Source organism: Papaver somniferum, chromosome 1 (genome assembly GCF_003573695.1).
Source record: "Papaver somniferum cultivar HN1 chromosome 1, ASM357369v1, whole genome shotgun sequence".
NCBI lineage: Eukaryota > Viridiplantae > Streptophyta > Magnoliopsida > Ranunculales > Papaveraceae > Papaver > Papaver somniferum.
Window position 1 is genome coordinate 203,707,455 of NC_039358.1, and position 72,089 is coordinate 203,779,543.

General features: G+C 36.7%; 4 protein-coding genes and 1 pseudogene across 5 annotated transcripts; 2 read left to right on the top strand and 3 right to left on the bottom strand.

The window, feature by feature from the left end:
- The first annotated feature begins 2,124 nt into the window (after positions 1-2,124).
- Positions 2,125-7,228, top strand: LOC113312714 (pentatricopeptide repeat-containing protein At1g30610, chloroplastic-like). Its single transcript, XM_026561452.1, has 9 exons — positions 2,125-3,882; positions 4,255-4,446; positions 4,580-4,661; positions 4,913-5,104; positions 5,415-5,528; positions 5,689-5,779; positions 5,870-6,027; positions 6,112-6,543; positions 6,806-7,228. The coding sequence occupies exons 1-9, from the start codon at positions 2,273-2,275 to the stop codon at positions 7,181-7,183; spliced, it is 3,249 nt and encodes a 1,082-aa protein (XP_026417237.1). The 5' UTR covers positions 2,125-2,272; the 3' UTR covers positions 7,184-7,228.
- Positions 7,229-18,843: 11,615 nt separating this feature from the next.
- Positions 18,844-22,765, bottom strand: LOC113312717 (probable UDP-arabinose 4-epimerase 2). 2 transcript variants are annotated; one of them, XM_026561461.1, is made up of 11 exons: positions 22,370-22,765; positions 21,977-22,076; positions 21,347-21,471; positions 21,085-21,198; positions 20,865-20,972; positions 20,673-20,764; positions 20,399-20,540; positions 20,155-20,249; positions 19,901-20,030; positions 19,582-19,726; positions 18,844-19,458 (listed from the first exon to the last, which is right to left on the bottom strand). In XM_026561461.1, the coding sequence occupies exons 2-11, from the start codon at positions 22,014-22,016 to the stop codon at positions 19,211-19,213; spliced, it is 1,239 nt and encodes a 412-aa protein (XP_026417246.1). In that variant the 5' UTR covers positions 22,017-22,076; positions 22,370-22,765; the 3' UTR covers positions 18,844-19,210. The 2 variants fall into 2 exon arrangements, with proteins under 2 accessions (XP_026417246.1, XP_026417241.1); XM_026561456.1 differs by having other exon boundaries at positions 21,977-22,092.
- A 13,116-nt stretch (positions 22,766-35,881) lies between these two features.
- LOC113335591 lies at positions 35,882-37,751 on the bottom strand (annotated as a pseudogene).
- Positions 37,752-38,936: 1,185 nt separating this feature from the next.
- On the top strand, positions 38,937-40,669 carry LOC113335600 (UDP-glycosyltransferase 72B3-like). The gene has a single exon (XM_026581625.1). It carries the CDS (start codon positions 38,963-38,965, stop codon positions 40,490-40,492), a length of 1,530 nt encoding a protein of 509 aa, XP_026437410.1. The 5' UTR covers positions 38,937-38,962; the 3' UTR covers positions 40,493-40,669.
- A 3,537-nt stretch (positions 40,670-44,206) lies between these two features.
- LOC113358532 (cytochrome P450 82C4-like) lies at positions 44,207-44,812 on the bottom strand. Its single transcript, XM_026602127.1, has one exon. It carries the CDS (start codon positions 44,810-44,812, stop codon positions 44,207-44,209), a length of 606 nt encoding a protein of 201 aa, XP_026457912.1.
- Positions 44,813-72,089: the final 27,277 nt, after the last annotated feature.

A 72,089-nucleotide genomic window follows, 5' to 3' on the forward strand; every position in this document is an offset into this window, starting at 1 on the left:
ACAGACTCAACAAAACTTACACACTTTTAAGAGCACAAGCAGAAAATATAATGCATCGGTAAATTGTAGCTTTTGACTTTGAACCAAACCTAGTGAAAATTTACCGGATTTACTGGCCAATCAGTGGATGCGATGTCATTGAACTGTTATCCGTTGGTGTAAATCAATACAATAAGTCTCACACATTATATCTCCTTATAATCGTCAAATTCTCGGTGGTGTTCGTTTCGTCCATGAACGTTCTTGGAATTCTATGAGTGCTCTAGATTAACCTAGCCTTATAGTTATCATTGAAGCGGCCCCACTTCTCAGTTATATAGGTGATCTCCTATTTGAAAGTATCCTTCCATACTTTTCTTAGTTAGACTAAACTATAGGAGTCATTAAGAGAAAATCTCAACCTCTCACGTGACTGGAAACACCGACTCTTTTCATAGGAATGGGAAAGAGAAAAATCTATTTTAGTGTTATCTGGCGAGTTCGTCACAACTTAGTTTGCCCTTTTGAACCTAGACAATGAGATGTCCAATCGCTTAGGTTGTGTTACCGCTGCAACTTACCCTTTAATAAGGATATAATCCCCATTCCCCTCGATGATGCAATTACAAGCTTTCTCTAGAATTTGTATCATTTGCTTGCTTGATACGATACATATACACTATTTCTTTTAGATGCGTACATTTGAGAGCAATTGCACTGCGTTGACCTTATATTATAAGGAACTAACCATAACATTATTTTGGCACCCCACATTTTGATGAATTCATGAATATAGCACCATGCATCTTGTTATATACATGACAACCACCCGTACAAATTAGTGGTACACGAGAAAATTCATCATGGTACCTGTTCTGGTATCAAACTGAATTTTTGAAATGTCAAGTTCTATAAATGGATTAGTTTCCATTAGATGGCAATCAGGTCATCCTTTGTACCGGCAGTAATCAAATCCATCAAGTCACGGGAAATACTTGCATTTTTGGTTGATTCATGCATAACTGACATCATTCAGTTTGGCGTACCAAATCTCCCGACTAAACAATCTTTAATGCATTTCAACGTCTCCGCTAAGACGTAACGAATTAATTTTAAATCCTTGATTAGCCGATCCATCTTGACAGTTTATATCTTAAATAAACTGATAATCAAAAACCTCGGGCCAAACCCACATAGTCGAGAAACTTGAATCCTGTTCCCAATCCCCCACATTTCATGGCCATTGCTCTTTTCATGAAATCACAGTTTACAGAAATATCTACTGCTAGTGCTAACTATATATCTGATTCATATTTCGAGAAAAGGTCTCACTGATCCGTTCAGATTTAAACCCTTTTCAAAAGTCTAGGAGGATCGTCACGATAATTCATTCACACCCTCAAATCCTTGACTGTGCTAAATGAATGTTTCACAAGGAGTGCATTGAGATTCAAGAACATGACGTTCATTTCTTATCTCACCTTTCAGACTTGCATTGTACTTCTTAGCCAAACAGTTACCATCCGTTTGTTTTTGAATTCAGATTTCATAAATCTCTTACTTTTGCCAATTAGCAAAACTGTACAGAGATGTCTTCTTCCCAAATAAGTACGTGTACTCGATCAGACTGTGAATACGTGATATTCCCTCCGAAATTCTTTAAAAAAAAAATCTCCATACAAAAATTCTCTTCATTTACAGTCGGATACATCATGAACCACCGTCAAAAACTCGTAAAAAAACCATACTAAACAAATCTAAGAGATTTGTATGGCTTTATACGGAACCAATGGTGACACTACAAGGTGTCCTTTCGTCCTCACCGTAACACATATTCATGACTAGGTGTCTGATGATGAAAATCTATAATCCAAACGCATCTCTTGAAGTTTAAATCTTGAAAACAATTTTCACTCGCATAACATATTTTAACTCAAAATTCCAACCCAAATTTGAACTAGCAACCCAAAGCAGGCTGTCGCCGTACGGCAAACATATTTGAGAATATCCAGATATGATACTGGCTTCTGCTTGACTTCGGTTCGGGGAAAACTTATCCGACCCGTTTAATATCCGAATTTGGGTCGGGTGGTGGATACATATAAACCAAATGTTATCTCCTCCTACAACCTAGAGCACAGATAAACCCCTACTTCTCCTCCATCTCCAAGGTTTTACTCTCAATCTCTCTGTAGGAATTATCAAATACTGTAAGTTAATCTGAACTCACAATTCTTAAACCCTTTGAGTTACAAGCATTTCATCAAAAAAAATTATGAATTTTTGTTAATTAATGGAGTTAATGTTGATGAACTCAGTCACAATGTGTAGTATCTCTAATAATTTTGTTGAAAGGATTGATTTTTATGGTCAGAATACTTATTCCAACCATGGGTTCTTTTCAATTCCTAAGAAAAAACCCATGTTTGAGATTTGTTTAACCGAAAAGATGAATGTTTTTTCTGTGAGAAGAAGAAAACAACCTAATTTCAGAACCCTAAATGCTTTGCCAAAAGGGGGTGAGAAGATACTTCAGAAAGAATTCAAATTTCAACCTACATTTGATGAGTATTTGAAAGCTATGGAGTCTGTTAAGACTTGTAGAGAGAATAGTCCTTTTAAAGATTCTAATAAGAGTATGAAAGTTTCAAAATTGGGGAAGCTTTCTTCAAAATCGGATTCCGAAGATGATGATAATTTAGATGAGGAGGTGAAAAATGCTGAATTGGTTGAGGGAAGTTTCAAGACTGGTGAAGAAAATTTGAGTAGAGGGTTTACAGAAGGAGGTAATAGAAGTTATAAGAGGGAAAGCAAGGATGGGAGCTTGGAGAAGGATGGTGCTGGAAGTGTGTGGAGATCGGTTCAGCGTAAATTGAAGTATGGAGAGAAATTGAAGGTTGGAAGGGGGTTGGGAGAGAATGGGGGTACCCGGAGTTTGGAGAGAATTAGTGGGAGATGGATTAAAGATCAGGGAAGTATGGTAGATTCTGGTTTTAGTAAGGATGCTGTTTATACCAGAAAAGGTGGTGATTACGCAAAAAATGGTGTTGTGAAAAGCTTTAGACGGAATGAGGATGATTGGGATGAAGATTGTGGGCAGAGTGATGGCAAAGTTGATTTTCGGAAGAAACGAATGGTTCAAGATGAGGTTCGGGTAAATGATAGGGATAGTGATACTGTTGGGACAACTGATTATTCTCCTTTTAGAAAGAGTATGGCAGAGAATGATAGAGGTTATAGGCGGAATGTAGATTTGGGCCCGAGTGATGTTAAGAAAAGCTTCAGAGAGGATGAGGATGATTGGGAAGAAGAATTTGGTCAGAGTATGGGCAAAGTGGATTTTCGGATGAAACGAATGGTTCGAGATGAGTTTCAGGTGAATGGTCAGTCTAGTGATGTGGTTGGGGCAACTGATTATTCTCCATTCAGAAATAGCAGGACAGAAAAAGATAAAGTTTATAGGCGGAATGTAGATATGGATCCAAGTGAGCGTACAACTAATCGAACTTGGACTCGTAGTAAGGAATTATATGGAAGCAATGCTGAAAGGGGAGTGAGTGAGATTATGCATGATAGGGGAGTGCGAAAAAATGAGTACTTTCCTGTGAGTAATTATGACAGAAAGATGGATGAGACAAAGATGTCTAGAAGTGTTTATAGGAGAGAGCCCGATGAAAGTCAAAGTCCTGCATTGTTAGAGCAACATGGTCCTAGAAGCAGAAGTAGCTCATCAGGGAATTGGAAGTCCATAAGGGAAAAGCTCATAAAGTATGAGGATGATGAGAGTGATGTGGAGATGGAAAGATCTGCCTTCAAGTCGTTCGAGGAATTCACTGATGTTAAAGGAATGCCCCGAGTCTCACGGCAGGAAATGGAGGAGAGAATCCAAAATTTAGCAAAGTGGTAAGTGTTAGATGCATTTATTCAGATATAAGTTATAGCTGTTAATATTGTATATGTTTTTCTTGATGGCCGAAATTTGGATACATCTTGTGTAAATATCATTTGGGGTGGTTAGTTCTTTTAAAAATCACGAGCATACAAAAGAACATAGCTTCTAAGAAAGTAGCATTGATGGAAAAATATTATTTGCATGTTTCCAATCTGTAGCACTTGCATACACCCTCTATATGCTTTGCCAAGTTTAGTTGGTGCTCTTGAAGCTCTTATAGTTCAAGTTTATGAAGCAGCAGTCTGCTTCTTTTTTGTTCTCTTGTTGGTTTGTTTGATTATAATAGGGTCTCATTTAGTTCAGACTAGAGTTTCCCTTTTCAGGCTGAATGGTGCAGACATCAATTTGCCTGAGTGGATGTTTTCCAAGATGATGCGGAGTGCAAAAATCAGGTTCACAGATCATTCTCTTTTGAAGGTTATTCAGGTGTTGGGTAGATTTGGAAACTGGCGGCGGGTGCTACAAGTCATCGAGTGGTTTCAATCGCGTGAGCGTTTCAAGTCCCACAAACCTAAGTACTTTCCTACTTTTTATTACCCTTATGTCCATACATCAACTAACATTCAGTTAGCAATGCGGTCTCTCACCCTTGATGTGTCTGATTTTCAATATGCAGCATCCATGACTAAAATTGTTCTCTTGATGCAGGTATATTTACACTGCTGCACTTGATGTACTTGGCAAGTCAAAGAGACCTGTCGAGGCACTTAATATATTCCATGAAATGCGGGTAATGCAGATCTATATACCTGTGGCATTCTTCTAATTTTTTGATAGTTGCACATTGATGTTAATGAGATCAAATGATCCTTTAATTTCCCATGGCACGGAGATGATCCAAGGGATGAATTCAATGAGAATAATGGACCACGTGTTCAGGAGTACATCTTAACAAAAAGTTACGATTGAATTCAGCTCTTCAGTGTTCTTTCTTATTGGATACGTACATTTTGACTCAATAAATTATTCTTTTTTTTCCAGCAACAACGATCTACATATCCCGACCTTGCAGCTTATCATTGTATCGCTGTCACACTTGGACAAGCAGGACAAATGAAAGAACTGTTAGATGTCATCGATTGTATGCGATCTCCTCCTCAAAAGAAGTGCAAACTTGGGGAGTTTGATGAGTGGGATCCACGGTTGGAACCAGATCTTGTTGTCTATGATGCTGTGAGTATATCTTGTTCTCCTTTTATAAGAGGAATCTATGATCCAACGTTACACATCTGAAATGAAAATCACATAAACATGTAGCATAAATAGCATAATTGAGTATTTCTTACTAAGAGTCTATAATACTTTATTTGGATGGTACATAAGTGCACTACGTGATTCCTTGATGTCTTTTAGGGTCATGCAATTGGGCTTGCAAACCTTTTAGATGGTCTATTGGATGATAGATAACTTGTGCTTTCAAGCATTTGCACCAAGTTTTACATTCATGTAAACGAAGAAATGCTAAATTTCCTCGCAACTGCAGGTGTTAAATGCTTGTGTGCGAAATAAACAATGGGAAGGAGCATTTTGGGTATTGCAACAGTTAAAAGAACAAAGCCTCCAGCCTTCTAGCACGACATATGGCCTTGTGATGGAGGTACAAACCACCTTCTCATCATATCCTTTATACCAACTTTTTGCTGTTCTGAACTTATACCCTGTTACAGTGACCACAGCTCATTGAATTTTCGTTCACTTTATGCCTTGCATTTGGTTTCTTCATAACTAAGTTTACACCATAATTTATGCTTGCACAGGTTATGCTTGCTTGTGAAAAGTACAACTTGGTCCACGAGTTTTTCAGAAAAGTGGATAAAACATCTATGCTGAAATCGTCCAATTACAAAAGTATCTAACCTTGCTTTCTTTCCTACCAGATTTCTTTATTCACTTTCCTTTTAGTTAAGAGGCTTCTTATATTTCTTCATTTGTCTGCAGTTCTTGTAAATACTCTTTGGAAAGAAGGTAAAACGGATGAGGCTGTGGCTGCAGTTAAAGATATGGAAAGCCGAGGAATCGTGGGTACTGCTAGTCTTTACTATGATCTTGCGCGTTGTCTCTGTAGTGCAGGAAGATGTGAAGAAGCACTCATGCAGGTTCCTTTCGACATCTGATTACACTGACAATTAAGAGTTATACATTATATATTACAGCTGAAATAAAACTTGTTCCCTTTGCAGATCGAGAAGTTATGTAAGGTTGCAAACAAACCTCTGTTTGTGACTTATACTGGGCTGATTCAGGCTTGTCTGGACTCTGGAAGTGTTCAAAATGGTTCATACATCTTTGACCAAATGCACAAATTTTGTTCCCCGAATGTTGTGACGTATAACATTATGCTGAAAGGTTACCTGGATCATGGGTTGTTCGAAAAAGCAAAAGATTTGTTTCAGCAGATGTTGGATGATAGCAAGCAAATTACCAGCATAGCTGATTATAAAAGCAGGGTTGTTCCTGACAACTACACGTTTAACACAATGTTAGATGCCTGTGTTGCAGAGAAGAAATGGGATGATTTTACTTTTGTATATCAGCAGATGTTGCATCATGGGTGCCACTTCAACACAAAGCGTCATATAAAAAAGCTCTTGGAGGCTTGTCGAGCTGGAAAGGTATTTCTTCAATCGCTTTAATTGCAGTAGAAATTTATCGAAATGTTTGAAAGCTTCCTTTTAATGGTGACCACATCCAAGTCAATAGTAACATACTCCTCCACTGTATCATTACAATGTGTCCTTCCATTGAATTGTAGTCATATTCTGAAGTACGATTGGAACTCTGTTTGAAGGTGTACTTAAGGGTGCATGAGCTACTTAGTGTAACACTTCTTGTGCATCTAGTATCCTCTTAACTTGTTTCATGGAATTTATGCAGGGCGAATTATTGGAGACTACTTGGAAACACCTTATTCAAGCAAATAGAATTCCACCTACTCCCATCATCAAGGAGAGATTTTGTATGAAGTTGGAGAAAAATGACATTTCCGGTGCCATTTCCTGCATAACCAGTACAAGTCACCAGACAACGGATGAACTTTATGCTTTCTCTGAGAAGGTTTGGTTGTATTTATTCCAAAACAATTCAAATAGATTTCAAAAGGAAACTATTATTGGTTTGATTCATGAACTGAACAACATTATTGCTGGAAGTGATCGGTCAAACCCAATACTTGAAAACCTGATACATTCATGTAAAGAATTTGTTATGGACCGTACGCCAGAGGCTGATCCGGTACCAAATGAAGCAAATTGATGCTCTTGTAGGAACCAAGAAATTTACTCATTATGCATTAAGTAATGAGTTACTGTAAATATGTAACAGTGAGTTACAGCTTTTCTGATAAGAAAAGAAAAGAGTTTTAGAATACAGAACAGCAACATACTGAGATGAAGAACACATCAACCGCTTAGGGTCTTAATAAGTAGTAAAGTACACACGATGTAGTTGTAAGAAATCCTACAACTACATCACACTAAAACTGATTCAATTTCTAAGTGATCATTATGAACTCTTGTCTTATTAATTGAAGATTGGGAATGTTTACAAAATAGATTCAAGTATTACAACAATTCTACTTGAAACCTAGATTTACTTTCTCTCTCTCCCTATTTCTTGATCAAGACTTACCTCCGAATTTTCCTAGAAACAGTGACCTCTCCCCTTTATATAGAATTTTACATAGTGGATGACAGCTAAGAAACATTATTTTCGGGATCACTATGCGACACATTCGCTCATATACAATCGCTCATATTCGCATAGCGTACCTCCTCGCACAGTTCTTCACACTTTACTTGTGATTTTGCTGACATCATCTGGTGTGTCATCTCAACTTTGTTGTGTGCGATGCTGTTCGCTTAAGTTATATTCTTTACTTCGCTTGATTACTAACGTGTGCGATATTTAACTCCTACATTTGCCTCTTCTCATATTGCTTATTCTTCAGAGTGAGCGATATGAGAAATTCCCCTCTTGTAATTCGCACATGCTTATCTTTTTTCATTTTACTTTGCCGACAATTTTCCCTATCTTAAGCTCTCCTCATGTACGCGTGTCCTCTTAACCACTCATCTTTCGACACGTCCCTTTTAACCGTACGTTTTTATCCGTTCATTTCTTCGCATTAATGAGAATAAATCTTGAAAAACGGGTCGCTCTTTCCTATATATTCTCTTCTACCTTTCTCCTTTTATTTCTTTCATTCTTCTTCACCTTCTCTGCAATTTTATACTCTTCATTCCCATTCTTCAATGGCTCCTGCTGGTAAAAAGATGGAGATTGAATTTAACAGATTAAAAACTGACTTCAGCCAGAGGGGTTACGAACTCTCTCTTCCTCCTTCATATAACTTCGCATCCAAACTTAACCTTGATCTAATCAAATCTGATCAATGGAATAATAAAAAAATCTTCGTTGCATTAGATCAACTTCAATTTTTACCAATTCCATTATATAACCCTGAGATTCCTCTCTTCTATAGAATTCTTGCTGACGAAAGATTCGCACGAGGAATATTTCAATTGAGTGGTGATGCTATTAGGATACCATTAGAGTATGCTCGTCGCGCAGCTGGTCTTGGAAATTCTTATCCTGATGAAGTGCGAAAAGAGGGTCATCGTGATAAAATTATAGATCCTGCTGAGTATACTCTCGAAAATTTCTTTAAGAACTATTATGTCACTGTTATGAAAAGTAACGTGACTAAATGGGCTATTCTCATAAGGAGAATGGATGGTATCGCTGAAGATGAGAAAATTATGCGAGATGTTGATTGGAATTCAAATTCTAATCGCGCTGCTCGCAGATCCAATGATTCTAGTTGGCTTAATTTCCCTGTCATCTTAGAAGGGTCATTTATATCTGGTAAAGCTGCAGATGGTTCTGACAGTCCTCTACCCTAAGATTTCCCTCTTTACCAACCTTGGGAATTTAAATTACTCGCAAACGAGGAAAAGAAAGTAGCGGTATGTGATCCTCTTGATCCAATTTGTAAATTCACATAACTTTTCTTCTCTTATTATTTTTTTTTATGCAGGATGCCAAAAAGGTCAATATTTCGCGCAAGGTATCAGCTTTGCAGAATAAGGAAGTAAGAAACACACTTTCTAATTTTAACAATATTGTTGCCTCTGTTTCTTATCTTGATTATTTGCGTAGGTGAATGACAAAACTTTAGGCAAAACTCTAGGCAAGAGCACTCCTAAGAAACCCACGTCAAAATTTGTATCCAACAAAACTTCACTAAAAATGATGTCTCTAGGAAGCGTGCGAGATATGATTCTTCCTCAAGTTCGGAATCTTCAGATGGAGATATTTTTGTTTCTGAAGAAGAGGTATCGATTGATTCGTATCAGAAGAAGTTGTCTGATTTTTTTTCTGGAGATGCTTTGCTATTCTCGAGGATGATGAAACGGATCGTACCTTCAAGATGATCTCAAGGATCTGTACTGCTTCAGATTGGGGAGATCGATCTCTTCGTGGAGCTGCCTCTGCGATAAACCCAGATTTTCAATTTGCGATGAATGGCTTGGTAATATTCTGCAACATTTGTCTTTTATCTTTTCCTTATTATTTCTTCTTTTTCTTATAATGCTTCTTTTACATTTCACAGAGTGCTCGCATATCTTATGCGATTTCTTTATACAATGAAAGAAAGCTTCGCAAGTTGAAAGATGAGAATGCCACATTGAAACATGAGAAATCTATTCTTTCGGATGTGAATGCGAATCTTACAGGCGAGAATACGAAACTTAGAAATGAGAATTTAACTAATTCTCAATTGGTTCTCCGAACTTGAGAAAGAAACAAGGAACTCATTGGTATGCAACTTATATTTTCTTACTCCTTTTCTTTTATGCGATCGTTCGCACTTCTTACTTAATTATCTTTGCAGACCTGTATGACCTTTCATATGAAGCGGCTAATCTTCCCGATGCTGAAATTCTTTTAGAGCATCTCAACTCCTCTTTAAATAAGTATCCTACTCGAGGATTTGAAAACCTCAGCTTAGAAGAGTTAAGATTAAAATATACTACTCTTAGATAACGCCATAAAAGTGTATTATCCACTGCCAATAATTCTAAACAACGTTTTTATGAGGAGAGTGAAGCAATTCAAGTATTGGAGGCGAAGAAGAACAAACTTATTATTGAAAAAGATGAGATCACTCTTAGGGGTGCGAAAACACTAGAACAATTTCAAGAATCCCTTATTGAGGTTAAGATAGAACGTGATTCAGCTTGTCGTGAGAGGGACATTCTTATTGAGAAAAGAAATTTAGCTCGATCTCAACTCCTTATAGAAAGTGAAGCTGAGTTTAACTGGGATGCTAGAGTTCTGAACGATGCTAGAAATAATCTAGGTGTAAATGTTAGCCTTCAGACTGAACATTCTACACTGGTCGCAGACATTATTTCCAATTATGAAGGTCATTTTTTGTTCTTTGATCTTCATTCATATTCTTTAGGAATAATTGTCTGTTATCTTAATTCTTTTGTTGATGCTTCGCAGAGAAAGAGAAGGAATATCAAAAGAGAGTTGCAGAGTTAGAAACTCGCTTGGCTGCTAAAGAAGAAGAATCATCTGCTCGTAACTCAAAGTATCAGCAATTGAAGGAAAATTGGTTTAATTTAGTCCAAAACAATAGTAACGATGCTAATCGTTCTCGTGAGGCTGATGTTAAAAGAGTTTGTCTTGAGAATGGTATTTTTTTGTTGAAATACAACTTTTGAGCGATTCCTGAAAATGTACCCATTCCTGATATCCAAGTTACTGATGGAGAAGAAGATTATGAAGAAGAAATTAGTGATTCTGAGACTGAGCGAAATGAGGGAGATGAAAATTGATTGCTTCTTCTTGTTGTAATAATTCTTGTAAATTCAGTTTTCATCTTTCTAATATGATTCTTCTTTTCTTCGCTTCATATTTATGACTTCTTCATATGCATATAAGACTATCAAAATGGGGCAAATAACACTTCTTTTGCATTCCCATTCTTGCCTCTTGTTATTTGGCAGATCTTGATAGACAAAATATGATTGGTATCTTTTATCATGAACTTCTCTTGGTGCGAGCATATTTTAAACGTTATGAATAATTTATTTTCTTGTATTATCTATGAGGTCTTATTTTTTCCTTCCTATGTAAAGGTCTTATGTTGCCTCTGTTTATGTGCGACGAAATCGCAGGCAGTCTTTACACCATAGTGTATTGACTCATTGATCTCGTCTTATCATTTTCTTGTATTATTTCCTCTTCAGGTTAATTCGCGTAAATATCACAAGTCTTAATACTTTTATGAGTTAAAAGTCTTGCGATATTTACGACTTTTGACACAATTCAACTTCCTAATGGAGGGTGTCGTCCTTATCTTCCCCCTGGTTGCCCCTTCAAGGAAGCTTACCTCTATCGTGTTAAGATTATGGCTCTTCCCATCCAGTTTTTCAACAACCAGTTGATTTCGCAATCTCACATACACTACCTATAGGGTTTATGGCAGCAGGATCGCACCCTAAATGGGGTATCTTCGGACCGAGTGCATCATAGTCAGGACTTGTCAAGAGTGGAAAGGTACGCTCCAGACGTCCCTGGCACTCTTGACTCAACCGTGTACCTCGGCGCCCTGATCGAGTTTCTGCACTCCTTGGGAGATCCTTTCTCACCTTAGGCTCTCAATCTAAGATTACTATCTTAGACTGAAAATTTAAGGTATCTCTCCCGGATGGGCATTATTGTTTTATTCTCACCCCAAAATCTCCACAACTCAAGTTCCGGGGTCGGTGTAGCCTTCCCTTGAGTCATGCCTTTTAGGTTTCTCCAACTATGACGTGCGATAGGTCTTACTATATTACCTCTTGCATATAAGCGAACTAGGGTGCACGCCGCATTTGGATTCCTAGACAATCTGATAATAAATATCATTTTCTGTAGCCTTTTATAAAGGTCTTATTATAAAGATTTCTCTTTTTGTTTTCTTATTAGAAATTGAAATTTTCAACAATCCATCTTACAGATGAGAATGCCTATGTTACTCCTTAGTACATAAATGCTTTTATCGAATCATCTTGCACAAAGAAAATCAGATCCACTATTTTAGTACATAAAATCATTTGTCTTCTACACTTCTTGAATCTTCTTAAGTTCGCACATGTTTTCCAGAATATTCATTCGCGTAACCATTCAATTGGCTGTGTACGAAAGTCATTGTACCCTTCAATTTTTGATATCTTGCCTCTACGCTTTTTCTTTCCATAGAAATTTTGTTAATCTTGATTAACATTCTTTATTCGCATAAGAATCTATTCCAACACTTCACATACTTGTTTCCCCAACTTCGTACACCGCATCAACCATTAGTCTCTCTGCTCTTTGACTATCCACTGCATATGTTTTCCAATTCCGTCATTTGAATTCTCTTGCTTCGCATTTGTCAATATCAATTTCTTGGCAATTTTTACTTTCAATTGTATCTCCTCTTATAATGCCAACACCCTGAGGTAAAGGAAACTTAATGCATTGATGAAATGTTGATGCAACAACTAATATACTATGCAGCCAAGGTCTTCCAATGTGAGCATTATAAGGCGATTCGACATCCACTATGCAGAATGTGATATCTGTTGGTAAATTTTGTAAAAGAATTCGCATAGTCACTTCTCCCTTTGGTTTATTTGCAGAACCATTAAATTCATAGATTTTGTATATTGAAGGGACTAACTCATCATCTCTTCCACCCATGGTTTTATATGTATGATAAAACAGAATATCTATAGAACTTCCAGTATCTATAAGTATTATATTTATCGCCCAGGTGTTTTTCCCATTTTCTTCCTCATCTTCTTCCAATGGCTTCGAATTAATTCCCAATCGCACCACCAATGGACACTCATGTGATTCTCGTCCTCCTGGTGTTTCATCTGTGCTGAACGAGATTTTATGCTTTTGCCATTCTTTCAAGGGTGATATTTTTGCCAGGTTAAGAATTTCCCTTCCTTCAGCATCTCTTGCATATACTCGACTTAAGACATTATCACGAAAATCTTCTATGTTTTTGAACGAGTGTATGATCGAGTTACAATATAAATTCTTTGCCTTCGCACCCACTTCAATAAAAAATGTATTCATGTCCTTCTCCTTTGCATATGTATTTCCTTGAGGTGGAGGTGGTAGTGGTGGTAAATTCCTTGGCTGTTTTAGTAAAAAATGGTCCAACTTTCCTTGCTCAATCATTCGCAATATAATCTTCCTCACATTTCTACAGTTGCTTGTTGTGTGATCATGGAATCTATGATAGACACAAAATTATTTACTCCTCCTTTCTGGTAGTGGCTCTTCACCTACATTATGTGGTTCTGGAATATCATCCATTAGGAGAGCAGCTTCCCATACTTTATCCACTGTAGTGTTCAACTTCGGCAAATTTATCTGTTCCCACACTATTCTTCCAGCTTTCTTATAATGTGTTTGCTGTCCTGCAGAACTTCCTGGTTGAACTGTGTCAGTACCTCCACGATTTTGAAGTTGTTTGTCTCTGTACTCTTTATCAAACTCTGCTTGATCTGCACTGCCCATAGCCACTAATTTTTGTTCCATCTCCGCATTATTCCTTCCTGGATTACCCTGCGATGTACTCGCAACAACATTTGTGAGCCTCGGAAGTAAACTTGTATTTCCACCTTTCGAATCAGATATTGCAACTGGGTAAGATTCCATATCTCTTTTCTTTTCCTCAAGTTCTATGTATTCTTCTTGAAATTCGAGCAGTTCCGACATTGTGATTGTATTCTTTACTCTAAAGATTTGGGTATATAATAGGTCTGTTGCAAAGAGAGAATTAATGAATGCGAGAATAAGATGTCTCTCATCCACCCGTCTTCCCATTTCATTATACATTGTTCTCCAACGTGTCGTTAGATGACGCAAACTTTCATTTGTTCTTCTGCGAAGTCCAAATGCAGTTTCAATCCCTGGTCTTGATAGATTATTACTTATGTATTGCCCCAAAAATACATTTTGTAAGTGATGAAATGAACCAATGGATTCTACAGGTAGTCCTTCAAACCACTTCAAAGCTTCACCTGCTAAACTTGCATCAAAATACTTGCACATTACTGCATCATAATTTTCCCACTGCAATAAAGATCTTGCATAAGCTTTCACATGTTGTATCGCACATGCACTTCCATCAAATATACTTGTAAATGCCGGTAAACTGCACTTGGATGGTATCGGGGCTCTTTGAATTTCTTTTGTAAATGGAGTTTTTCCATCTTCCTCCACTGCTTCCTCTAATTGTCTTCTTCCATCATTTCCTTTTGTAGTCACCATTTCTCTTAATTCTGCCATCTCCTTAAGAATTTCTTCGCTTAATGATTGATCCAAATCCTCTCGCATGGGTCTTTTTAATCTTGCTTGTCTCAATCTATTCTCATGATTGTTTTGGCATATTGCTTCTTGCATCTCATGTTGTTCAGTTTCTTCTCTTCTTCCCCTACGCCTTTCATTATTTGCTTCAGTTTGTACTCTACCATGTATTTCTTCATTGCATGTGCGATCATATCGATGTCTTGATATTTCTCTTTCTTGTGGTATAACTCGACCTTGATCTATATCATCTACGTAATGACGCTCGCGTCCCCTTACCCGATTATCAATATGACGCAATCCGCTTTGTAATTCTCTCTCTTCTAATTCTTCCCTTTTCCCTGTCTATCTCTTGTACGTGCAGTCTCTCGTTCGCGCTCACATTCGTCTCTTAGTACTTCTCTGCCATGTAATATAATTTTTCCTTGCCTTGGATTTTCTTCTTCCCTTTCAAAATTAATAAGTGCACGACGAAGAAGTTCCCGCGGATGTTCATACCGATTAGTTGCTAAGTCAACTATACGTCTCCTTTCCCTTTGATCTTCCAAATTTTCATTTTCTTGCGAATTTTCTTCAATGACTTCCATATGCTGCCTTCTGTTATCATTTCTTCGATTAGATTAACTTTGTCTGGAGGAACTTCTACTTGATCTTGACTTTGAACGTGTATCACTCCTTGACCTTTGTTCTTGTAGTCTAAGATTCTCTTCTCGTAAATCATCATTTTGACGGATTAGATTCGCACGCTCTTCTTCTTCTCTCTTTCTTTCAATTAGTAATCTTTGCCTAAGCTCAATAATCGTCATATTTCCTTTACTCGCTGTAACTAGTTCTTCGTTCCCAATTCTCTGTCTTTCCTCTGTGGAATTCGTCATCGCAGTATTAACACTCACTCTATCATAATCTATATCATTATTCTGTCCTTGTTCTCGCTGTGATCTAATTGGAATTTCTGTTCTTTGATGTTCTTCCATTCTTTTCTCTTGTTCCTCAAGATTTGTAATTCGTCTTCGTTCAGCAAGTCTGTTACTTCTTCTAGTTGCCATTCTTTGTTCAACAATAGACTCGATCCTTACCATTTCTAAATTTTTAGATCTCACTTTTTTCCTTAAAATCTATGATATACTATCAGGAATTATCATCCAGAGCTGTTTCCTAGCGCCAAAAATGTGGTTGTAAGAAATCTTACAACTACACCACACTAAAACTGATTCAATTTCTAAGTGATCATTATGAACTCTTGTCTTATTAATTGAAGATTGGGAATATTTACAAAATAGATTCAAGTATTACAACAATTCTACTTGCAACCTAGATTTACTTTCTCTCTCTCTTCCTATTTCTTGATCAAGACTTACCTCCGAATTCTCCTAGAAACAATGACCTCTCCCCTTTATATAGAATTTTACATAGTGGATGACAGCTAAGAAACCCATTATTTTCGGGATCACTATGAGACACATTCGCTCATATACAATCGCTTATATTCGCATAGCGTACCTCCTCGCACAGTTCTTCACACTTTACTCGTGACTTTGCTGACATCATCTGGTGCGTCATCTCAACTTTGGTGTGTACGATGCTGTTCGCTTAAGTTATATTCTTTACTTCGCTTGATTACTAACGTGTCTGATATTTAACTCCTACACACGAGATTGAAATTCGAACGCAAATTAAAATTTTGTTAGTTAACCGAATGTGGCCACACATTTGCATATTAGCACGATATTTGCCCCCAACGTGTCCCTAATAACCTTGTATACGTCTTTTCGTGTTGACTGGGTCTGTTAGGTTTCAGTTTTGTCCTTTGCTTTATTTCTATGGTCTATACGTAGCTCATACACTATCCTGTATATATAACTCTAATAACGTACTGTTAATCATCAAAACACAAACTTAATATCATATATTCCTAGCTCTTGCTTTGCTCTTCCAATCCATTCTGTTAATCTTTTGTTTTTTTAGTCGAAATCATTTACTTATTATTATGGCGTTGGAAGATATCCTTGTCACAGAGTTAATGAAAGAATTGGTTTCTGTTACGGCCCAAAAATTGGGTATGCCTGGGGTTGTAGATAAAGAGCTGCGAAAGCTTAAGGATTCTCTGGAGATGATCGCGGCTGTCACTTCTGATGCTGAAAAGAAGCAGGTGAAAGAAAAAGTCGTGCACCTCTGGCTGAAAAGGCTCCAGGAAGTTGCATATGATGCTGACGACCTTTCGGATGAAATTTCCTATGAAGCCATACGTGTCTCTGAAAAACATGGAATGCTACATAAGGTACGAGGCATATTCAATTTGGTTTCAAAAAGACAAAAAAAAATCAAAATCATCAATCAAAAGATAAATGGAATTGCCAAGCAAAAGGATATGTTTCAGTTGGAGCTAGCATGGAATTGAAAATGATCAAAATATTGATCAACTAGACCGAATGACAATTTCTTATATAAGTGGTTCTAAAATTGTTGGAAGGGAAAAAGATACATCTCGCTTAGTAGAGATGTTATTGATGAAGAACCCTCATCGTCATCATCTGACAATTTTAGTCCACAAGAAAATATCTCAGTAGTGTCAATAGTGGGTATGGGGGGAACTGGGGAAAACGACCCTTGCTCAAATGGTATACAAAGACAACTCGAAGCTTTGAGCTAAGAGCATGGGTCTGTATTTCCGACACTCTTGATATCTTCTTAATCTTAAAAAATATTCTCGAGCCGATCACTCTAAAAAAGAGCGATGATTTTTCAAATGTTGGAGTCCTGGTGAGAGAAGTTGATAAAGTTATTAGAGGAAAGAAATATCTGTTAGTACTAGACGATGTTATTTAAGCGTGGGTGCTCAAGGCAGCAAGATATTAGTAACTACACGAAAAGACGATGTTGCATCTATTGTTAGGGATACCATTCCACCGTACATTCTAAGAATCTTGTCTATTATCAAGAATAGGGGTTTTTCTCCTGGCGGAGCAATCGAGACTCAAACATAGGAGAGGAGATCGCCAGAAAATCTGGTGCTTGCTGCTAATTCTCTCGGAAACCTAATGCGATTGAGAAGAAAGGAATCTGATTGGTTGTGGATAACGACGTTTTTAATACACCAGAAAGTCCATATTGCAGTTTATTTCCTAAAGATTATAAATTTGATAGAGAAACACTGATTCGATTGTGTATGGCTGAAGGATTCCTTCATCCATCTGCTGGACGAAATCGAAGCTCACTGGTAGTGATTGTTTTCTTAGCTTGTTGTCTAGGTCAACTGGGATCCTTCTCCTCCACCACCTTATCACTCCTTCATTTCTCTGAAGAGTTTGATTATCAACAAGTGTCGAAGACTTAGAACCACACCAAACTCGTTTCCTTCTCTCAAGTCATTGGAATTAGAAGGTATCAACGACAAGGCAGTAAGATCATTCTTAGCAAATACTGATCTCACCTCTCTCACGTCCATTTCTTATCCCGGTCACCAGAGCAATTTTCGTCGCTGATCACTGCCCCCCCCCCCCCCCCCCCCCCCACCACCACCACCACCACCACCACCCATGAAGGTCTCTTTGCACATTGACAGGTTCTCTTTCTCTCTCACTATTCTAAGAGTACTAATTTTTCCACTTTCAATTATGAATGAATTTCTTACAATCTTGGTTTGGGAAAATTTGAGTATATTTTACTTTTATCGACAACCCAATTGGTTAGTCTGGTACATAATGTCATTCTTGTATTTATTTGATAATTTGAATCTTTCGCTGCAGACACAATGAAGGTACAAAGTTCTAGAAAGCATGATATCTGAGGTCCAAAGAACAAAAGTGTCATGTTATTTGAGTTCCTTCGCTAGAAAAATAAGTAGACGAAGAAAAGGTATAGACGATGTTGTATTCTTTCGTGACTTGTTTTCCCTGCGTGAATTATGTTATTTTTTCACTCACCTTTACTACTTCTACAGTTGAACTTTATATGAGGATTTCCCAAACTAGTTGGAATATGGGATCTGGAGTGCGAAAAGGGAGACAAAGATGTAGGATATGAAGGTCGGAGTTTTGTTTTGTGACTGTGCACTCATAGGAGAGTCCAAGCCTCAGTGTGTTGCTGGTGATACCACAACATGTCCATCCCATCTCTGACATGACGACCGGTGGAACCCTTTGCTATCAGCCTGATTCAAGAATCTGTCATAATTTTGGGGTTGTCACTATGTAGCCATCTCTTCCATTCCATCATAGTAATGTAACATTTGATACTCTCTTTATTTTAGCATAGTATAATCCTGGCTGATAGGAGCCCATTCGAGTATGTTCTGGAATTTGCTTGCAGTCTTGTACATCATTCCAAAAGTAAAGTTCCTTAATTCGTTTCCACATTATTCTTATAGCCAGCGGACTAGTTTTCATTACCAAGTTAAACCAATGGGAGGATTAGTAAACTTAATTTTGAAATTGCTTCAGAGTGCATGTCTTACAACTGCGTTCAACAATAGGCTCAAGTGCTTGGATTCAACCAACAATTATGATAAAGACTTCCGGTTAGAGCAAGATCCTAGTTCTCATAAAGAACAATTCACAGCAAAACTGAACAAAAAAATAGATTAATATCTGAAGAACATCGAAAGATGCTCACAATACAAATGCTGCACCTGCTAGCCCTCCTTTTAGAATATGTAAAAGTGTACTACTACAAGGTTATTATGAATATGCTAATAAGAATAACTATACCTGTTGGATGAAAATATTATTAAAAGCTGCATCTCTCCCTCTCCCTCTATATTTCTATCTCTTCAACCTGACCTAATTCTGATCATCCTCTTAATCTTCCTCACTCTACAAAGAATTGATTGTCGTAAGAGCTCAGAACCTGCTTGCACCTTGCAAGTTGATATCAAAGTTGTATCTTAAATTCTCCGTTAAAGATAAAGCTGTTAATGTATCAGTAAGTTAAGGCCAGGGACATTGATCTTCTGTAACCATTTTGATGTGATTTCTGCCATTTCCATGCAGTTTGTAAACTCTCTTGAAGATTTGTGTACTGAGCAGTCCAGTTTAGTTCACGGTTAATCTTCGATGGATCACTGTAAACTTCGGCATAATCACCAGGACGACGTTCAAGAAAATCAACCTTGATTTCTACTCCAGTTGCCTTCTTACATGCCTCCACAAATTCCTTTACGGATCTACCTGGTACAAGTTACACAAGTATAAACACATGCCGTGTCAGAACAAGCGGGGATCTTAAAGCAGGGGGGGAGTGAAGTTTTCCCAATGCATAATTTTTCGTCACCAACAGAACTGCTTCCTTACCTTTTCCTGTGCCAACATTATAAATGCCAACTTTACTTGGTTGTGCCTTCGCAAGTGCCTTCACGTGAGCATCAACTAGATCAGTAACATCGATGTAGTCCCTTATACAGGTTCCATCAGCTGTGCTATAATCCGTTCCTTTAACCTATATGTATATCAACAAGATTAATTACGACAAGTGCATTGGTACATAAATGTCCAATATATTTGGAGAGATAGGGACAGGAAATACAACAAATAACGCGCGGGTATGTTCCCTATGAAGTTTTAATTTAGAAAAAATAAGAGCTGTATATCGATCAATGGCAATTGGGCATACCTTCAGACCAGGAATGACTCCCAAGGCTGCATCAAAACAAGCCCCTGAAATCCGACCATGTTCCCGTAATTCAGGTCTGGGAGCTTCCCCCAACCGTCCTTCCGGATCAGATCCAATCACATTGAAATATCTGAAATGTTGGCATAGATGGTGAGAAACTAGTATCTATACCACTCCGAAAGTCTTGATACAATTTTTTGAAAAAAAAAACTGTTTGCATAGAGTATAGCCGAAATGATCAGATATAAATCAACCTTAAAATCATCACAGCCATGTCTGAGTTCTTTGAGAAATCTAGTATGATATCTTCTGCCATCTTCTTGGCTTTACCATAAGGATTAATTGGAATCTACATCACGAGCAAGTGGACATTAGAATGAAAAAAGTGCATCCATCAATAACATTGAAACTCCGTGATTATATCTCGGTCAAGCCCTGATCAGACAAAGTAACAAATGCACCAAACACAAGCAGACAAACTGATTGAATTTCTCTCACCTGAGGAGTATCTTCGGTAATAGGCATTTTCAGTGGCTCACCGTACGTTGCACATGTACTCGAATAAATTAACGTCTTCACTCCATGTGCTGCCATTGCCTCCAGTACTACTAGGGTGTTTGATGTTATGTTATGATAATACCTGCACAGGACAGTTATCTCTAAGTTCACTTCACTCCAAAAATTGCCAGTTCACCTAAACTAGTAAAGATCCAACATAGCACTTCCGACACAAAAGTGAACACTTTGAATGTTGGAAAATCGAAGAGCTTACCTAAGAGGTTCAAGTGTGCTTTCTCCAACATATGCGACAGCCGCAAAATGCATCACAGCATCGAATGCATTTTCCCGGAAAATTTTATTAACCTGAACCAACTATTAAGGAAAACTCTCCAACATTCACATTCTACACATACATATTAGCTAAAAAGTAAATAGCTATCTAAGACTAGAAGATTAAGGATACAGCTTTAGGATCACCCAAGTCAGCGTATATGAACTGCAGCCTTCCAGGTTCCGGGAATTGCTCCTGGAGAACCTTAACAGCACCAAAGTTTCCCCGAGAGAGATTATCCTGTAAAATGGAGATAGAATTCAAGTGAATTTCAAGCTATAATTAAAACCATCAACATGCATGACACTTTGTAGACGCCCATAGAGTTCGTGAGTATCTACATGTGACATACCACTATTGTAACACGATATGAGTCCTTTAGAAGTCGGAGAGCAGCATGTGAACCAATAAAGCCAGCTCCTCCTGTTACCAGAACATGAGTTACCCCTGGTTCATGGCGAGAGAACTGGAGAAGTCGTAGGGAGAAGAATTGTAAGTGAGGATAGAACATATCAAAGAAGAAAACCAGATCAAACAAAAAGGAAATATAGACAAGTCCCATAACAACACGGGAGGGAGAAGAAGAACAGTTCATTTCTTCGTCAAAAACTTACCGGAGTTGGGGTAGTAAAACTAGACGAGTTCTTCAGAATATATATACACAGAACAGTTAACATGGCCGCCAACAAAATCTTTCCAGCAAAGTTTCTCTTCTTTTTCGTTTCTGGGTAATCCATGCCTACAAAACCAGTCAAATATTTTAGCGAATGAAATGGCAAAACCAACAACAATTCGAAATCCAGCGCGAAGAAGGTCCTATGGGGCTTAACCATTTACAAAAATTTGAATCCAACAACTCAACTTGCCGATGTTTTTGTTCATCTCCTATTTGCAAGTTGCAAAACACCACTAACTATTACTTAGTGTGGCGATGAATACTTAGCTGCATTTCTGATCCCAGAACAATACCTTTCACAACCTCTAAGTTCTAATTTAGTATATGTATGGCAAATAAGATAAACATGCATGCATTTCCTTTTCTCTAATCCTTATCCGCCATAACCGTTACATGATTTTGAGACACATTTACATCTACAAACTTGTCCATGACACCATTCCAGCTCCAACAACTTAACAACAAACCATATTTAGATCACTACAGATATACAAATGCGACAAAAAAACATGAAAATTGTCTGCTAGCTCATCACCTGAAGATGATTAGAGCAAAAATAAAGGCTCACCTGAGAATGACCGAGGTCTAGGTCTGGTTAAACCATTCATAGTCCTAATCCCCTGTTACCAATCAACAAATTACAAAGATCCTTCCTCCTTTTTCAATCTCTGATTATAGTTTGATCTGTCACCAACAAATAAAAATTCAAACTTTTTAAGATCATTGAAAAATTTACAGACTCAAATTTCTCAAACAAGCAAACAAAATCAATTTTTCAAAAATAACAAAAGAAACCCAGTACTACAAATTCATCCAATTTCATTTATAGAAAATGAAATTTCACAAACAAGATCCAACGTGAAACCCTTAAATAACAAAAACCCTAAAAAATCAAAATCAAAATCCAAAACACCCTTTAACTCCAACAGAAGAAGAAGAAAGCGAAAAATGTAGAAATTACCTGAAAGTGCTTGCATTATCCAGACCACCCAAAAGCTTAAATTTTTATCAGACCCCAAAATCAGAATACCCCCAAAAGCTATGAAATTGAACCCCAATTTAAAAGGTTTTTTTTTCCCTTCAAATGTCAGAGAATGTGGTGTTGGACCTAATAATGAATCAAAAATGTCAACTATTGTTTATAATGCAAAGCTACCAACTTGATTCTGAAATAACTAAATGTAACGTAAGAAGAAGATGAAGGAGTTAAAAAGTCTATAGAGATAGAGACTAGTTGGAAGAATTAGTCTGAACAAGAGGAAGGACCCTCTGTCTCTGTCAATGGAGTCTGGTCTTTGGTGGCTTGAAGTTGAAACTGAGACTCGGACAAGAGAGAAAGGAAGGAAGAGAGAGTTGTTGGATTCTCTTCCGTGTGTTTATGTAGGCGGCTTTGACGATGAAGCGTATTAGGTAAAAGGCTCTCTCAATGAATCTCTTTATGTTCACCTCTTTTTCAGTTCAGGTGACACTATTTACAAAGGGATGTTTGTTTGGGGCTAACAAGTTGAAGTGTTCTTTTTTCAACTTTTCCACTATGGAATGAACAAACTCAGAGTTTTTTCATTTTGCTCCCATTATGGAATGAACAAACATGAAAAGTGGATGTTCAAATCAATTAATCTGTTGCTTTGAAAATTGAGTCGGAACATCCAGCGTGCGTCTGTGGTAAGGACGGGGGCCATTGCTACCAACGCTGGCGTCCGAAGGAAAAACGCTAGCGTTTGGATGTCCAACGCGCGTTTTAAATTAAAGCGTCCGCGTCAATATTAAAAGCGCCAGCATCTGTCCCAATGACGCTAACGGCTCAATCTGAACGGCTGAAAAATCTTGTGATCCAACGGCTACATTTTTTGAATTCTATAAATACTCCTCGTTTCAACTCTAAATTCACACATTCTTCTCTTCACTCTCAATTTTTGATTGAACATGTCTCGGCCCCGGTTAGTTCGGCGAGTTCCATATGCTAAAGAAGAGGATGAATCTATTTGCAGAAACTATGTTTTTTATCTACTCAGCTTGCTTTGGCAAACTATCCATGGGTGAATTTCTGGACGGTTATTCACGATGAGTTCTGCAGTGACACTCGTAATCCAACTCGTCGTTCTATATGCGACATAGAACACTGTTTTGGTACAATTAAGAAAGAAGTAAGTGAGTTTGTAGCTTTATCCACACAAGTAAATCGATATCGACTGAGAGGTGAAACTGATGCTGAGATGGTAACAATATATTGGCTGAATGGCGAAGATGGAAAAATGTGGCTTTTCCTTTCGAAAAATGTTTTGAAATCCTTAAGGTGTTGAACAGTTTCAACCCCTTCTTTGTAGTTGTTGTTCCACCTAGTACTCTTCTCATTAGTGAAGTTAATGTAATGTAGTCCGTCGTAATTTAGTGAAGCCAATGTAAAACGCTTACTTTTAAACATATGTAATTTTATTTAGTTGAGACTTTCGTACTTTTAACACTAAAACTACAAATGTAGCAGAATTAAAAATTACATTAATCTCTCTAACGTCGCTCGTCTCTAGTTTCCGTCGCCCAAGGACGCTTTATCCAGCGCATAATACAATTCTGCTAAAATTGCAGATTCCCAGTCATAATCTGATATTTTGTCGAGATCTTCTAACGCTTCAAGCCAACCAACATGAGCAACAAAAGTTGAGTTTGGAAAGAATGCCTGACCCAGTACCCATAAGATAAACATCCTTTCGAGTTCAGGATAGTCATCTACATGTTTTGGATTTCTGGGTTTGGTTAGGAAAATCTTCAAGGCCGCACATCTAATCCCACCTCCTTTCAAATCTTTATAATATCGACGCATATCTGATTCCACAAACGAGGGACAAAGCATCTCCCATTTACTATTTGGCATCCATTCGTCTTGGTTGAATGGTGGCGGGTCTCCCATTCCACTTGGAATCCCAACAATGAAATAATCAAGGGGAGTAATTCCTATTACAAGTATAATATCAACTATGCGTAATTCTGTTGATTTAATTTAAGTTAAGTCAAAAAAAACTTACCAATTTCGAAATCCATAAAATGGAATGTGTGCGTCGTCATCCACCACCTTTCTATCACTGTTTTCGGAATTTTTTTTGTTATGTTTTCTAGGCTTTATTCTGTAAAGCGCACGCCAAGGATATTTGTCAGCCCTTTCTCGGACTGCAGCCGATAGACCAACATAAACAACATTTAGTTCTGAAAATCCACCTCTCGTGATATGATAATCCTCATATCATTCATGATGCCCCAACAAATGACCTGGAACTAATGATGAAGCAACAACTATATTTGGGTTAGCAAACTCTTATTCTCGATTTTGAGAAAAATCTACACCTATGTGAGGCAACGGTGTCGATTCATTTTTTCGATCTCTTTTCTTCTTTATATTATTCATCGCTCTTCTCGCTATGTTCACATTGTATTAGAAAATTTTGATTTAGAAGTGTTTTAGAATAAGGAAATGGAAGTGGTGTGACTGAAAATCAAATCAATAGAACGAATTTATAGTGTTGAAATTCGACTGTTGGAAATATAGGCGTTAGAGAGTCGACCGTTAGAGACTTTGTTTCTGACGCCCGAGTTAGGACACCGAACGCCCGCGTTTCGTCTTCCAATGCCCGAGTCTGTCTTTCAGTCGCGCGTCTGGTGTTCCAACGCCCTACGCTTTACCATAGTGGAAAACCCAGTTTGGCCATCCACGTGGCTCAACAAATGTTTGAGTTTGGCCATTGCCATAGGAACTGCTCTAAGGTGTTTGTTTATTGCTGACTCGGCGTTTGAGGCTGGCTCGGCTCCTGACTCAGCACGAGTTAGATGTCATACTGTTTGTTTTTTATTTTGAGTTGGATTTGACTCGCGATCTGACCCAGATCTAACCCCTGATTCAGACTATTTGAGTCAGGGAATAAAATGTCCCTGATTCAAGGGACCAAACCACTGAGTCACATATTTTTGAGTAGGATGAGTCAGGTTTGACTTAAAAAATTGACATATTGAGTCAGATCGAGATGAGTCAGGTGACATTAGTCATATCCATACGAGTCAGATTCAGACGACTTAGATGAGTCATGAGAAAACATACACATTCTTAATCTATAATTAAATCTGACCTGGTGTCTGAAACTAACTCGATGGCTGAATAGAACTGAGATATATCCATACCCGAATCTGATTTGGTATCTGTCTGACTCAGTATCTGAAACTGACTCGATGTCTAACTCGAACTGTGACAGCTTTCAAGTAGTCTATTTTTTCATGTTATTGATGTCTGACTCGCTCATACATCTGACTCGGACGTATTTGAGTTGAGTATAATTTAATGCATCACATGTTTGGCACTTATCTGATCATATAAAAAAGAGTTCTATTATTTAATAATTTTGGAGTCATATGTAATGAGTCATATTCATATATAATAAGTTAGATTTAAATAATTTAGTTGAATTAAAAAAAATGGACAATTTTTTTCTGTACAAAAACAGAAAACTTGAAATGAAAACTAAATATCAATATAATGTTTACAGAGTCGATATAGAGGTCTTTACTAGGATTAGAACACTCCACTAAGTTGTCTGTGTGTGGTGTTTAAAGAATCTATAATTAAAGAGGGACTGGATAAAACATCGACTGTCATGATTTTAGTTTTAAACTCTTCGGCATCTTAATCTTTAGACGGTTGAAAACGAAAAAAATAATAATACTAGTACAGGTTGTTTACATGCCATTTATAGCGCGTTTGGATATACATCTAGAAGTAACTTGTTGAAATCCAGAAATCAAAAATCAAGAAGTTAGTTTGGTAATATTTCAGAACGATTTCTAGAAACGAAAAAATCGATTTTCAGAACGACTTCTACTTCTGGTATTCAAACGCGCTATTAAGAAATTACTTTTCGACTTCTTAAAAACAAAATTTCATAAATTAATTTGGATGCACAATTTTAAAATGACTTTAGCAAAAAGAATAACTTTTTGTGAAGCAAATTGTTCTTGATTTTGACACTGAGACTAACCATGCTTTTAATTTTGATTTCTGAGACTGGCCATGCTTTTAGTGTACAAACACCCTCCTGATAACCCAGAGAGGCTGAGACAAAAAAGAAAAACCGAATTGATGAGTGCCGAGTATAGTTGCCAAACATTAACTAAGAAACAAACGGTGTATATGCAAAGTGGGTATTGCTCACTCGCTTTTAGTCCCTTTGTGACAATTGTTTGACCTGGTCCTCAATAGTTTACATATAAGTGTTACACGTAATATGATTCTACACAGCTAAGATGAGATGAATGTATGGTAGTATTGGGCTGTCAATTGACTAAAAGTTTACCCACCCAATAATGTGAAGAACATCTAATCTAACGGCTGTTAATTATCTAGTGAAAAACAAAATTCGTTGAAGCCTACGGTTCTGATGTCTACTCAGTTTGGGTGCAACGTACTTCAATCATTTGCTTCATTTCTAATTTTTATTCGCGCCTTTTGATTGAAAATATCATGTTTTTGATTGAAAATATCTTGTTGCCATCTCTCACCCTTTGCTTGAGGTCTGATATTTCAGTGAGGAAAACTCTATAACGTGGACAACTAATGGTCTAGATATAGGACAGTCAATCTAGACCTTTAAATCATTCTCATTTTCACTCCATTATTAATTCCAATGCCAGAGTCATTCCCCTTTCCAACATTAAGATTGTGACACGTATTGTCCAAAATTTGAACTAGCCTCTATTGGATTAGTTGTAGCAAGGTGAAGAAAGGAAAACTCCCGTCGTGCAAACATCAGAAAATCAACTGTCTACTTAATCCTATGTAAATTTTTCAATTTGGTGTTGACTAGTTTTGTGCTAAAAATCGTGAAATCACGAGATTTAAATTTTAAGTTATTTTAAAATACATTTTCGAAATTCATCCGATGCGTTTTAGAATCTCAGTGTCATTTTTGTATGCCAGTTCAAACTCCTAAATTGTTCCTCGGAATTCTGAACATGCATTATTAGGTGAATTTATACACCTCTATGTTTAGGATCTCATTCTATTCCTCAAACCATAAATACTAGGCTGCCCGTAACATTCAACTCGTGTGCGTACAAGTGTGGGCCCGCAAGGGGGTACGCCAGTGAAAAATCTAGTTGAACCACAGGTCGTTGGTTTGGTTAAAATGCCAAACAGAGAACACCTGACATTGCACGAATCAGGTGAAGCCATTTGATGTGTTTTTCCTTTTTTTCCTTTAAGAGTAGTACTACGTACGAGACTGCAATTGAAGAAGGGCACTTAATGAAATCTCAGAATCTAAATCATGCCGACAATCTAGTTAAAGTAGTTCGAGACGTACGGGAACTCTACTTTAAAGTGGTTTACACGTGGAACTCCGTAAACCCTTCCCACGTTCTTCCTTTGAAAAAAACAAATGAAAACTTAACGTAAAAAAGGACTTGATTTTTAAACAGTTTTGTAATGACACCTTCGTCTTCCTTAATTTATTGTTTCAATAACCTGAAAACAACTAAACAAGGGTGATTCATGTTAATGATGATAACATAACAGTGTGCTTGTTACTCGATTAGAACAACAGCTTAAAAGACAAAAGTAGAAACAATAATCTAATCTAATCAATCAATGAGATTTTTGAATAATAAGGAGGTTTTACTGTATTGCTATTTAAAATATCAAATCATATTTTGTAGTTTTCGATGTGTGTTTGAAGGCATTAGGCAGCGAGGGTGTAAGTAAAGTCACATTCCTTCCGCCATTCACTGGTTTCATGTCTCCTGGGAATTTACTTGTGAATGGAAAAACATACAGTTGCTTCAACTTGGTAAAAGTCAAATGCTATGCTTGTTACCTTCTGAATCATTAGTGGTTAGGTATACACTTATTAGAGCGTCCACAGTGGTGCGAGTATAACCAAAGACCAAAGACTAAAAAAAAAAGACCAAATTTGGGTTTAGTCCGTCATGTGGCGTAGTGGGAAAAGAGTATATTTGATCGCGCGTCGATAAACATTACGCCTGGGATCAGGCGTTGGTAAAGATAACGCCCGAGTGGGGCGTTGGTAAAGATAACGCGTGAGTGTGGCGTTGGTATAGTATACGCTTCACAAACAAAAAAAAAAAAAAAGAATGGGGCGGAGGTATAAAGCCCGCCCCATGCAACATCTTAAAATTGTGAAAGTGGGGCGTTAAGTATATGAACGCCCCATTTCGCGCGGAGATTATACAAACGCTCCATCGGGCGTACATTATATCAATGCCCTGTTTCAGGCGTACATTATATCAACGCCCGATGTGTAGCGGACATTATATCAACGCCCGATGAATGTCGGACATTATATCAACGCCCGATGAATGGCGGACATTATATCAACGCCCGACTATATTTGGATTTGGTCTTGATCCCAGACCAAATTTGGTCTGTATTTTACTCTTTGATGGTCCGTCCCACTACGTCAGCCCACTCGACTGAAAATTTGGGTTTACTCGTCCATTGCAGTTGCTCTTAGGCCTCATAGCTTGAGTGGGCTTTTTCTTTTCTTTCCGTGCCTTGTTTTCCATGAGAGGTTGGTCATGTCTATCAGTCTATGGACAAATCTTTGTAGTCCTTTTCAGATCTCTATGTCTTGGTAGGATCCGGATACTGGGACAACTTTATCTCGTGGAGATTTTTAGAGAAATTTCTGAATTTTTATTGTCGAATTCTAGTTAAAGTAGAATTTTGTAGAATTAAAGTGTTAAATCATGCCGACAATCTAGTTAAAGTAGTCCGAGACGTACGGGGACTTTGCCTTAAATACGTTGTTATACGTGGAACTCAGTAAGGCCTTTCCTTAATTCATTGTTTTTAAATTTAGTGTTAATGATGATAACATAACAGTGTCTTTGTTGCTCGATTAATCTAATCAATCAGAGAGATTAGAATCAGGAGGTTTTACTATTGACATTTAAAACTTAGCTTTTGTGTTTTTGGATCAATCAAAATATCAAAACATATTTTGTAGTTTTCGATGTATGTTTGAAGGCATTAGGCAGCGGGAGGGTGTAAGCCATTCACTGGTTTCATGTCTAGTGAGAGTTGCTTGTAAATGGAAAAACATACGGTTGCTAAAAGTCAAATGCTATGCTTGAATCATCAGTGGTTAGAGCAATTCATATGGCAATGATCAAACATAAAAATCTATTCAGCCAGGTGGATGGTCAAATTGGATTTTTCACTATAGGAAAGTGCCGAGTGTTATACCAATAAGAGCGAGTTTTTGCTATATCAGTATCACTAGCTATACCGCTCGAGTTTATGTTGCTGACGCCAACGAATAGTTTTTAAATTTTAGAATTTCACTTTTTCCCTCTATAAATTGGCACCATCTTCGCACGATTCACTCACACCAAAATTCACTTGAATTTTCTCTTCTAAAAATGGCTGAAAAGGCGATCACGCTTTTTTGTGATGCAAAACTTGAAGCTGATGTTTCTAAGATATGTTGGAGTTTTAAAATGATTGAAAATTGTAAAAGAAAAATGCAAGTTTTTGAAGTTGCTCCAAGAAAAGGTTCAGCTAAAAGGAAAATAAGACCTCCAGTTTTGAAAGTTAACAACAAAAAATTCAAAGACAAATGTGAAACTGCCAAAGAGCGCGTCGAATGGAAAATACGTCAAATGAAGATAAACAGGAGGCCAGAACTTGTACTTGATTTTTACTTAAGTTTTTATTATTGTCTAAGTTTATATCTTGTAAAAGAATTGGCAGTAATATCAATGAATGAAAATGTTTATATTTTAAAATAAATTTCCACTTCATATTAAGTGAAATTTATTAAACTTGCCAATAACATCAAACTACATTTTAATAAACCACAACAAAAACATCAAACTGCATCAAATCTAGCGACATCCACAATATTTCCGTATAATGTTTGACTTTATTACTCATGAATGCAATTCTTAGTTCTAGGCTCTTACCGTTTCTAATTGCTTCGTTCCGCGATACTACAAAATGTCCCAATACTCTTTCCCAGAAATTGTCATGATTCATTGGTCTCACCATACCGTGAAACATGATTAGTAATGAAAAGGCTTACCGTGAGCTTCCTCCCAATTATCAAGAGTTGTTTGGATCAGTTCATTTTCAGTTACACTTCTGAACTTTTCTCAATCAATTTCTATTACCAAAGCAAGAAGTGGCCGGACTGCAAGCCTAATAGAATGAAAATGAGCATGCAGTCGACCAAAATCTTGGTTTCCTGGGTTTCCCGTCAATGAGACGAACATTGAAAACACGTTCTCCCAAAAAGAACTGTCATGAGAAATAAGAACACCAGTGATTACCCTATGAAAGAAATATACTTTGCATAGAGTTATATCATCTTCTTTGGTAAACTTGGGACCACGATTTCTAACAGAAATTTATGCAAAGGAGGAGAGATACAAGAAAGAAGAAGAAGATGTGATTTTGGAGATGGAATGAATGAAATGTGTAGGACGAGAACGAAAAATTTGCCGTTGGAAATGGAAATTTAGCAGTTGGCGACTTTACTTTGAGCGCCCGTTTGAATTACCAACGCCTATTTTCTATTATAAATACATCACCAGATTTTTTTCTAAACCAAACCAACCGATTTCTCTCTGATTATCCACAATGTTTTCTAAAGGAAAAGCGAAACAAATATTATGTGTCGAAGCAAAAGAGGATTTCCCATTATGTTTCATGGATAACCATAGTCTTATGTAATGTTCTCGGATGTATGTAAAGTGTCCGCGGGAAGGTTGTTCACGCATCAGAATGGTGATTGAATCACAACCGGAAAATCTCAGGTATTTGCAACGTCAAGATCCTAATTTTCTAGAGGAATGACATATGCTAGATGATGCTATGAAGATTAAAAAACAAGAAGAAGAAAAGATTGCAACACTCTGCAAAAACTTCAAACTTAAAGCCAATTGAAGAAGGATTTATTACACTACAAACATTGTGGACATGGAGATCACGAATACAAACATTGTACAGAGAGAATCAGTTCATGCTCAAAGCCCGGTTGCATGAATTTTATGCATTTGCGGACTTCTTCTGAAGAAGACACATATGGAAGGAATTTCTAGGAATGTCCCAGGTGTTATTTGGTGGAGTGGGCTGGTTGAAGTTGTAGGACAAATAGATTCACTATGGTATTATTTTATTTAATTTGTTGTTTATTCTGTGTTATTAAGATTATATAACACCATCAATATCAAGTAATTTATGTTTTTCATAGATTAAACATTGCACCATCAATTTCATAAATAAAAACATACTGCATTGAACAACCACATCATACATGAAAATAAAAGAAATACATTAAATCAAAACAACAACTACATATGTGTCAATTCTTTTCGGGTGGTGGAATTCCTAGGGTGAAGGGATCGTATATGTTAAGTACCCTAAGAATGTTGAAACAAGCCTGGAAGTCGAAAGGACGACCACTGTGAGTTGCTGGCCATATTGTTAGAGTTCTGGGCAACACTTCATGTTCGGCTTCACTGTTGAACTTATTTTGGTGAGTCTCCATTAGTTGGGCGATAAACTCCAATACATTCGTAATAATTGAACTAAAACGATATTGCAATCCGCCAGTATCACGCCCATGGATGTTTTTCATTTAAGCGGCGAACATTCTTAAAACTTTGTCCCATAAAGTCAACGTCGAATCGGCTACATTAAGCATGACACCATCTTGTGTGTGAAAAACAAAGGCTCTACAAACAGATAAATACTTTTATTGAGTGAATCTAACAACACGAACTCTGTGAGACATTTTTGTAGATGATTTGAGAGAGAAGAGTATGTAGAATGTGTGAATTTAGAGTTGAAATGAGGAGTATTTATAGAATTCAAAAACAATAGCCGTTCAGATGGAGCCGTTGGATCACCAGATTTTTCAGCCGTTCAGATGAAGCCGTTGGCGCCATTGGGGTCAGACGCTGGCATTTTTGGTAATGACTCTGGCGATGTAAGTAAAAACGCGCGTCTGAAGTGAAAACACTGACGTTCTTCCTTCTGACGCCACCGTTATTGGTGATAACGCGCGTCCTTACAACAGACGCGCGCCTGATGTTCCAACTTGATGTTCAAATGAACAGATATGTTCATTTGAACATCCATTTTCTTGGTTTGTTCATTCCACAGTGGGAGAAAAATGAACAAACTTTGAGTTTGTTCATCCCATAAAACTTTCTCTTAGGACTACACTTAGGCCTCATAGCTAGAGTGGGCTTTTTTCTTTATTTATTTTTTTTCTTCATGTGGCTTATTTCCAATGAGAGGTTGGTCATGTCTATGGACTACTCTTTGTAGAAAAATATAGCTTAATGTCAATGGTTGATCACAATGTAGTCCATCCAGATCTCTATCTGTCTTGGTAGGGATCGAGATACTGAGACAACTTTATCTCGTGGAGATTTTTATTATCGAATTCGACACCCATAATATGTATGTCATTTTGCATAATTTAACTTTGTTAAATTTGAGTAGATATAATAAACAATACCATTTTAAGGAAAAATTAAAAGTATATATATAAAAAATGTTTTTTATTGGGTTGGATTTGATTTGTATTACTAAATTTTCATGTGTTGTTAGAATTTAGAAGCGAAAATATTTTGGCACATGAAAAAAAATAATTCTTTTGCTTTTACAAGTCATTGTGAAATTGTGTTTGCGATCTAACTTCTGTCTCTTTTGTTTTTAATTAGAAACTGAAAATTAACTTCTCAAGATATGTCCAAACACCATCTAACTTTATCGACATTATATTCAAGACATAATAGATAGAAGTTTCGGTTGGTTCATCCAAATGAAAAATTATTTATGGTATTTAATCCCACCAGTCATCTATTGGATTCGTGGTTGTAATTGTTTCAAAATCATACAGTTATAGACGATTTGATATATAAAAGCAATACTTTGCTAATTGATAATCTTCACTTGCTAATTCAATAAGCTACATGAAGCATTCTCGACCAACAAAATCAACATGTTTTATAGTAATACTAGATTTTCACACGTGGTGAGGGGCCGACTGGTAGTTCGATCGAATTTGATCCGATTTAATTTAAACTAATTGATTTTTTATATTTTGCGACATAAAAAAATTAGGAGTGTATATATGTGTTGCCAATTGTTTTTGTTTTACTTCACAATGTTTTTTAGAGCACACTAATTTTTCTTTGTACGACTTGTTTTCAATAAGAGGTTGGTCATGTCTATGGATTACTCTTTGTAAAAAAAGGGAAGAAATTTGTCAGCGATCGTGCATAATGTAGTTGGTCCGTCTCTGTGGGGGCAAGGACACTAAGGCAACTTTATCTCAGAAAGATTCTTAGTGAAATTTAAAGTCTTATAGCCTGTTTAGATATCACATCAAAAATGTTCTTCGACTTCTAGAAATCGAAGAGTCAGAAGTCAGTTGGGCTTGGGCTGTCAAATTTCAAACGACTTCCATAAGTCCAAAAGTTAATTTTTTGTGTACTAAAATAGTTTTGCTTCTGACTGCTACTTTTGACTTCGACTTTTAGAAAAGCATAAGTCATAAGCATATTTATATCCAAACGCACCATTAGTTTACAGTTTTATACATATATTATGTATTTCAAATATTTTCTATACTTTACTTTACATGTATTAAGCTTGGGTAGATATAAAGAAACAATACAAATTTTTAAGAAAAGTAAAAATACATGAGCTATGTTAGGATTGGATTTTACTTTTCTTACTAAGGTTTCATATGTAAAAATTATGCAGGTGAGATCTCGACTGCATATCAGTGGAATCTCAACCGTCTCAGCAAGTTTCTCAGTCAAATCTTGTATTGTCGAGATTCCGTTGTGGTTGTGGTTACATTTTCCAGATCGTCATCTGTAGGGCCGGCTCTGAAGCCCGTCAACTTATGCAGCCGCACAAGGCGGGAAAAAAAAAATTAAGCTACCGTGGGATAATATTTTATCGCTCAATATTTTTGGATGGTACAAATTATAAAGAAACACGATCAACTACTGTCATGCAGGCGATAGTGAGAAAGGAAAATTCTAGTAAATCTCATACAGTATTCTTATCAAGGATTTTTTAATTTTGCATTACTATAATCATTATCCATGATAGTTAGGATTTGTGTTTACAAAATTCCATTCATTACATATGCTTATGTTCAATTTTAATGTCTACCTAACCTAGTATGTTTGAATATTTCATAGAATCACAATCAAAGATTCACATTCACAATTCATAATTAATGTTTTGATTATCCATTTAGTACATACACCATATTGAAAGTTTCCGTTTGATATTATTATTATTGAATCAATCTTTGCTACTTGTTAGTGGTGATTTGCAAACAGTGAACTGATTACAAATTGCAACATTTTTTTTATATGTGACGTTATTGGACTTTGGATTTTCTTTGATTTTTTCAAGAATCTATCGAAGTATCAATCTACAACTTAATTTTAAGGTACGAATATTGTTTAGTTATATACTTTTATTGTCATCAATTACTTAAGATGTGCCCCCTAAGAGGGTGATACCAGCTGAAAGTGCATTTGTAAGACTTCTACGGAAAGAAAAAAGCGATGCACTTTTTTTTCGTTTCTAATAAAAAGTAAAACTCATTCTGTTTCAAATGTTTTATACAACAATGTAATTTATAAATCTATTCATTTCAGTGCTATGAAATAAATTCTGCTAAGAACATTATATGTGCTAAAAAAATTGCATTAAAAGGCGTCCGAGTTCTTTAGCACAAGGCCGTATGGATGTCAGAGATGGCCCTGGTCATCAGGAAGTATGCAAAATCTCCCAAAATCCTTTTTGTCAATCCCCATATGATCCATTTCTTGGTAAATTTGTCATAGTCTACTTTGATGACATCTTAATTTTTAGCAACAATGAAGAAGAACATCTTACACATTTATCTCAGGTATTTAGGGCATTACAAGAAAATGTTTTGTATGTGAATTTAAATAAGTGCACGTTCCTTACAAACAAAGTTACCTTCTTAGGTTATGGTGTGTCAAATACTGGTATGGATGACTCAAAGATTAAAGCAATTGTTGATTGTCCTACTCCAACATATATACGCGAGGTGTGTAGTTTTCATGGGTTAGTAATAAGATTTTTAATTTTTGTAGTAAATAGGTTGTAGTTCACTCGGACTTGTAGAGCTTAAAGTTTTTAAAAATAATAAAATTATATACAAAAATATTACAAAGGGTGCGAGGTACTGGAACTAAGGATTCGGCCAATTTTCATAACATAAGGCTCAATTATTTATTCTCAACAATTATCGCTCAATAAATAAAATATATGGACTCTTATTTTTCCAAAGTAGATTCTCGCAACATTGATTGTAAATCTTAAGCATGATGTATCAAAACACATAAGCTAAGCATACATCATCAAATTAAATGACAACCAATTAATTCTTTTTTGACGATGACTTAAGATACTTGCATATTGTGTTGACAAATTTAACGGAAACCATAACTGAATAGCTTGAAAAGCAAGCGATGCAGTATTATTTAGTGGATTACTTAGACTTAGTAGAGTATTAGCCATTTTGCTTAATCAGAATGATAATTGATAAAGGTTAGAAGAGAGGGTTGGGGTGATAAGAACTTCCAGTGGGGTGCCTTTAACATTATTTAATCCTGAACTCTCAGTCATATCTATAGGTGCATCTGAAGGCGTCTTAAATTTGAAGCCATGTACCAAACGAGCCAGAGTTAAGTGCACAATCTGCAGCGAGAACGAGCTTGCCGGACAAATTCTTCTGCCGGATCCAAATGGCATTAGCTTGAACTCTTGAGGTCCTATACCTGTATTCAAGTGCTCACCTGTCAGAAATCTCTCCGGCCTGAATTCTTCTGGGTCTGACCACACCTGCGGATCACGTTGAACCTTCCAAATATTGACAATTAAACGGGTTCCGGCAGGAATGTGGTATCCAGCGATAGTACAATCTTCCATGGATTCGCGAGGAGCTGATAGTGGACCCGGTGGGTATAGTCTCATAGTTTCCTTGATAATGGCCTGTAGATACAGGAGGTTCTTTATATCCGACACTTCCACTTGCCGTTCCTTTCCTACGTGCATGATGAGCTCATTTTCGGCTTTTTCCAGTACGTCTGGATGGTTCACTAATAAGGTTAGAGCCCACAGTAAACTCACCATGACTGTGTCTGTTCCTCCCAGGATTAGAGTCTGCATACGATGGCATTAGATGTTGCGAGTACATTTGTGTATGGATATGAACAAATGAGAAATATAGTTAGGTACGTACCAAGCACGTCGACTTGATAATAGTATCAGCATCGACGGAATCAGATATCTTTGTGTGAACGTCCTTATCGTCAAGTATGGAGAGCATTACATCCATGAAGTCTTGCTCCCCAGCTGCATCCTTCTGATACATCAAGTCCTTATTCTTACGTATGGATGGCAATGATGATATCTTCTTTCTCATTTTATGTTCTTCCAACCATATTTGCAGCAATACATCAAGTTCTCTTCCAGTTTTTTTCATGTCTCTCTCTCGTAATCTCCCAAGTCTAACCACCTAAGACAAGATAAGCCGTCCGATGGCACAAACCGAGCCAACCTAAAAAATTCTCTCACAGCCTTTTGACATCTGCTAGCTCGATCCACTTCATCATCACTGACAGAACAACTGCCCAAGTACCGTTTCCCGACAATGAGTTTCAAAGATATGTTCAACGTCAAATTGGAAAACCACTGTTTCATATCCACGGTAGATTTTTCATTCGAACACAGCTTATTGTATAGTTCTTCAATGGATGTTTTGATCTCAGAGTCCCAGACATGCTTCAGAAACTCTATCTTAGAGTGTGAGAGAAACTCATGGTTTACTATTTTCCGAAGTTCCTGCCAATACTGTCCGTAAGGTGCAAAACCAAAAACTAAATTGTTGTAACCCATGTACTTTAAAGCTGCTGAAAGTGGACGAGACGTGAATATCTTATCATTAGTAGTGAAACACTCTTTCGCTACCTCCCAACTACTAATAACAAGTGCCCTACGCAGACCGAGTCGGATGGTAAAGGCTGCACCATATTTGTCAGCAATGTCTCCAAAACTTCTAAAGAGTAGCTGGTGTTTTCCACCCAGCAAATGAAGATGACCGATTAGAGGCCATGAACCAGTTAGCTCCGGCGGCTGTTTTGATCTCAAGGACTTCTTATTTCTTGGGATGTATTGCATTAGATGGTAAAAAGAAGAAAAAGATAAGACTGCTGCTATTGTAACCAATAATGTAGTAGTTGTTGAAAACTGGAAAGCAACAAAATCCATAGCAGCTAGCATATCCGAGATAGCAACTATGGCGTCTTGAATTTATAGAGCTACTAGTGTTCAAAAATCATCTTTGACATTGTGCACAGTGGAATTATCTATCAGAGATTAATTAGTGTTTAAGTTTTTCAGTCCCCACAACTTAGTGGTGGTAGATAAAAGTATGATGCAGTTAGACGTAAGATCAACAGGATTCACAAGTTAAATCAATAAGCAGACTGGCTCGTCACACTTTCTATGCCAAGAGAAAGAATATTATACAGTGGTAAAGTCATTGCGTGATGATACCGGTTAAATAAATAAATACAGAACCGTTCTACACGAGTTTTAGCTTGGTTGCTTGGGATCAATCCAATTTTATGCAATCTCTTGATAACGACGGGAAACTGAAAGCATTTCACTTAAATGAACAATTTCGTGATCCCTCGATAAGGATGGACTGCAATTGCTTTTTTACTTCATCCCAATTGGAGATACTGATGTTGAATCTGGTTTGTCTTTGTGTTCATCAAAGATGATGATGATGCGTAACCACATTAATCAACATCATTCACCGATCGATCGATTTAGAAGTGAAAAAGGAACCCTGCTCGTCCATAACATAATTTATATCATTATGGCACTAGTACTTGATAAAAATGACAGAAGCAATGATGTCACAAACTATCGAATCACCACAATTCATCCCATCAATGTACATTGCTTTAGTCGTGGAATTCCAGATTATTACGTCTACATCCCATGTGAAAACCCGCCATATGGTTTGTGGTCACACTTACTGTGCCTAAATGCACAACGATAATTCATTATTTGTTAAAGTTGAATCGTCCTTATATGCACAAAAGAACACAATGCTCTGTATAGCCTTGTGCGTATTTGGGCATTATCTTAAAGGAAATAATGGTGTGCACTTAATAGATTTTTCTTGGCACTTTTGGGGTAAAAGATTTTTGTTACAGAGAGAGCAAAGAGAGATCTTGACTTTAGACATAACAAAAATCGTGAGTATGGTATCATGAGCCAATGATTTTACCATTGTATTACGATTCAAGTTGTTAAATAGAGTTTTTCCTAATTATTACAGTTTCCTAGATATGGTTTAGCTGCCCAACTAAAATCTTTTGAAATTCTTTCATATAAGTGCATACACAAGAGTAGAAGAAGTTATATCTAATTTTCAAGTATACAAACGAAGAACTTAACCAACCATTTTTCATGGAAAATACCCAAGATCGAAAAAAGATTAACAATAATGTTCAAGAGCGTGATCATGATACCCCTCACATTGCTATCCTTCCATGTCCTGGAATGGGTCATCTCATTCCTCATCTTGAGTTAGCTAAACGTTTATGCAACTTTCATGGCATCCAAGTGACGTTTTTCGTATACTTAACCGAAGCTTCTGCTGCTCAATCTCAATACCTTAGCACACATCCTCTTCCCAAATCTCTTCATGTATATCACCTTCCATCCAGAGACATTTCTCCTTTCGTAACAGATTCTACTGATATTCAAACTCGTCTCTGTATAATCGTTCGTGAATCTCTTCCTGATGTTGAATCCTACATTGTTAGCTCTCACGATAATAATACTAGTTTCAGACCCGTAAATGTTCTCATTGCGGATTTCTTTGCTACGGGAAGTTTTGATATTGCCGACAAATTGGGCATACCGAAATATATTTTCTTTTTCCCTGCAGCTGACTTACTCCCCTTCATGATATATCTGCCCATACTTGATAGCCAAGTGCAAGGTGAGTTCGTTGATCTCAAAGAGCCGATTGAAGTCCCTGGTTGTAAGCTGCTTCAACCAAGGGACCTAGTTGATCCGGTCAGGAATCGCAAGACTGATGGGTACAACTGGTTCTTACACCATGCAAGCCGGTTTCCACTGGCTGATGGAATTCTTTTGAACACGAGCTATGATCTTGAGCCTAAGACTATTAAAGCATTGGGAGAAGACCCAATTTTACGACAACTAGGTACTCCGCGTGTATATCCAGTTGGTCCACTTATTAAGCCATCATCGGCAAAAGTAGAAGTGAAAGATGAGCATTATATGATCATGGCATGGCTTAACCAGCAACCAGAGGAATCCGTGATTTTTGTATCATTCGGAAGCGGTGGGACATTATCAGCTGAGCAGATGACAGAGTTAGCTTGGGGGTTAGAACTTAGTGGAAAACGGTTCATATGGGTCATTCGGAAACCGGTAGAAGCGGACGCTTCAGCATCATTTTTCAGCGTGGGTAACGAAGAAGAGAACAATCCTGATGAATACTTACCTCATGAGTACCAAAACAGGATCAATGGAGTAGGCTTGGTGATCCCTACGTGGGCACCGCAAATGGAAATACTCAGTCACTCGTCAGTAGGTGGGTTTTTAAGTCACTGTGGTTGGAATTCAGCATTAGAAAGCCTATGCAATGGTGTGCCCATGATAGCGTGGCCGTTATACGCGGAACAACGGAGTAATGCTGCAATGCTTGAAGAAGAGATTGGAGTTGCCGTGAGAGTTAAGAGTGACGAAAATGGAGTTGTGGGTAGGGAAGAGATTGGAAGATTAATTAGTTTTTTAATGGATGAAGGAAATGAAGACGACACTCATAAGGTGGGTTTCAATTTGAGAAGTAAAGCTAAACAACTTCAAATATTGATGAGTGAAGCTATAAACGAAGGAGAGTCTTCTTACCATTCACTCTCGGAGGTTGCTGATGAATGGAAAGCAAGTACTAGTGTGATGTAGTACATCTTTCTATGTATCAACTCTTCATATTGATCCATTGTTTTAGTATCAACAATGTTCGTTGATCCCTCGCATCAGTATCGAATATGATTGTTGATCCCTTTACGTTTGTTTTAGTTTACTTGCTTTGCAGGTCCTTTAGTTTCCTAGTTTACATAGAATTCCTATTCTTTTCTTTTTGTCAGTTCATCTAAGCCTATATAAAGGCTAAGCTATCTTGTTTAGAGAAAACATCTTATTATCAATATTATTATTATCAATTACAACTTATAATCTGATTGTTTTCAATCATATTTATCTAAGGTTTTGAACGAAACTTAAACTCTCTTCGCATCCCCAGCAACTAGTTTGATTTCACCTTATCTTTGCTACATTTGTTGGTACCACAACCAACGTTTTTAGATTTTTATCTAAAGACAAATCCTTCAACCTCTTCCGCAAACTCAAAACCCTAAATTTTTCTTCAACTTTTAGTTTTTTCTTCAGCAAGTTTCAATGGCTGATCAAACTTACAAAAGTTAAAACCAAATTTGAAACAAGTATCAAGACTATTACAGATAATTTTGAAAAGAAGCTTGGGAGATTTGACGATATCGAGAATAAGTTTGAAGTACATGAACACTTTCTAATCAAGTTATTAAAACACGCAGTACTAGATGATGAAGGCATGCCATGTTGTCTGATGATAAAGTATAAAAAGAAGACGATGAAACAAAAAAAAGTTAAGCAAGGTTCTTTTGTTCAGAATAGTTCTATCCCTGAAGAATTTTCATAGCTTCTTAAGATCCAAAAGCAATTTGAGAACTATCTTAACAATCCTTATAAAAAGCATGCAATTGTGGATCTCGACAGTTATGAGGACAAGGAAAAGTTAGAAGACGATCAAGAAAAATGATGGATAAAGGATAAAAGATTAAAATATAGTATGAATCTTTATGGAAATTTACTAGAATATAAGTCGAAATATGATATACCCAAACTTCATGGAAGTACCCTATTCTTCTAAAGTGAAACTGGTTGCGTATAAACTAAAAGGTGGAGATGCCGCTTGGTGGGAAAAACTCTGTGAAGATCGAAGTATGTATGTAAACCCTCATATATGTATTTGGAAAAGAATGGGAGACTTATTAAGAGATACGTTTTGACCTAGAGATTATAGGCAATAGCTATTTATCAAAATTCAAAATTGTAAACAAGGAGCTAGACTTGCTAAAGAGTATGTAGCTGAATTTTACAATTTAGTTACATGTAACTAACTGAATGAAAATGAAGAACAGTTAGTTGCACGTTTTATAGAAGGGTTAAACATACTTATTCATCAAGGAATGACTCAATTGTGCATACGATGGTTCAGGATATTCAACAAGCTATCAAGATAGAGAGCCTTATACATAACAGTTCCAGTCAAGCATCACCACGACAAAATTGTTATCAAAGTTATAACAGAGTTGCAAAACCTTATTATTATGGTAACCAATATGAACAAGAGCGAAGTTATGGTCGACCTTTTCAAAACCACAAGAAACCAATTTTACTTCCAACCAAATACCTCTTCCTTCAGAGAATGCACCATTAATGAATATTTCATCTGCTAAGCGACCACATGTTAGACACCAAAGAGATGTTACTCCAAATACTAGAAGTAATAAATTTCAGCAGCAGTTCCCACCATTACCAAAACATCCCAACCCTTATTCTAAATTTATAGGATACAAGTGTAATAAGTGCAATCAAACTGGCCATATTTCTAGTGATTTTAGTAAGTTTCATACTTATATTAATGAAAATCAAGAAGAAACACAATAAGAGGGTGCACTGGAGGATGATGGACTTACTTTTCTACATGAGAATGAGACTTATGATGCATTTTTTCTTGGCGTAATTCTACCGATTCTAATCACATAACCATGTCTTACACAAAGACATAGTATTTTCAGGTCTCATTGTGTCATTGAAGAGAAGTTTTATATCATAATCATTGACAGTGGGAGTACAAAAAATTATATGTTTGTAAGATTGGTTGAGAAAATTGGTTTACCTATAACTCTTCATCCAAATCCATACTCAGTTGGTTCGATAAACAGTTCATCAACTCAGCAAATCACTCATCATTGTCTAACGAAATTTTATTTCCGTGGATATGAATATTATGCTCTATGTGATGTTATTAACATGAATGTTGCAATCTTAATTATTGGAATACCATGGAAATATGACATTCGTGTTGTTCATAAATGCTATGAGAATACTTATACTTTTGTTCATGAAGGTTTTACTAAAGTTTTGTGGCCACTACAATCTTCAGCATCAGTCAAAGAACCAATAGATAAGAAGACAACTGTTGTATTTCCTACCATTGTTATGTCTTTACAAAAAACTCATACTATGAGTTCTCATGGAGCAACTAAACCTATGGTGGAGATTCCATTTAAGGTTCAACACTTATTATCTTGTTTTGAAAAATTATTTCCCGATGAATTACCTAGTTCCTTACCTTCACTGAGAGATCTACAACATCAAATAGATTTTATACCTCGAACATCTATTCCTAATCAAGATAGCTATAGACTGAGTCCAAAAGAGCATGAGATATTACAAGGCCAAGTTGATCATATGCTACAAAAAAGACTGATTAGGATAAGAAAAAGTCCTTGTGCTAGTCCTTTTTTTAGTATACAAGAAAGATAAAGGACATTGTATGAGCATAGATTGTACAGCATTAAACAGAGTGACTATACCAAATAGGTTTCCTATACCTAAAATTTATGACATGATCGACATGCTTTTGGGTGCTAAGATGTTTACAAAGCTGGACTTATTTAGTGGATATGATCAAATATGTATTCGTGAAGGTGAAGAATGTAAGAAAGCTTTGAAAACTAGAGAATGGTTATATGATTGGTTAGTAATTTTTTTTGGTTTATCAAATGCTCCTAGCACTTTTATGCGTCTCATGAACCAAGTTTTGCAGCCATTTCTTGGGAAATTTGTCATAGCCTACTTTCATGACATCTTAATTTTTAGCAACAATGAAGAAGAACATCTTACACATTTATCTCAGGTATTTAAGGCATTACAAGAAAATGTTTTGTATGTGAATTTAAATAAGTGCACGTTCCTTACAAACAAAGTTACCTTCTTAGGTTATGTTGTGTCAAATACTGGTATTTCAGTGGATGACTCAAAGATTAAAGCAATTGTTGATTGTCCTACTCCAACATATATACGTGAGGTGTGTAGTTTTCATGGGTTAGTAATAAAAATTTTAATTTTTGTAGTAAATAGGTTGTCGTTCACTCGGACTTGTAGAGCTTAAAGTTTTTAAAAATAATAAAATTATATACAAAAATATTACAAAGGGTGCGAGGTACTGGAACTAAGGATTCGGCCAATTTTCATAACATTAGGCTCAATTATTTATTCTCAACAATTATCGCTCAATAAATAAAATATATGGACTCTTATTTTTTCAAAGTAGATTCTTGAAACAATTATTGTAAATCCTAAGCATGATGTATCAAAACACATAAGCTAAGCATACATCATCAAATTAAATGACAACCAATTAATTCTTTTTTGACGATGACTTAAGATACTTGCATATTGTGTTGATAAATTTAACGGAAACCATAACTGAATAGCTTGAAAAGCAAGCGATGCAGTATTATTTAGTGGATTACTTAGACTTAGTAGAGTATTAGCTATTTTGCTTAATCAGAATGATAATTGATAAAGGTTAGAAGAGAGGGTTGGGGTGATAAGAACTTCCAGTGGGGTGCCTTTAACATTATTTAGTCCTGAACTCTCAGTCATATCTATAGGTGCATCTGAAGGCGTCTTAAATTTGAAGCCATGTACCAAACGAGCCAGAGTTAAGTGCACAATCTGCAGCGAGAACGAGCTTTCCGGGCAAATTTTTCTGCCGGATCCAAATGGCATTAGCTTGAAATCTTGAGGTCCTATACCTGTATTCAAGTGCTCACCTGTCAGAAATCTCTCCGGCCTGAATTCTTCTGGGTCTGACCACACCTGCGGATCACGTTGAACCTTCCAAATATTGACAATTAAACGGGTTCCGGCAGGAATGTGGTATCCAGCGATAGTACAATCTTCCATGGATTCGCGAGGAGCTGATAGTGGACCCGGTGGGTATAGTCTCATAGTTTCCTTGATAATGGCCTGTAGATACAGGAGGTTCTTTATATCCGACACTTCCACTTGCCGTTCCTTTCCTACGTGCATGATGAGCTCATTTTCGGCTTTTTCCTGTACGTCTGGATGGTTCACTAATAAGGTTAGAGCCCACAGTGAACTCACCATGACTGTGTCTGTTCCTCCCAGGATTAGAGTCTGCATACGATGGCATTAATTTTCGCAAGATGTTGCGAGTACATTTGTGTATGGATATGAACAAATGAGAAATATAGTTAGGTATGTACCAAGCACGTCAACTTGATAATAGTATCAACGTCGACGCATGTAAAGTGTTGCACAATCATTGTTCCAAAGAACGATACAAGTGTAATGCTGCTGTCACTGTAGCAATACGAAACTCACCCTGTTATCGGTGTCTTTGTTGAAGAACGACGGTCCTCTGTGCGTCTAATGTTCTTCGTGTTCTTGATGTTCATCAACAACAGCAGAAACCGAGTTTGGGAAAAGTCGAATTTCTTCTTCTCTGGCTCTCCTCATCCCCCAAACTCACAATATCCTCTCTAGGACTCCTAGGAAACCTATTTAAACCAAAAACACGCGTTGAATCTCCTCCATTAATCCAAAATAATCTTTTTTTACTCGGGATATTTTCTTTCCTATTTCAGAGAAATACGGGATTTCTTTCCTTCAATTCCTCTTCCGCGCTTCTGTTGATGTGGATCACACTCCAAACACGTTCTAGATTGATTCAAACTCGTTGTATCTCATTTAAATCTCCAGCAACCACATGAAATCACAGGATATCTCGAGTTTTACCTCCTCGGTTAATACACCTTCCCTGTTTTGCTCTGACTGGATTGTCCAGCCCAACTGGATCGAAGAAATCACCCATACCATCCCTGTATATGCCTAACAGGCCCGTTCAAAGTAATTCCGGTGATTGCATTTCCCTGGAACACATTTAATAATCGAACCCTAGTATTTTATTTGCGGCATGAATATTTCCCACCAAAACACAGATTTCAAATGATGAAGAAGGGTTGCCCCTTAACCAGTGGTCGGCCTTATCCGTTTGAGGAGTCCGTATAACACATGTCCCTTTGGGTGCATTTAGATAACTTTTCGAGCCGATTTTTTCAAAATTGTTTATTACCCAAAAATACCTACACACATAAAACACCATAATAACTACAAAATCGAGTACCAACAATACAAAAAATTAAGGACAATGTAGACACAAAAATGTGTCTATCAGTTAGCTTCTAACTATATAAGATCTGTGAGATATTTTAGTACCATTGCAGCTGGTTTAACATATTTTTTGAAGCGTGACACTTTTGAATGGACTGAGTAAGTAGATAAAAGTTTTAGTCTGTTCAAGGAAAGACTGTGTAGCGCTCATGTTCTTGTTATGCCAAATTTTCAGAAGCCTTTTGAGATTTACTATGATGCTTCTATTATTGGCATAGGTTCCATGTTATCTTCGGAAGGTTATCCGGTTGCTTACTATAGCGAAAAGAATTCAGATACAAGAAAGAAGTGGTCCACTTATGAGTTATAATTAATTTCACTTGTTCAAGCTCTTAAGAACTGGAATCTTTATCTCATTCACAGTGATGTCATAGTCAATACTGATAATCAGGCTCTTAATTTTTTTAAAATTCAGCTAAGGTCAATCGAATGCATGATAGGTGGTTGTCTACTATCAATCAATATACATTCTCTATTAAACATCAGAGTGGAAAACTGAATCAAGTAGATGATGCTTTGAGTAGACGAGCTTATCTTCTTATCACTCTTAAACATGAGAGTTTGGCATTTGACTTCTTAAAATACCTCTATAATGAAGACAAAAAATTTCAAATTCTTTGAGAAAAATGTGGTTCTTCAACATGAAGTGTTGATGATTATCATATTCAAAATGGTTTTCTTTTTAAACGTTCGTGTATACCACAATGTTCCTTACGTCTTCATATGATCCAAGAATTGCATGGCAGTGGTCTTGTTGAACATTTTTGACGTGATAAAACCATTTCTTTGGTTGAGGAACGCTATTTCTGGCCTTCACTTAAACGAGATGTTCAGAAGTACGTACAAAAGTGCATGGTTTGTCAGCAATACAAGGGGACTATCCAAAACACAGGCTTGTATGCTCCATCTCCAATTCCAGATGCTCCTTGGGTGGATACTAGCTTGGATTTTATGCTTGTATTACCACATACTTCCAAGGGGAATGATTATGTTATGGTGGTAGTAGATCGTTATTCAAAGATGATTAAACTTATATCCTTCAAGAAGACAAATGATGCTTCTGGTATTGCTTACTTATTTTTTAAAGAAGTGGTTCGTTTGCATGGAATTCCTAAAAAAATTACTTCAGATAGAGACACTAAGTTTTTTAGCTATTTTTGGAAATCTTTGTGGATGCGTTTGGGAACTAAACTTAAGTATAGTACAACTCCTTATCCCCAGACAGATGGATTAACTGAAGTGGTCAATCTTTCTTTAGCTAACCTGATTTGATCTAAATTATTGGATCCAAACAAAAACAATGAGACACTCTCCTTCCTCATATGGAGTTTTCTTTTAACACCTCAGTCAATAGATCAACAGGTAAAACACCTTTTGAGATTGTTTATTCTAAAGTTCCTAACCATATTTTGGATTTGGTAGTGCTTCCAAAGATGCGATAATCAAATGCTGAAGCAGATAACTTGCTTGAGAAAGCTTCACTAATTTATCAAGGAAGATGCAAATCAACATCGAAGACTTAAGACTTTTAGTGAAGGGGAATTAGTTTTGCTTCATCTCAGAAAAGAATGATTCCCTGGTGGTATAGACGCATTTATGTGTCTAATATATCTCAATTGTGTATATTATTAGTGCCCATTTTTGTACTTATTTTGGTGTTTTATCTCTTTGTAGGTGTTTTTGGAAGAATAAGCTTTTGCGGCGAAATGGCTAAAAATGTGGCATTTGAACCTCCATAGATGACGTACCGGAGACACCCCAGAGGAACCCCAGAAAAAGTGCTGAAAACATCCCAGAAGAATTGCTAAAGGCACCCCTAATTTGGATAATGGGCACCCCATTTCAGGGCATGTACTAAAGGGACACCGGAACTGGATAAGGGGGAGATCATCTTTATAATTTGAAATAGAAAATGGCGGGAATGCATGTTACAGCGAACCAGATTTTGGTTTGAATAGTTGTTCGTGATTTTAAGAGATTCAATCACTAGAATCGATTGTTCTGGGCCTGTTATAGCATATAAGGTTCGTTGAGATTGATTGGACCCAACCAATTGGGCTGAAATGGCCGGGAAAAGTAAAACATAGTTCAACGGGGATACGTATTTCTCTGATTATTTTCAAAGATTTTGTGAGAGTTTTACGCCGGGATATGGATGTACCTGGTCATGTTCAAGTCTTAGTTGAGTTTGGAGAGTTTAGATAACTCAGAGAGGTCAGAAGACGCGTACAAGGAGGATTGAAGAGAGATATTCTCTTAACTGCACGGAGAAGAAATCTTGAATTTATACGAGATATTTGGGGTTTGTGGGATATATAAGAGTTGGTTCAAGTCATAAAGAGGTTTCGAAAGTTTTAGAAGAGAGTTGGGGTCGAGCAGAGGCTGCAGAGACGAAGAACAAGAAGTTGCAGGAAAGTTTCCTGCTGCTGCTGAGGAAGAAGAAGAAGAACACGAAGAACAGACGGCCAAAGACCGTCGTTCTTCAACAGCGCCAACAGCAGCAGTGAAGTATCGTTCTTTTACATCAGTAAGCATCTATGTTGTTTCTGGACGCCTTTTGTGGGTCGTAGATTCACTGTTTTATTCTTTTTACTCTTTTAAACACCTTGTGAGCTATGAATTATTATTTTGAGTGTGTGTTTGATATGAGTAGCTAAACCCAATACTGGGATGATGGAGGAAGCTGTTTTTCAGCCATGTGGTTATTTAAATAATTCTTAATTCACTCTTTGCACCGATTTTAATTGATTTATGATTTCAATTAATTACTTGTGATTTTGTTTGATGGAACATGCTTAGTCCTAGGGATTCTTGATGTGCCATGCTTATAATATACAAGTAATATTCTATGGAATCTACTTTGGAAAAGATAGAGTTAATATTTGTTTTATTTTGAGCTATAATCGCCTAGGATTAATTATTGAGCCACTTGAATATGAAACACAGTGGAATCCTGAGTCCCGGTTCCTCTTGATATTGTGACTTATTGTATATATTTTTATTTTTGAATCTAAAAATTATTTCCTTCACAAGTCTGAAAAGACCCCTTTTTACCACTACAACTACAACACTTTGAAAAACCATTAAATTTTTGGCGCCGCCGACGCGGATTTGTGTTTAGGTAGCATTTTTAGATTTTTTTTCTTATTATTTTTATTTGTTCCTCTTTACGTTTCTTTGGGTGTGTCTTTGATTTACAGGTTTGAAGTTGGATACTAAGGACTTGGAACAAAGCTTAAAGCTAAAAGAGAAGAAAAAAAAGAAGACAAATATTTTTTTATTTATTATTATTTTTGTTTTGGATATTCTTTTTTAGAGTTGTATTAGGAAATTATTTGTAATTTTTTTTAATTATTTTTGCACTTTACTTTGGACTTTGGCTGTGAACTTTGGACATTTCATTTTATTTTTTATACCCTATGGAAGGGTACCCTTAAATATAAACTGTTTGCATGGAAGGACGACGATTACAATATCGTCTCAGCCCCTCGGGTTCGTACATGACATAGGAGTCGTTGCCCGAGTCGACTTCAGCGGTTCTTCGCCCGTCTGGTACGGGAGGTAAAATTCTAATCAACCGCGAATCTCCTGCAAGCGGGTTTACTGTATTCCTTAAGGTGATTATATGTTGAGGACTGAACCGGCTGCTTTAAATTCCTAGTAAAGGGCAAGGCCTGGCCAATACAAGATAAGGGTTCGGATTTCATCACCCCTCTCTTCTTGCCCGCCTTAGGAAAACGAAACCGAATGCAAACCTAAGCTTTAAAATTTGGAATAGAACGAGACCGATAGGGTAACGAGCTTAATAAGAAACTCGTTCGAAAAATATTGGTTGCTCTTTAAGCACTCTTCAAAGTTCATGAAGGTTCTTGTAAGTTCAAACGTGTCGCATTGTAATGCCGGTGAGGCCTTGGGTATCAAAGCTCCATTGAGCTTCCCTCACCTATGTTTCACTTACATTAGCTCAGATTGATTCCAGAGGGGTGTGCTCAAATTGCAACGAATTCCCTTTCGAAAGATAGAAGCTGGTCTAGAAACAATCTAAGTGGAGCCATCATGCTTTTTGTTTTCTAGATTTTATAGGTTTGATTTGGTCGAGTCGGCCTTGTTTGTGATTGTGTAGAATTCCCTTGCAATTAAGAATGTCGAACTGGTACGATAGAAGCCAATACAATGAGTATCGACCTGAATTTGAATATGGAGATCATCAGTTTTATGACCATGGTGGGAATAGTGGTTAGGGACGCCAACCTTTTCAAGGTTTTGGGTCATACCATGGTGAGCCCAATTACTTTTTCAAGGTTTTGGGTCATACCATGGTGAGCCCAATTACTATCCGCACGCGCATCAGTCATACGAGCAAGAAGATTATAATACTAGTTCTTCGTCTTTAGAGGATACAATCAAACTATTGAAAAGTAGTCCTTTTTATGATCCTTCAGTTCTTATTCCTTCTCTAGAAGAGTCTCTCAGGAATTTAGCTCAGTCATCACGTCTTAGCTGAATCGACGTATAAATTAGATGAGGTGAACAACGTGGTTATGGATGAAAGGACTGCAGCAACGACTGAATCTTCCTTGGAAGATATCCTTCATAGGTTAAGTGAAAACTTAGATCCAACCCTAAGGGAACTTTCTTTAGAAGAGACCCTTGAGAGGATAGCTGAGTCGACACGTAGATTTGAGTTAGAGACGAACGAAAGTATTGCTCGAAATAATCTAAATTTCCAAAATAGTGTTTCCAATTTTACCTTTGATATCAATAGTGAATATTTGCCTGATTTAGAGGACGAGGTTAGAATAAAAGACACTGCTTGTTTAGATAAGGTTCAATCATCTTCATATTATTATGATGATGAGGATAGTAGTAATGAAGAATCTGAAATATGTTGGCATAGTGATCAGGAATCTATTAATCCATTTGAGCTTTATAATGATTATATTATTTCTAGTTCAAATCCAAATAATTTTTATGATTATTCACCTATTCAAAAGGACGAGGATTTGATTAGGGATACCACCGTTTTAGACGATGTAGTTTTTCCTTTTGATTATGAAGCTGATAGTGGTTTAGAGGAACGGGTTTATTCCAAAAATGATGTTTTAGAGTCTAGCGACTTAGAAACAATAGTCTTAGACGAAGAAGATATACCCGTAGAGATGAGTAAAGATGCACTACCTGATAATAACTTATAATAATTTCTTGAATATTTGAAGGACTCTGAAGATACGAAAATTCAAGAAATAATTAGAGGTCTATCTAGAGACACTGAAAACTCTAAGTTTGGGGGTGATTATCACCTTCATAGTGCCTTACCTTTAACTCTCAGAAAGTCCCTTCACTTAGGACTTGATATCTCTGCCTCGACCATTTTACAAGATTACCTTCATACTCGCTTTCCCGAACCTAATGATGTCAAGGAAGAAGTTCAGTCGTTAGAAACCCATCCTCTGGTTGATGTGGTTTGCCCAGGCTATGATACTCAGGTTGACTTTGTTTTCCCACCAAATAGTTTTCTTCCAAATGTGGGAACGTTTATATTCCAAATGTATCGAATATTAAGTTGTGAGACGAAACCTAAATGCTTTAGGAAAATAGAATCGACACATTTGCTTAAGAATGACCACTACTCTCATTGTGGTCAACTATGTAAGTCAAACCCGATTGACTTAGAGGATCCGCAATTATTTAGGTTATTATTATGTGTTTCTAAGTTTTTATTTGAGTTTTTCCAAACTCTAGAACCTAAACATTCGGATCTAACTTTTGAGGAAATGTAACCCAGGAAAATATGTTATCTAGACCCAGTTATAGAACCTGAACCACGGCTAGATGTAGTTGTCTTCACTAGGAAACTAGGTAAGGGCATGCTAGTCTTGTTCACTTTCTTGGTTTATTGTCGTTTCCTTTGGTCAACTCTATTTGGTTTTGAAGACCCACAGTTATTTTGACGGTTACTTTATGATTTGAGATGACTGATCCTTTCTTAGTCTGGCTGAAGACTTTAAACTTATCACTTCTTGGGAGGTATCCCATTCTCATGCAACCAGGTAATATCTTTCCTTAACTCTTTTGCTTCGAATGGTAACAGTTTCTCTTTGTTCATGCTTTTAATTTCATCTTTAGAACATTGAGGACAATGTTAGATTTAAGTTTGGGGGTATGAGGGAAACTTTTTAGTTGCATAATAAATAAACTCCAAAGCCTAGAAATTTATGCCTATTAAGGACAGCACTAACCAATCTAAGTGTATGGAAGCATTTTTATTTTTAGGAGTTGAGGAACCAATTTGACTAGATGGAAACATATAAAGAGTCTATTCATAAAAACAAAGCTCAGGTGTTAGAAATAACACGATAGTTTCACTGTATCTCGTTGAGTCCTTTTCACTTCTGTTTTTATTTTTTTTTTCATTTTAAACTATGTTTCTCTAAGTGATTAGGTGGGGCTCATGATTCAAGTTGTTACCATTGCTAGGGTGAAATAGAGTGATTGAGATACAAAAAAAAAATAAAAAAATAAAAAAATTGAGACCAGACCATTAGACCAAATGGAATAAAATTCAATAAAGTCGACCACTGGTACCCTTGTATATGCCAGTTGTGTTGACCTAGAGTTAGGATTATTGACCACGGGTTCCCTTGTATATGCAGTATGTTGATATTAGTCAGACCGGTAACTCAGTCATTTAGGTTAGGTTCATCTTGGCAGAGGCCTTCAGACAGATATGAGAAACACCGTTCACCTAGTTAACATCAAAATCATCTATGTTTTTCTATATCCATCTCTTAATCTATCCATATGATTTGTTGACTCCGAATATGATGTCCATAGTGAAACTGTCTTAGTAGAGCTCTGTCACTTATATGAATTTTAGTATGCTTGAGTGAAAACTCGTGTACAACAATTGGAATTTCGCGTCAGGGTACTTCCTCCATTAATCAATAAGTATGCCAACCAAGGAGGTTCTTTAGTGCTTTCCAAGGTTCTGCGTAGATAGCTAGGGTCTGGAGTAAAGGTTTTGTGGGTACACCTCTGGTAAACCCTCCCGAGATTAACTCGGTCACTAGGGACACCTAGTGAGTTAGGATTTTATTTTGTAGTTTTTATTTGCTCGGGACTAGCAAATAATAAGTTTGGGGGTATTTGATAGACGCATTTATGTGTCTAATATATCTCAATTATGTATATTATTAGTGCCCATTTTTGTACTTATTTTGGTGTTTTATCTCTTTGTAGGTGTTTTTGGAAGAATAAGCTTTTGCGGAGAAATGGCTAAAAATGTGGCATTTGAACCTCCGTAGATGACGTACCGGAGACACCCCAAAAATACCCCGGAGGAACCCCGGAAAAAGTGCTGAAAACATCCCAGAAGAATTGCTAAAGGCACCCCTAATTTGGATAATGGGCACCCCATTTCAGGGAATGTACTAAAGGGACACCGGAACTGGATAAGGGGGAGATCATCTTTATAATTTGAAATAGAAAATGGCGCAATGCATGTTACAGCTAACCAGATTTTGGTTTGAATTATTGTTCGTGATTTTAATCGATTCAATCACTGGAATCGATTGTTCTGGGCCTGTTATAGCATATAAGGTTCGTTGAGATTGATTGGACCCAACCAATTGGGCTGAAATGGCCGGGAGAAGTAAAACAGAGTTCAACAGGGATACGTATTTTTCTGATTATTTTCAAATATTTTGTGAGAGTTTTACGCCGGGATATGGATGTACCTGGTCCTGTTCAATTCTTAGTTGGAGTTTGGAGAGTTTAGATAACTCAGAGAGGTCAGAAGACGCGTACATGGAGGATTGAAGAGAGATATTCTCTTAACTGCAGGGAGAAGAAATCTTGAATTTATACGAGATATTTGGGGTTTGTGGGATATATAAGAGTTGGTTCAAGTCATAAAGAGGGTTAGAAAGTTTTAGAAGAGAGTTGGGGTCGAGTAGAGGCTGCAGAGACGAAGAACAAGAAGTTGCAGGAAAGTTTCCTGCTGCTGCTGAGGAAGAAGAAGAAGAACACGAAGAACAGACGGCCAAAGACCGTCGTTCTTCAACAGCGCCAACAGCAGCAGTGAAGTATCGTTCTTTTACAGCAGTAAGCATCTATGTTGTTTCTGGACGCCTTTTGTGGGTCGTAGATTCACTGTTTTATTCTTTTTACTCTTTAAAACACCTTGTGAGCTATGAATTATTATTTTGAGTGTGTGTTTGATATGAGTAGCTAAACCCCAATACTGGGATGATGGAGGAAGCTGTTTTTCAGCCATATGGTTATTTAAATAATTCTTAATTCACTTTTTGCACCGATTTTAATTGATTTATGATTTCAATTAATTACTTGTGATTTTGTTTGATGGAACATGCTTAGTCCTAGGGATTCTTGATGTGCCATGCTTATAATATACAAGTAATATTTTATGGAATCTACTTTGGCAAAGATAAAGTTAATATTTGTTTTATTTTGAGCTATAATCGCCTAGGATTAATTTCTGAGCCCCTTGAATATGAAACACAGTGGAATCCTGAGTCCCGGTTCCTCTTGATCTTGTGACATATTGTATATATTTTTATTTTTGAATCTAAAAATTATTTCCTTCACAAGTCTGAAAAGACCCCTTTTTACCACTACAAGTACAACACTTTGAAAAACCATCAGCTGGTACTTATAACAAGACCAATATGAAGAAATATGAACCATTCAAGATTCTTAATAAAATCATTGATAATGCATATGTTATTGATCTTCCATCAAATTGGAACATCTCTAATATCTTCAATGTACAAGAAATTTTTACATTTCATGGAGAGAATCAAGTTCTTTCTATTCATTAACTCGAGGAAGAGTTTCTTTCAAGAAGGGGGGACTGATGTAGTACATTTTTATCTGTATCAACTCTTCCTGTTGATCCATTGTTTTAGTATCAACAATGTTGGTTGATTCCTTGGGTTAGTATCAACTATGATTGTTGATCCCTTTACGTTTTTTATAGTTTACTTGCTTTTCAAGTCCTTTACTTTCCTGGTTTACGTAGATTTCCTATTATTTTATTTTAATCAGTTCACCTAAGCCTATATAAAGGCTAAGCTATCTTGTTTAGATAAAACATCTTATTATCAATATTATTACTATCAATTACAACTTATTATCTTGATTGTTTTCAATCATATTTATCTAAGTTTTTGACGAAACTTAAACTCTCTTCGCATTCTTAGCAACTAGTATACTTTCACCTTATCTTTGCTATATTATAGTGGTGCATGTTGATGTGGTTGTAGATTGTGGTAAAATATTTGTCTAAGACTTTTGAAAGTAGATTCTAGACTTAATTTTTTCAAAATTAAAAAATATGACAAACTCAATTAAATCTATCAAGATTTTAAATGGACTAAGGCTCCGGATTCCACTATTACTTCAGGTTGATTGGTTATAATAATATTTCAGAAATCAGTATTAAGCTCTTTTCTCATTAAATCACTTATTAATATATAAGGTGTTCAAATATTGAATTGTAATCCTTAAGCATGAATTATCAAAGAATTAATTTTAAGCATAATACATCAAATTGATTCACAACTAATTAAGAAAACCATTTTTATCTTTTTGTTGTTCCAAGTGAATTAAATAAAATAAATAATTAAAAAAATTGTAAAAAGAAATTATCAATCACACATGAGTGAATAGATCCTCCGTTGCCTCAGTCACCAAGTATTTAGCCTCTCATCATATTGGAAAACCTCTCAAATAATTTATTTATGCTCAAAAGTGTTTTACAACTGATGAAAAGAGAGAGAATGTTGAAAACCAGGTTTGTAACAATTATAATCGTTAAAAACCGAGCCATTACAAAGTACGATAGAAGTAAACTGCTGCAAACACTGTAACATTAAGGACTGTTAAGAAACTGTCGTTGTCATTGTAGCTCCGTGACCATTATTGAAGGCTTTTGTTCTCTGTGTTCTTGAATAAACATCAGCAGCAGAAAACTAACTCTCTGTAACTCGATTATTGACTCTGAACTGCTCTCAACTCTCTCCCCTCCTTTCATATGACCCGCAACACATATTTATATCCCGATAATATCCAAATATCTCGAGTTTAATGCGAATAATCTTCAATTAATGAAAATTATTTTTACGGGAATATTTTCCTGTTATTGCTTCTCCATGCGATAATCTTCAGCTGACACGGTCTAACTTGGTTTCTGCACGTTCCTAAATGCTGCTCGAGTCATCAGACATGAGCACAACACGTTCAGAACTTCTTCCGAACTCATGCAGTCCCGTGAAATATCTCTTCGATGCATGAGCCCCTGTTTCCATCCCTTGGATTATCTAGCCAATTTCAATAGAAACAATCAATTATATCGTGCATGTTATGCTCAATCAAGTCATCCTTTTCAATCTCAGCCATTTAATCTCTCTAGAACACCATCAAAAATCAAAACCTAAATCTGTTTGTACACTACCATTATTTCCCGCCAAAATTCAGTTTCAAATTTGGGAAGAAAGATACCTCCCCTTTATCCATTCCCGGGGTCACTTTAGCACATGCCTTGGAGTGGAAATAATAATTTTTCTGGGTGCTTTTAACAACTCTTCCGGTTGCTTTTAGCGCATTTCCGGGGAGCCTTTAGCACTTTATCCTGGGGTATAAAACTCCACTTTTCGAGCCAAATTCGCCGTAAGAGCTTATTTTTCCAAAAACATCTACAAATACATAAAATAACACAATAAGTACAAAACAGAGTCTAACAATACAGAAAATTGAGGACAACTTAGACACAAAAATGTGTCTATCACATATCGTTTGATTAGGAAATGAATTGCTGGTCCGCACTAAGCCACTAAGGCATCATGTTTGTTTCAGATCGTGAGATGTGTCGTGCGTATTGTGTTTAAACTTTAGTGTATTATTTTGTGTAATTAACGTGCTGGCAGAATACGCATTAATTACACCTCTACTATATCATATATATATATACACACACGCATCTCTTAATCCATGTATTTATTTGCGTTATTGCATGAGTATCGAGTAAAACTCGGCTAATTGAATACCGTCGTGTACTTGATTTATAATGAATTGTAAATTGGTATAACCGGAAAGATGTTGCTCTTCTTGCAACTCCTTTCTATACATATCTCGTATGTGTCCGCCTTAGTTAACTTTGTAAGAACACCTCCACCAGTCAATATGCTAACCAATATATTGTGTCCAATTGTCCTAGTGTACAGCTCTTCAAACCGAAAACTGTCACTGTCATTATTAGCAGTAATTATTTACTCAGTAAACAATCTATTTTGTGTTTTCCAGTATCTGCTATATAAGCAATACTTACTCTCTGTATCTTTCTTAACTGATTCTGATATAACTTAAATGTACAATTTTGTATTCTGATCCCCCAATAAAGATGGACTGTAATTGTTTTTTACTTCAACCCAATTGGAGTAGTGATGTTGAATCTGGTTTGTCTTGCGTTCATAAAAAATTGATGCATAAACCAAATGGTCCAACTCGGCATTATTGCTTGAATGGCATAAAATTTTGCGTAGCATAAAGAATTATTAACCACCCAAATCCTCTATGTGCCATCCTTGCCATTGAGAACCATTCGGACCCCACACAACCAATCATTCAGAAACAGAAAGTTTTTATCACTGGGAAAGTACTCATTCACATATCATATTTAGATGTTGATGTTTTCATGGAATTTGAGGCCAATATGAAACATGAAAAGAATTTGGATATGGAAAATGCAATAGAAAATCTTGCTACCACTTCAAATGGTCCCATCATCTTTGGTGGGTGATTTCCAATGAATACAAATAACCTATGGGTTTTTTCATATTTGGACAGAGTCTGGAATAAGTATAGTGAATTACGACTCTATTGTACTGCAATTGGTGCATTAATTGGTTGTGGATGGTCCGGCATGACCTACCTCTCAAGCGAGGCCAGGATCCCAAACTTACTATTATATACGATGTTCCACCAGACACTTTGAGAAAAGAAGAAACTTAAACTTTCGTGTTTCGATAAACCTCTTTTGTCAAAAATTATTTCTCCTACTCAAACTGCTTATATTCAAGGTAGACGCATTCAAGATAATATCATCATAACCCTTGGATTAATTCACTCTATGAAAACCAAAAAGATTAATCAGGCTCTTATTGGTATGAAACTGGATATGTCGAAAGCTTTTGACATGGTAGAATGACCATTTTTGTTATCTATATTTCGGCAGATGGATTTTCATTCTGATTGGATAACTTTGATTGAATAGTGTATATCAACGAGTAATATCTCTTTGCTTATTAATGGTAGTCCAGTAATACTTTTGCTGGTATTCGACAAGGTGACCCTTTGTCACCTTACTTGTTTTTGTTTATCATGGAAGCTTTTTTGAGACTACTACAAAGTAATATTGATGCTGGTTTGATTCAAGGTTTCAAGATTAACAAATATTTTCCTTCTATTAATCATCTTTTTTCTGCAGATGGTTGCTTTCTTTTCTTTCGGGCTAATACTTCTCAGATACATCATTTTCAACAGATTATTCACGTGCTCAGTGAGGATTCTGGTCAGGTCATTAATGCCAAAATCCACTATATTTTTTGGTAAGCACACTTCTTCATCTAATAAATATACTATTAGGTATCATGAATACGAAACAAATGGGCTTACGAGAGAAATATCTAGGAATACCCTTGCTTATGCATAAGTCTCGACAACATATGTGTAAAGGAATTCTAGACAACATGAATAACATGCTTCAGGGTTGGCATAATAAAATTGTTAATTATGAAAGCATAACTACCCAAGCTAAATGCATTAGTAAGCACCATGAGAATGTACCAGATGCAACTTTTTAAACTGCCAGATAGCACAATTCAGCAAATGGATAAAATTCAAAGGAATTATTGGTTTAATAACTTTAGAAAAACACATTCTTATCAGTATTTAGATTACCAAAAAGACTTGGTGTTTTAGGTTTTAGGAATTTATGTAACTATAATTTATCTTTTTTGGCTAAATTAGCTTGGAAGCTTCTACATAATCATGATGCAAACTGTGAATTTTTTTTAAAAGGTAAACAATTTCCCCATAATGATCTTCAATTCTTTTCTCCTCAAGATGATACTAACTTTAGATGGATTTGGCAAAGTATTTGTATTGATATTAGAATTATTTTGAAATATGCTAAATGGTAAGTTGGAAATGGCTCTACTATTAATATTTGGACCTCAAATTGGATTCCTTCTGAGTCAACTGCTTTACAAGATTGGAATGAACTGAATCTTAGTGTTTATCAATGGGTGTCGCAGTTAATTGATTCTATTCAACAGAATGGAATATCCCTCTTTTTTGTCAACTCTTCACTGATGATCATGTAAATTATATACTTACTATCCTTATTCAGTTAGATTAGCAAGATGTTTTTATTTAGGCTTATATTGCATTTGGTATGTTCAATGCTTCTTCAACTTATAAGATGTTATGTCAAAATGATGGTATTTCCAATGATTCTCTGAATATGTCTCCTCGGTTCTGGATGAAAATTTGGAAGCTTAAAATGCCTCAAAAGCATCAACTGTTTCCATGGAAGGTTATTCACAATTCTCTACCACCAAAATCCAGATCGTTTTACTATATGGATAGTTATGGTAAGTATTGTGATATATGTTATTCTAACCTTGGTGAAGATATTGATCATCTATTTATTCATTGTCCTTTTGCTCAATCCTTCTAGAGAAAATTTTATGCACAACAATATTCTTCTATAATGCAGCATACTTCAGTTCTTTCCTAGGTTCAAAATTGGGAACATCAAGATTCTCTTATCAACATTCACAGTACTGTTACCACTATACATATCATAGTTTTCATAATGCACTACATTTGGAAACATAGATGCAGAGTTATATTTGACAGTATTACTCCTAATCCTTACTATGTTAGTTGTCAAATTAGCTTCTGTATAAGTCGTCATCATTTAGATACTGCATCTAAAAATTTTATGCATCCTATTATAGTTAGAAAATTAAAATATCAGGTTTGGCATCCCCATCCTCTAAGTGGGTTGAAAATTAATATTGATGCTTCTTTCAACTCTAAGAATTTGTTGGCTGGTATTGGTATAATATTGAGAGATAATGTAGGAAATAATGCTATAAGAATGATGTTCATCAAGTAGAAGCATGGGCTCTCTTAGAAGCAATGAAGGTAGCAAAATCTAATGGCTGGTTTGAGGTTATTTTCGAAACTGACTTAGTTTTTATATGCAGAAACAATTCACTCTTCCTCCCTGGAAGAGTGTTCCTTTACTTAGGAAATGTCTAAAGATATGTAATATTAATGTTGTGTGGAAATGTGTTTTTTGTTTATCGAGTTTTTAATAAGCTATCTGGTTCTCTAGCTAAAGCTACTAGAAAACATATTCTTTGTGGGGAATGGTGAAATTAACCACCAAACTTGTTAATTACTCGCTTAGATCATGATGTAAGATCTCTTTCTATGTAATATATGATTGTTTGGTTAAAAAAAATATTAGATAAATGTTTGATTTTCTCCACTAAGTCGGTTCTTATCATCTTAACTGGGTCGCATCTTAAGACCCGATTTTCCATGAAAGATAAGGGTGGTAGATGATATAAGATTTTTTGTGTAGTTGTAGTAATGAGGTTCAAACTCTCGGACTTGTGAAGGATAATTTTTTTAGAAAATAAAAATATATACAAAATTTTTGTCACAGGATCAAGAGACACTAGGACTCAGGATTCCACCATTAATCATTCACACAATTCATATATTTATCGAAACAATTATAGCTCAAATCATAAGGACTCTCATTCTTGCCAAGGTAGATATTTAGAATATTTATTGTATATCACTAGCATGATGCATCAAAAGCACTACGACCAAGCATACATCATCATACGATATCACAACCAATTAAGAAAAATCATAAATCGATTAATAAAAAGTGCAAGTAGTCAAAAAAGAATTAATATAATTATCATATGCGTAAAGAACGGCTTCCTCCATCATCCCAATGTTGGGGTTTAGCTACTCATATTAATCATGTTCTCAAAATACATTTTTATAGCTCAAAAAGTTGATTAAAAGATAAAGAAGAACTAAAACAGTGAATCTGCGACCCACAGAAGGCGTCCAGAGAACAACGATAATTTACCACTGCTGTAACAGAAACAACGATACTTAGCTTCCAATGTCGCTGTCGCTGCTGTTTTAAGACTGCTAGAAAACGACGGTTCTGGTAATTCCCGGTCCCTGTTGTGAACAAATTCTCGAGAATATCTCCCAGAATATTCACGTATACCTTGTTTAGCTCTCCCGGATTTTCCAGCCACTTCTGGCCCTTCAACTCACCCATGTTAGCTTCCTATAAGTCCATAGAATAAGCCCAAACATTTCCAGCCCTTTAATCTCCTTAAAACTACCCAAACAATTATATCGAAAATCTTCCAGGCGTGAGAACTAGTTTCCCGCCAAATTTTACGTTTCAAATGTTGAAGATGGGTTGCCCCCTAACCAGTCCTGGTGTCCCTTTAGCAGCTGCCTGGAAATGGGTCACCCCTTAGTAATTAGGTTACCCCTTATCCAAAATCAAGGGTCCGTATAGCAAATGTCCTCTGGGGCATTTTCCGCACTTTTTTCGGGTTCCTGCGGGGCATTTCTGGGGTACTTCCGGTACACTTCTGAGGCGCTTCCGGCACTCTATCAACGGAGGTCCAAACGCCGCATTTTCAGCCAATTTCGTTGCAAATCCTTATTCTTCTAAAAACACCTACAGGGACATAAAAAGCCATAATAAATATAAAATCGAGCACTAATAATATATACAATTGAGATTATATAAGACACATAAATGTGCCTATCAAATACCCCCAAACTTATTATTTGCTAGTCCTCGAGCAAATCAAATAGAAAAGTGACCGAGTTAATCTCGGGTGGGTTTATCATAGGTGTACCCACAAAAACAAATACTCCAGACCCTAGCTATCTACGAAAAATCTTGGAAGGCACTAAAGAACCTATTTGGTTGGCATACTTATTAATTACAGGAGGAAGTACCCTGACGCGAAATTCCAATTGTTGTATACGAGTTTGCACTCAAGCATACTAAAATTCATATAAGTGACAGAGCTCTACTAAGATAGTTTCACGATGGACATCATACTCGGAGTCAGACTAATCACATGAAAAGATTAAGAAGATGGAAAAAGAAAAATGTAGATGGTTGAAAAGTGAACGGTGTTTCCCATATCTGTCTGAAGGCCTCTGCCAAGGTGAACCTAACCTAAATGACTGAGATACCGGTCTGACTAATATTAACACACTGACATATACAAGGGAACCAGTGGTCAATAACTTAAATCTAGATCAACAAACTGGCAAATATAAGGGAACCAGCAGTTGACTACACATAACAATAACCATTTTTTTTTAACTTAACGGCATGAATAGATCTTTTTGATCCAAGCGCATGCTTCTTGTCAGCAGATTACACGATAGTTCCCACGAGTCCTGCATTCCACGCTTGCTTAGGCGACGGAAACAGGGAGAACACACGCATATTGTTATCCAAGTGTTAATACTTATTCCGATTGGTCTAACTGGTCCGGTCTAATAATTTTTTATTTTATTTTTTTTTGAAAAGGTAACTCAGTCACTCTATTTCACCCTAGAAAAGGTAACAAATTGAATCGTGTGCCCCACCAAATCACTTGAAATAAAAGAAAACTAAAAATAGAAAGTGAAAAGGACTCGACGAGATATGGCGAAACTATCATGTTATTTCTAACACCTGAGCTCTGTGCTTTTATGAATAGACTCTATAGATGCTTACATCTAGTCAGATTGGTTCCTCATCTCCTAAAACAAAAATGTTTCCATCCACTTAGATTGGTTAGTGTTATCCTTAATAGGCGTAAATTTCTAGGTTCTGGAGTTTATTTATTGCAACTAAAAAGTTTCTCCCATACCCCCAAACTTAAATCTTACATTGTCCTCAATGTTCTAAAGATGAAACTAAAAGCATGAACAAGGAGAAACTGTTACCATTTGAAGCAAAAAGAGTTAAGGAAGGATATTACCGTGTTGCATGAGAATATTGGGTTACCTCCCAAGAAGTGCTAAGTTTAAAGTCTTCAGCCAGACGTAGGAAAGGTTTAGTCAACTCGAACCGTATAACAGTAGCCGGAATAACTGCGGGTCTTCAAAACCAAAAAGAGCTGACAAAAGGAAACTACAGTGAACCAACGAAATGAACAACACTAGCATGCCCTTACCTAGTTTCCTGATAACTATCGCTAATTGCGGTTCAGGTTCAGGTTCTATGAAAGGGTCTAAATAGAATATTTTCATTGGTTGCGTGTCTTCATAGGTTGGATCCAAATTATTAGGTCCTAGAGTCTGAAAAAAACTCAAATAAGAACATGGAATCACAAAGTAATAACCTAAATAATTGCGGATCCTCTAAGTCAATCAGATATGACTTACAAAATTGACCACAGTGAGAATAGTGGTCATTCTTAAGCAAATGTATCGATTCTAATTTCCTAAGGCATTTAGGTTTAGTCTCACAACTTAATATTCGACACATTTGGAATATAAACGTTCCCACAGTTGGAAGAAAACTATTTGGTGGGAAAACAAAATCAATCTTGGTATTATTGCCTGGGTTAACCACATCAACCATAGGATGGGTTTCTAACATTTGAGACTCTTGTTGGATATCATTAGGTTCTGGAAAACGATTATGAAGATAATCTTGTAAGATGGTTGAGGCATTGATGTCAAGTCCCAAGTGAGGGACCTTACTAAGAGTTAAAGCACATGGAGAATGATACTCACCCCCAAACTTAGAGTTTTCGGCGTCTCTAGATAGACTGGTCATAACCTCCCTAATTTCTAGGTCGGCAATTGATTTTTCTAAGTCAGGTTCATCCTCGCTAATCTCTACGAGTTCATCTAAGACTATTGTTTCTAAATCGTTTGACTCGATCTCAAGATAAACTGGTTCCTCTTAACCATCATTGGTTTCGTAAACAGGACATACTACATCGTCTGAAACGGGGGTATCTCTAGTCAAATCCTCGTCCTTTTGAATAGGTGAATAATTTTTAAAATTATTAGGATCTGAACCAGAAATAATATAATCATTATAAGGCTCAACTGGGGTAACAAATTCCTGATCACTATTCCCACATATTTCAGATTCTTCATCATCACTATCCTCATCATCATGATACAATTTTTGAAATTCAAGAATTCTCAATCTTTGTTCCAAACTACATGGTCTATGTTTATAATATTTCTCATAGATCGTTAGAGGTGATTCCTCAATAAAAGTTGGAGTATCCATATATCGCTGCCCACGCATATATTCACCAAGAGTCATTTCCGAAGACGTCTCTTGATAACGAGAATTTCTAGACATATATTCTCGCAACGTCATCGCAGGTGGCGTCTCCTCAAAAGGATTCATCACCGAAGAAATATAAACTACAGAGGGATTCTATACAATCACAAACAAGGCCGATTCGACTCCACCAAAGCAAACCTAAAGTTTTCTAGCAAACAAAAAGCATGATGGCTCCACTTAGATTGTTTCTAGACCAGCTTCTATCTTTCGAAAGGGAATTCGTTGCAATTTGAGCAAACCCCTATGGAATCAATCCGAGTCAAAGTAAGTTGAATTGAGGCGAGGGAAGCTTAGTGGATCTTTGATACCCAAGGCCTCATCGCTATCACAAGGCGGCGCAGTCACGCATTCGACTCACAGAAACCATCATGAACTTTGGAGTATGCTTAAAGAGCAACCAATATTTTTTGAACGAGTTTCCTATTAAGCTCGTTACCCTATCGGTCTCGTTCTATTCCAAATTTTAAGCTTGGGTTCGCGTTAGGTTTCGTTTTCCTAAGGCGGGCAAGAAGGGAACGGTGATGAAATCCGAACCCTTATCTTGTTTAGGCCAGGCCTTGCCCTTTACTAGGAAAATAAAGACAGTATGGTTCGTCCTCAAACAATTATCACCTTAAGGCAGACAGTAACCCGCTTGCAGGAGATTCACGGGTGTTTCGATTGGACTTACCTCCCGTACCAGACGGGCGATGAACCGTTGTCGTCGACTCGGGCCATGACTCCTATGCCGTGTACGAACCCGAGGGGCCGAGGTGATATTGTAATCACCGTCCTTCCCTGCACACAGTTTTTATATATTTTTTTTTTATTAATTAACCCTTCCGTAGGGTTTTAAAAAAATAATAAAGTCCAAATAGTTCAAAAAGAAAAATTAAAGTTACAGTTTTCCTCACGCACTCTAAAAAAAAATTAAAATAAAAATTAAAAATATCTAAAAAAAATAAATTTAAATAAATTTAAAAATTAAATCCTAAAATTGTCCTTTTTCTTCTCTTTAAGCTTTTTCCTCTCCAAGTCCTTAGTTTTCACTTCGAACCTGCAAAATAAAGATAAAAAGAAACGTAAAAAGGAACAAAAAAATTCTAAAAAAAATAAAAATAAACAAATTTATATACAAGCAATCTATATACAAGTCCGCGTCGGCGGCGCCATTTTGATATAAGATTTTTTGTGTGGTTGTAGTAATGAGGTTCAAACTCTCGGACTTGTGAAGGATAATTTTTTTAGAAAATAAAAATATATACAAAATTTTTGTCACAGGATCAAGAGACACTAGGACTCAGGATTCCACCATTAATCATTCACACAATTCATATATTTATTCGAAACAATTATAGCTCAAATCATAAGGACTCTCATTCTTGCCAAGGTAGATTTTTAGAATATTTATTGTATATCACTAGCATGATGCATCAAAAGCACTACGACCAAGCATACATCATCATACGATATCACAACCAATTAAGAAAAATCATAAATCGATTAATAAAAAGTGCAAGTAGTCAAAAAAGAATTAATATAATTATCATATGCGTAAAGAACGGCTTCCTCCATCATCCCAATGTTGGGGTTTAGCTACTCATATTAATCATGTTCTCAAAATACATTTTTATAGCTCAAAAAGTTGATTAAAAGATAAAGAAGAACTAAAACAGTGAATCTGCGACCCACAGAACGCGTCTAGAGAACAACGATAATTTACCACTGCTGTAACAGAAACAACGATACTTAGCTTCCACTGTCGCTGCTGTTTTAAGACTGCTAGAAAACGACGGTTCTGGTAATTCCCGGTCCCTGTTGTGAACAAATTCTCGAGAATATCTCCCAGAATATTCACGTATACCCTGTTTAGCTCTCCCGGATTTTCCAGCCACTTCTGGCCCTTCAACTCACCCCTGTTAGCTTCCTATAAGTCCATAGAATAAGCCCAAACATTTCCAGCCCTTTAATCTTCTTAAAACTACCCAAACAATTATATCGAAAATCTTCCAGGCGTGAGAACTAGTTTCCCGCCAAATTTTACGTTTCAAATGTTGAAGATGGGTTGCCCCCTAACCAGTCCTGGTGTCCCTTTAGCAGCTGCCTGGAAATGGGTCACCCCTTAGTAATTAGGTTACCCCTTATCCAAAATCAAGGGTCCGTATAGCAAGTGTCCTCTGAGGCATTTTCCGCACTTTTTTCGGGGTTCCTCCGGGGCATTTCTGGGGTACTTCCGGTACACTTCTGGGGCGCTTCCGGCACTCTATCAACGGAGGTCCAAACGCCGCATTTTCAGCCAATTTCGTTGCAAATCCTTATTCTTCTAAAAACACCTACAGGGACATAAAAAGCCATAATAAATATAAAATCGAGCACTAATAATATATACAATTGAGATTATATAAGGCACATAAATGTGCCTATCAGTAGAAGCACGAAAAGTTTTAGATTTAGGGACATAAGTTGCTTAAAAAATACATCTCAGAGATATTCTCTAAAGACCTTGAAACTCGGCAACGATATTTAACCGGTTTAGTGATAGTCAAGAGTCGATCTAGAGATGATCAAAAGACGTTTTAGTCGTTGATGACTCGATTGGTTAATGTAGTTTTTAATTAATAGAAATTAATCTAACAAATATCAATATACGAAATTAGTACCACTCGATAGATGTCAAAAACTTATGTGGAATGGACTACTCGAACGTGTCAATCGGATACTGGACGAAGAAGAATTTTTTTATTTTATGTGAAGGGTAAATTGGTCTTTTTGAAGCTCAATCGACCTGGATGCCCGTATCAATTTTTTGGGTGCCTGTGTAAGTATTTGTCGGCCTTATCTCCAACTCAATCGAAGAGAAAATTCATTCTCTTATCTTCTTTCCTCTTCTTTTTCTTCTCTTTGTTTCTCTTTCTTGTTCATGTTCTCTGTTCATCACCTGGTAGAGTTTTGATAGAAAAAAATAGAATTTTTGAGATCGTGAGAGTTAGGGAAGATCAAGGAGAGACTGATGGTGGTGTTATTCATATGAGAAGTTTATTTAAACTCAGAGGAAGGTGAATCAGAGAGAGAGAGTTAGGGTTAGATTCTCTGAGAAATAAAACATGTGAAATCGATAAGAAATCAAGTAATTGGTGATGGGTATTGTGATTTGAGACCAACGAAGAAGATCTGAATTTTGTGTTCAGCTGATAGAGACGTTGAGGTGACATATAACATTGAGAAACATAATTTTATGAGTCGTGGCTTAGTAATGAAGCCGTGGATTAGAATAAAGTCGTGGCTTCCTTTTAAGCCATGGCTTCATTCTGAGCCTTCTTCGTATGTTCCTAAAAAAATTAGCTACGGAAGACTTATGTTGCGAATGAACAATTTCGCAACGGAGGTCTCAGTTGCGAATACCTGTTGCTGACCGAGAGTCGCAACAGAGCTTATGTCGTAGCGAAAAAATTGCAAGATAGTGTTTTGCAATAGGGATCTGCCTTTGCGACCCCAGTCAGCAACATCCAGAGTTCGTTGTTAATTCTTAAAAATGGTGTAGTGTCTATTTGCATAATCTGGCTTAATATGTTATGTAGCATCTTCCACACGAACTAGATTTACTTTGAACGAAAGTGACAAGAACTGTCGTCTCAAATACCCTCATCCGCTACTACCTTACATAGAGAGACAATTCTCGACACCAAGGTCCACTCGACCCAAACTGAAAGTATACTCAAGGTTAAGCAAATACTTGGACCAACTGATTGCAACTTGTAACACCTAACAAATCTTGCAATAATGACTTCATGTTCGCTTCTAATTAACAAACAAGGAAGAAAAACAACACCTACTGTCCCCAATGCAATAATTCACTTTGCCACATGTACTTTTCCAACTATCAACGTTCTTATGAAACTCCCATAACGAAGCACAATATAATTAACACTTAGTTGAATACTCCTTCAATATGATGCTATCATGTTGTTTTAGCTTTCATGAAGATTTCTTCAAAAAGTGACCTCAGGTCATTCTCTTGCATCACCACTCCTTTGTCCTTCCTTCTTCACGCATATTCAATTCGTCTTAACTTACATTTCTAGGAACATCATTCATCTGGCCATGCCCAATTCTCATTTGGCGCATGCTAATATCGCATATCTTCCATGCTAGTTAACGCCCAAATTCTTGACACAAACTTGTGCACCTTTGCACAATCGGAACGGACTTAACCCTGTGATTCTGAGCATCACCATAGAGCTCAGCAAAACCATATTACTCAATGACTTTCACGGACAAATCCCTTGGAAAATCTCAACAAGGCCATAATCCTTGCAAATGAGGCACCCACTGCCTACATTCCTTGAAGCAAGAATGCCGCATTCTTTTTCGTACTTGGAACTCATTTTTATTGCCCATGCACATCGCGTTACTCTTGCCTTTCCCCTTCTCCAAAATCAACTTCAGTAGCAACAATTGTTGATTTGCAGTTGACAAGAACATCCGCTTGTGGTTATGATCAAATGCAGGTCTTTGGACACCCTTGTACAAGCATATTGATCCCACTCGTAACCCAGGTGCAAGCACACTCCTTGTGCGCATCTAGCATCAATTAAGAACTCTTTGCAAATGCAAGACCGTGGTGTTTCGGTTTTTCCCTAAATTGCGCTAATTTCTTCATCCTTTTCACAAGATTTATGCTAGACAAGAATTCGTCATCCAATTCTTCTTTTATGGCATCACAATTGCCACAAAAATGCTAGTTCACAACCAGACTTTGTATTACCAATAAACCTAAATTTAATCTTCCATCCAACTGGCTACGATGGGACACCTTTAATTCTATCGCATAGAAAGGTTCTCCATCCTCTTTGCCACTTCGAAGGCCAATAACTTCTTTGCATTCAGGAATTTACCCAAAATTCTCATCGCAACATATATGTACTTGCTACTGATAACACTACGAATGAATGCATTCCCAATGCATAATCTGCATATACTTGTGAGAGACATGGAATTTAAGTTCTGACTTGCACCATAGAAATCAACATACTCTTGAGTTTTGTCATGCAATCACTTGAAAACCCTGTTTTGAATGATTGTTGTGCGTTCGTCTAACACTTTGGGCAGGAAATTTGAAACCTTTGTCATAAACTTTCATGGCCTATTGCTACTCCAATCTTCAAATTTCATTCCAATTGATCTTTACCCACAAGACCAACTTTTTCTAGTCTCCATACTAGCGAAAACCAAACAATTTTTCACTAAATTTGACAAACTAATGACATCAACTTGAGTAAAAGAAAGAAAAATCAGCAATTGTGTCCCCAAACACGGCTCTGATACCGGCTGTCATATGCCCATTGAATCTCCTAAAATTTTCATGGGACATGACCGACAATACTCTGTGGTTCAGTGAATCAACTTCACCCACAAGTACTCATCCTTGAACACTTGCATCAAAGTATGCATTTGCCTTCATTCTTAAGGCTTTACGCAACGGAAGTCTTCATCTTCTTTTCTCTTAACTCTTTATGCCCCCATAAGCATAAGAGATTTATCATACATCAATTCCAATTAAATAACTCACATAAATCAGCAACACAATGAACACAAGTAATACTGCAACAAACTCATTTTATTGCACTATAGGAAGATTACATCAAACAGTCCATCACATGGACTAAACATGCTATCACCCTCTTGGTGATGCCTTATTCTCTCAAGTATGAGACTACATGTTTACAAAACTCTCTCCTATCTAAGCCTACTGATTTTCCCACTCCATAGGATTATTTATACAGTGGTTACAATGGCCAAAAACCGTGCACAACAATTCTACACGCATGGAACAGCCATGTGTCCCATAAAGTAGTTCCATAACCGCCAGCATTGCTTTTTAACTGCTAACTTTTGTGTTGTCCAGCAAATTGATGTTGGAATTTTCCCAAATGGTTGTGGACTGATAGACACATTTTTGTGTCTAATTTGTCCTCAATGTCTCTATTGTTGGAACTCTATTTTTGTACTAATATTATGTTTTTATATATTTTTAGGAAATAAACATTTTTGGAAAATTCGGCTCGAAAAGTTGATTTTGTCACACGGAGGACAAGTGTTATTCGGACTCTCGCTTTTGGATAAGGGGTAACCTAATTACTAAGGGGCACCCCCAGGTCACCCCAAGGCAGCTGCTATTCACACCCCAGTTCTGGTTAGAGGGAGGACATCTTCTTCCCAAATTCAAAAACCAAATATTGGCGGGAAAAAAATATATCAACTGGCAGATGTTTGTTGGAATTTTTGAACGTGTTCTAGGGCGATTCAATGGCTGATTTTTGGTAGGAAGTTGTGTTATGTCCTATCAAACACGTTTTGGGCTTTTGGTTCGATCAAATTTGTCCATAATTAGATGGACAATTCACGGAAGCAAAACAGGGAAACACGGGTTGGACACGGGATTGGAGAAGATTTGAGCGTGTTCTTCTCATGCATGAGGGCTCTAGAAATGTTGTGGGTCGTGTTTAAACACTTCTAGAGTGACCATGATGGAAATCTATGTGTACCAGAGCAAGAATGGAAAGAAAATATTCCCAAGAATATTTTTCTTTACTGCCGAGTTAAATAGAATTATATGGAGTGAATGAGCGAGATTCGATGGGTATGTTGGCTTTAAATATGTTGCTATGGTTGTCTAGAAGGGCTGTCGAGAGTCTGGGGGGCTGAGGAGAGCCAGATAAGAAGAAATTCGAGTTTTCCCAAACTCGGTTTCTGCTGCTGCTGCGAAGAACACGAAGAACGGACTTGCAGCAGCAGTCGTTTAACAACAGTGAAAGACACCCACAGTCGTGGGTCGTAGGTGTCGGTCGTAGCTCTTCAACGACAACAGCACTTCAGCTCTGTCGTTGATTCTGGACGCCTTCTGTGGGTCGCAAAATCCTGTTTTACATCATTTTCTTGTCTTTCTCTTCATTGTAAAACACTTTTGAGCATCAATGAAATATTTTGAGAGGTTTTCCAACATGATGAACGGCTAATTCCCTCGTAACCAAGGCAATGGAGGAAGCTATTCACGCAACATAAATGGGTAACTACTTCATTTAATTATATAATTCACCTAATCGCTGCTTTTGCAGAGTTTTAAATTATTTGAATGATTGTCTTAATTATTTGTTATTCAGTTTGATAGGTTATGCTTGGTTTAATCTCTTGATAATCTATGCTTAAGGTTTACAAATAATGTTTGAGAATCTGTATGATTGATAGTGAATTAAAGATAAAAGAGGACTTAAGAATTGAATAGAGTTTTGAAATATTTATCATTCAATTTTGCATAATAGTGGAATCTAGTGTCTTGGTTACCTCTCGCCCAAACTGTTAATATTTTTGTATATATATTTTTAAATCTAAAAATCCTTCACCTTCACAAGTTCGAGTTTGAACGATACCCCTTACCACTACAACTACAACCCTCAGAAAAATCTTTAATCATGGACACTCTAATAAGGTTAAGAACTCATTTCATAACCCTTCCAAATTATCTCGCACATTTGGCACGTTTGTGAAGCCACTAACCAACTTGTAATTGTCATCTGGGCCATAACGCACCATTATGCACATTACCGAACTTGTACGGATCAATACTCAGCCAACATGGCTCTGCAATCCTTTTGGCCTAATCCAATGTACGTCCAACATCGCACTTCAATTATCTCGTCCAAATCGTTAGATCATTCTGGTTATTCATGTGTCATATGCTTCACTTATCCAACTTGC

What these genes read in the sequence shown, in the direction of transcription:
- LOC113358532 (XM_026602127.1), bottom strand. Translation starts at nt 44,812, where the DNA reads ATGGTGAGTTCACTGTGGGCTCTAACCTTATTAGTGAACCATCCAGAC.
- LOC113312717 (XM_026561461.1), bottom strand. Translation starts at nt 22,016, where the DNA reads ATGAATGGTTTAACCAGACCTAGACCTCGGTCATTCTCAG. An exon ending in AGCACACTTGAACCTCTTAG is followed by an intron (nt 20,541 to 20,672) that starts GTAAGCTCTTCG and finishes TGTCCTGTGCAG; the next exon opens with GTATTATCATAACATAACAT. An exon ending in TTACCGAAGATACTCCTCAG is followed by an intron (nt 20,250 to 20,398) that starts GTGAGAGAAATT and finishes CTCGTGATGTAG; the next exon opens with ATTCCAATTAATCCTTATGG.
- LOC113312714 (XM_026561452.1), top strand. Translation starts at nt 2,273, where the DNA reads ATGGAGTTAATGTTGATGAACTCAGTCACAATGTGTAGTATCTCTAAT. An exon ending in ATATATTCCATGAAATGCGG is followed by an intron (nt 4,662 to 4,912) that starts GTAATGCAGATC and finishes TTTTTTTTCCAG; the next exon opens with CAACAACGATCTACATATCC. An exon ending in GTGAAGAAGCACTCATGCAG is followed by an intron (nt 6,028 to 6,111) that starts GTTCCTTTCGAC and finishes TTCCCTTTGCAG; the next exon opens with ATCGAGAAGTTATGTAAGGT.
- LOC113335600 (XM_026581625.1), top strand. Translation starts at nt 38,963, where the DNA reads ATGGAAAATACCCAAGATCGAAAAAAGATTAACAATAATGTTCAAGAG.